We start from the raw sequence: 72,089 nt of genomic DNA on the forward strand, positions 1-72,089 counted from the left end.
TATACGAATAACTCTTAATGTCTGTCAGATCTCCGTCCGCTTTAAAGAGGTAATTAACTTTGACGGATGTCAAATGGTCAGCCATGTTTGTTTACAAACAACACAGAATTAGATTGTTTTTTTACTGTAAAATGAATACCATGTGTAATAAAAAAACAACAATGCTGTGAAATCATGTTGTTGATATGAAACTATGTTTCTTGTCTAAGAATCTCGAATCAGTGAGATATTAAGACGTAAAACATCTGAATGAATGGCAGGGTTATGTGAATGAATGGGTTCCGTTGTCCAATGAAAATTTATCTTTGTTCAACTGACCAATCAGCTTCGAGAATCACTAATTGCACAATGTGCAAATATCAAAAAGCTATAACACTGCATATTTGAGCCGATATGGGTTATGATATATCTTAGTATGATTAAATAATCTGATGGGATACATTGAATTGGGAAGCGAAAGTGAATAACCGGCGTACCAGTGACTTAATATAGTTTGAACGTTGTCTGGGGTGTACAACATATACGACAGTGCTGAGGACCCGTGAAGATCCGGGGTAGAAAAAGTCTTCAGCAACCCATGCTTGCCGTAAAAGGCGACTATGCTTGTCGTAAAAGGCGACTAACGGGATCGGGTGGTCAGACTCGCTGACTTGGTTGATGCATGTCATCGATCCCACTTGCGCGGATCGATGCTCAGGATATTAATCACTGGATTGTCTGGTCCAGACTCGATTATTTACAGACAGCCGTCATATAGCTGGAATTTTGCTAAGTGCGGCGTAAAACAACAAACCAACCAACCAACCAGCTGAACTGAGGATAATATCGATACGTTGGCAGAATAATTCCTGCCACCAAAGAGGAGAAAAGTGTATTACGCTCATGTTAATGTTATCTGTGAAAAACATGAGTTTCTGGTTAACACCCTGACATATGAGATACATGGGTTGCATTGATTAAACGGGGCGAATTCCTAACATTTTGAATTAGTTTTATAGATTCAACTGCAGGAATAATAAATAAATTAAATAATACCTATGCCCTAGAATCAAAAAGCAAGAAAACGTTATGCAAAACGTCAATTGCATTTCACACTACATCTATATACAATAATTGAAATGCCACGACTTGGCCAAAAATTAAAACACGCCACAAATGATACCATATGTTTTATTTTGTTTTCAAAGTTTTTTTACTCACTTCAAGGGTGGGTACACGGCCAGATAAACATCTTTGGTAGCCAGATCTTTGGTAGTTCATGATCATGAACATTATTTGTTCAGTACAATATCAGAACGTATATTATATACATGTTGGCACACAGTTGAATGTGAATTATTTATTTTATCATTACTGTGTTAAAGTTGTATGTTGTATTGTATTCCTATATCCCCACAGACCAATACAACCTGTTTGTAATTATAAATATGCCACAGTGGGAGTGAGTTAGTATTTACGCCGATTTTAGCAATATTCCAGCAATATCACGGTGGGGAACACAAGAAATGGTTTTCACACATTGTTACCATGTCAGGAATCGAACTCGGGTCTAGGTTACCAGACTGCAAGGCACACGATGGGTGCACTTTCAGCTGATATGCCTTTTCTTTTATTCGTTTTTACTCAACTGAGTATATAATATGAGAGGCCCAGTCGTCGAAAGCGCCGCAATTGGCTGTGAAGAATTGAGTCACTTGACACACCAGAAACCTATGATTGTGGGTTCTAATCCCATTTCGCCCGGGTTAGGTTTCTAGGCTTGCCAGCACCATACGCATGCTTGTGTTTAAAGTGGTAAACGTTTGAGACATGTATTACTACGTGCTTTCCTCCCACATTAAGGTGACACGCCGTGATATAACTGGAATACTGTCACATGTGTCGTTTCACCAAACCTCACTCTCCAACGCGCAGTACTATGGAACATTTTCCGATTTGGACATAAATGGAGCTCTATTTTCGTCACAGGATATCTGAAATGTGCAAAACATTTTATAACAGTACCAGCCAGCCGGACTAGCCAGTTAATCTTTACTAGCCGATTTTAGATTTGAGTAGACAGTTTTTTCACACTACCAAATACTAGGGGAAATATGTTTGCACAGAGAGATCGAGTTTGAACAAGTTTAGAAATTCAATCTGAGTCACCACAAAACAGGTGTCTGTCACATGCCGAACCAGTGACAAGGATCCATGACATGAACGACAAATGTTTCCGTACATCCTTGACATCATACGGACCGCCTCCGTGATCTAGTGGTAGAGCGTCCGCCCGGAGAGCGGAAGGCCCGGGGTTCGATCCCCGGCCGCGTCATACCAAAAGACGTTAAAAGATGGTACTTGTTATTACCCTGTCTGGCGCTCGGCATTAAGGGGCTAAAACAAGGACTGGTCGGCTCGGAGTCAGTATACTGTGTCTGAGTGGGGTATTCATGTTAAACTGCGGCATGGTATCTCAGTGAGCTAGCACTATAATTCGGCATCAGTCCGGACTAGTACAAGCAGCCACACACACACACGTGCATGCACGTCGCTATATAAGTGCAATAATATTGGACGCGACGTAAAACCCAATTTCACCTCACCACCTTGACATAATACGTAAGCCATTTCAAGTCTATCAACCATTTGGACAGGAAATCCCTTCCCCGTTTCGAACGTTCGCATTTGACAGTTGAATAACAATACTAATAATAGCTCACTAGAGGAAAAGAAATTAAGCTCGCCATTCGAGCTACCTTTTACGTTCACTAGTCAGAGAGAAAAGAACGTAGCCAAGGGCTACCTGTCAGGCTCTGATTTCGCACACTGCATAATATACACGATAGACACATTCACTATATATACACGTGTACCGGTTATTGTCCTGCACAATCTGAATAAACATAGAGAGGATAATCTTTGTAGCTTTGTCAACGGTTAAACGTGGTTAAAGTGGGACGTAAGGGATGGTCTTCCAGCCGCTCGGATTGTTCTTTCATCCATTAAACTCGTAAAAGCCCATACACTCCACTGACACATGTGTGATTTTCCCGTGGACATCCGGGTTCAGAGTGGAGGTGCCGTATGTCATGCTTGTCGCCAGACTGTGAAGGGAAACGTTATACTTAACGACTTGGCCGACGTGCATTGCTGGCCATGCTTTCAGTTATTCGATATTTTACAGGTTGGCGTTGTATGGCATGAATTAATGTACATGTAGATGATTTTAGAGTCAAACATCATTCACTCACTCACTCACTCGTTCATAGCAGACTCTTAGAATTATGCTTCAAATGAATTCTGTACTGAGCCCATTTCTGCGTCTGGTCTTCTCTGTTGGATGTAGGTTTAATTTCTATGTGACTATAAGATATTAAAATATTTTTGTATGGAGTAAATCAGCAAGACTCATTATGCATCTAGGACCCTGGAGTGAGTGAGTGAGTGAGTGAGTTGGGTTTAACGCCGCTTTTAACATTATTCCAGTTATATCGCGGCGTGTCAGCTTAATGTGGGAGGAAACCCCGAAGTGATGCACAGCGAATCGCGGCGCCTTAGAAGACTGGGCCACCCGTGCCCCTCTAGGACCCTTGAAGATCCGCCAAGGCTAGTTAAATACAATGTTTATTCCTAATACAGGATATTTACCATCCCCAAACACACTCGCATGATAACCTCTATGATCATGCCATGCCATAGGTACCCCATAATTTGTTATAATATGTTGTTTTCATTTGATAATGACGGAAGGAAACATGGGTCTGATTGGTCAGCAATATTTTGTTTGAACAAGAGTTTAGTTTCCTTTGGATCATCATGTTTAATTTCTTTTGCTCAACGATTGAAGGGTGTATCGCGTCAAAAAATGGCTTGTAATCTACATGGGAACGTAAAATGAAGATTTTAACAGTTTAAATTTGTGTCACAACCAGAACAGTAGCTAGTAAATATTGCGAGTCAGTTATTTTAATTTTTTTTAGCAGATTCCTTCGTTTAATTATAATTTACGTATTGGGTCAGGACGATAGGAAAGTATTTTGTACGAAGAAAGATTATGTTTATATTGTAAAAAAATGTTAAAAGAAAGTTATCGAAGATGAAGAACACTGTTGATATGTTCTGTTTATGACAGTTTGAGGAGTCAGTACTTTAGCGTTGTGAAAAGCCAATTAACGTTATCTGTAATAACCAACATGCATGGAAATTAGGTGATTACAATGTGAGAAAACAAAGGATTAAAAAAAAAACTATGATATATTTGAAAAATATTTGTTTGTAATTAATATATTGATAGTTATGCATTGCATGTACAAAGGCGGATATTTCATCAAAATATTAATGGCGAATTGTTTGTGACTTATGGGCGGGATGGCCTACATTTCCGAAATAAAATAATTCATACATTGTCAGAGGTGAGAATATAGGCTGTATGAAGAGGCGCTGTACATTTCGGGTCAGACTATATAATTTTAATTGTTGATTCAACAATTCAGAGAACAAGGGGAACATTTGTTACTGATCAAGCACATGAGGTAAGGACTGGGGGAGCTTTATTTATCAGTATGTTCGCACTATGCTTAACTATGGGTTTATATGTTGAACTGCATTGCATTTGTTTTACAATTAGATACATTTGTCACTATTTTCAAACAGGAGCCAGACCGAAACCGTGTTTACATGTTAATAGGTTTATGGGTGAGTGAGCTGAACAGCTTTGAACAGTATTTCAGTTATTTCACGCCGTGTTAGCTTAATGTTGGAGGATGCGGGTATCAGTCGTTTACCACTTTGGTGAAACCCACGAGCACGGCCTTGGTTCTGACAAACCTTGAAACATATTTAGGGAGAACCGGGATTCGAACCCACAATCTAACTTTTCTCGCTTACCCAAGGGACGCAAAGAGAATTGCGGCGCCTCAGACGACTGGGTCAATAACTGGGTTATATCAGTTCAGACACAAGAACGGGGCATGGGTTTAGATAGAAATCAAAATCACGTTTTATTATCCATATATGCAATATATGTATATATAAATTTGAAAATGGATCCTGATTATACATGTATAACGATATTGCGAATTTACCTATTTGGGGGATATTTTTAAGATCTAAATGTTGTCAAGCAACCTCACAAAGAATGGGAGCTTTCTGTATGTTCTATTTCCTTTGGCGCATTTATTAATCACCAAACCATTAGCATTGCCGCAGAGTATTGTTCTTAGACCACTGAATGAACGCCTTAAAGTTTATTTTTCAAATTGGCTTCACTAGATCGTAACGTTGATGTACTTCATGACATGATCATTGCTACATAGAAACATAGAAAGTATGATGTTTAAGAAAGATAAACCTTTTTACGTATGTGGTTAACTTAGATAAATGTTAACCGAATCATGTGTGTTTCAGTAAATTTTGTCAATTATTCATGGATCTTGTGTTGTTTGCTGATTTCACAATTTAGTTCTGTGCGAACCGATGTCTGGTTAATCTTCTCGTTTCAACTTGGGAATTATAGAAACTTAGGGCTCGTCCGAGATCTGTATAAGATTTGTTACCCGAGGCATGACGGCGCCGCTTGTATAGAGGCCAGTATAAAATATGTATCCATTCGTCAGCTGTGCCTAAACTGAAAACAAGACAATTGTAACTTGACACAACTAGTCTAACAATGAGCTTACATCAATTTTGAAGAGCTAAGTAAGCGACAAATCTATTTCCATAACCCTAAGTATTCTCTACATGTGTTTATGAATCACTATCACATGTTGGTGATTTTATTCAAATGACGACAATCAACATGCGATATTTTCATACATGCCTTGTCATTGTTTTTGTCGTAAGTACAGTTGAACGTATTATTTAAACATTAAACATAAAACAATACACACGAATCTGTTTTATTATTTATTTATCTTATTTAATTATTTATCAAAGAAGAAAGGTTGTGTGTATGTAACTGTTTTTCATTTTCCCAAAGACTTTGATTCAGTACAGCACTTTCTGTTGTATTATGTTTTATTACAAAATGGAATATCAGGTAAAGTATATTATAGTGTGAAAGCAATACAGGTTATGGTTAAAGGGATTTCTTTGACTGCAGTGTTGGAACAAGTGGTATGGTAGTTGAAATTATCAATGTGGCTGCAAAAGTGTAAATATTTGTAATCTTCTAAAACCATTGACCACCTTATAATTTGCTGATGACATGGTAAATGCTACATAGCGTGTATAGATTATAGCAACTAACTGATATTTTTAACTGATCACATATTGATGATTTTAGGTGTTCGTGAAAAGGTGAGCGTAGTCTGCCCTACAGGTAGCACCCGTCATAACGCGCGCGAGGGCAAGTCACGTGTTCACATGAACAAACTGCTAAGGTCAAAATAGGGAATGACAAAGTTAGACGTTCTATAACTCACTCAAATGCCTGTTATTGCCTCACCCCTTCAAACACTGACAAAATGTTGAAGTTTGGATCAATTAGTATATATTAATGCCAGAAGACTGTGAAAGATATACTAGTATTGAGTACTTTTGTATTTTCCAAAGTGGAAAAAAAGGAATTTCCGGGCATGGAATACGTTATGAAACCGGCATATAACGCACATAATGTTTGTCTCCTGACTGTATGTACTCTCATCAGTACAGCGTAAGATGATTTACTGCTGTCACGGATAAACCGTCATGTGTGTCTGTCAAAATGATTGACACAGTCATATAATCTTAGTGCGTTAGTGCATACACTCAGAGTGACAAGATGATGTCTCTTCACATATGTTGACCTCTTGAAACTGATTAGGACAAACCGAGATGGGTTTAAACAAAGAAGCAGTATTAGTTCTTCTTTCTGTTAATATCTGAGGCGGTCGGGTAGCCTTGTGGTTAAAGCGATCGCTCGTCACGCCGAAGACCCGGGTTCGATTCCCGACATGGGTACAATGTGTGAAGCCCATTTCTGGTGTCCCCCGCCGCGATATTGCTGGAATATTGCTAAAAGCGGCGTAAAACCATACTCACTCACTCACTCTCGTTTCAAAGAGTTCACGAGTGAGTGAGTATGGTTTTATGCCGATTTCGCAATATTCCATCAATATCACGACGGGAGACACCAGAAATGGGCTTCACACCCATGTGGGAATCGAACCCGGGCCTTCGGCGTGACGAGCGAACGCTTTAACCGCTTCGCCACCCCACGGAACCTGTAAGCTTCAGCTACAACATGGAATAATATTTATGGTAAAACGCAGGACAACTGCACCTACAACACATCTAATTCAGTGTTGGCATCGTGGGCATTGATCCAAGCTATCAGGCGGTATAATGAGGTTGCAAAAGATACGCTATCATACGCTATCATACAACACATCTAATTCCTAATTAACACATTCTAAGACCTTGGTGACAAAATGGCGTCATCAGAACAACGCCTCCGTGACGATATCGACAAGCTCCGAGAAAAGCTACTGATCTCAGAGATGTATTCCCGTAAATCCTTACTAAACTACGGAGTGCCTAATACAATCACAGATATTGACAAGACCTGTAGAAACATTTCCAAGGATAAATTACACCTGGATGCACAAGCGGTGGACAACATGTTATTTGTGAATATTCACAGACTCCCTCGACTCAAACCGACAGGGGGGCACGGATGGCCCAGTCGTCTAAGGCGCCGCGATTCGCTGTGCAGAGTTGCGTCCCTTGGGCACGCCAGAAACCTATGATTGCGGGTTCGAATCCCGGTTCGCCCCGCTTATTTTGCTAGGTTTGTCAGCACCATACCCGTGCTCGTGGCTTTCCACCGAAGTGGTAAACGTCTAAGATCTGCATAACTTTGGGCTTTCCTCCCACATTAAGCTGACACGCCGCGATATAACTGGAATATTGTTAAAAGCGGCGTTAAACCCAACTCACTCACTCACTCAAACCGACAGAAGATCTTATCATCATTAAATTCGTGCGCATGGAGGACAGAGATCAGATTTTGAAGACGACCTATTCCGTGGGGAGGGAATTGGCGAAACACCGGCTCAGTGTCCGTACAGACCTGCTTGTCGACTTGAAAAAACTTCGTGGCCGCCTGGTACGAAAAGCCGCTGAACTGCGTAAACAACAACTACATGCAAAGGTTCAAGAAAAGGGGATCGTTGTTACAGAAAGTATGCCAAGAGCGCATGGAAACTCAAAGAGGACGGGGAACCTAGAATTGAGCTGGAGCCTGGGTGTGTGATGATGAGTGACCCATTTTCTCGATCAATTTTTATTTGTTTGTTTTAAAATACAAATTTGGTGCTAACTTTATTTTAGTGCAAATCAACATATTCGGGTTGGTTGTGATATGGTTTTTTTAAATTTCGTTGGAGTGATAAACGAGACAAAGTAAACAGGATTAACGTTTGTCAACCTGTTAAGAAAGGGGGATTAGGTATGGTGAATAGTTTTTCATAACATCGTTGATGTAACATCTAATTACAGATGTATGTTTGCAGCAGCAGCGGCCATTGTGTCACCAATGATTCCAACATGGCTGGGTAACCAACAAAAGACGATGTCGTACTGGCCAGTCGGAAGATCGTTATGTAATTCTATAATTTCGCGTAACAGTGGATGTTCAGATAAAATATTCTTAATGGCCTGAAGAAAGGAAAGGGAATCAGAAAATATGATGAACTGCTTATGTTTTGACTGAGTATTAATATATTTGAGAACTGTTAATATTGCCTGCGATTCTGCTATAAAAACTGAACAGTCATTTGGTTCACTAGATGATATGGTTGTGGATTCAATGACAGTGGCGCTAGCAACAGCGTCACCGTCTTTGGATCCATCTGTAAATATAGACTTGGAAGTGTTGTAAATGTTTCTTATTTAATTATATTCTTGCTGATACATTAGTCGGTAAGTGTCTGATTTCTTTAGTTTAGTTAAGGAAAGCTCTGGGTCTCTATGAGGTGTGTATTTTCTACAAAAGTGGATACATTTCGTTTTAGATTTTGAAAATTGAAAACCATTTTCTAACGACCATTTATGGATTTTATTTAGACATAATTCCAGCTGCCTTCAACAGTATTCATATTCTTACCACGACATGAAATATTAAAATCATCTACGAATAATGATCCATCAATGGAATCATTTAAAACTTTTTTAAAATACCATGTTTCCATGTAGTGTCGTATGCTTTTTCTAAATCGAAAAAGACAGACACTGCATGATGGATGTTAATAAGAGCATTTTTTAACAAATGATTCCAACCGGACTAAATGGTCAACAGTACTTCGATTCTTCCATAATCCACACTGAATATGTATTATTGAATTGTTAGATTCCAGGTACCATACTTATTTATTGTTAACCATGCTTTCCATGGTTTTGCAAACGCAACTAGTCAATGAAATGGGTCTGTAATTAAAGGGATTAGTATGATCTCGTCCATGTTTTGGAATGGGAACAATTATAGCATCATGCCATGATGAAGGAAAGTTTCCAGATGTCCAGATTTCATCTAATATTGATAGAAGGATTTCCAAACATGTATCTGGTAAGTGTTTGAAGAGTTGATAGTGTATGTTATCAGCACCTGTAGCAGTATCATGAGCTTGCCCAAGGGCAGTATGAAGCTCATGAATTGAAAATACTTCATTATAATCTTCCCCATTATCTGATTTAAAATTAGGAGATTTCCTATCATGCTTCTTCTGGTATTTTTGGAATTTAGGGACATTAGTTAGCCGAGTAAGAATGTTGTGCCAAAGTTTCACCAAGTTTATTTGCAATGTCTGAAGTATCAGTCAATAATTCTTCTCTATTTTTAAGATGGCGGATTCTATATTTAGAACCCTTACCTTTTATCTGTTGGATCATGTTCCATACCTTAGACATAGGCGTACGTGAATTTATTTTTGAAACAGTTTTGCCACGATTGGCGTTTATTTTGTTTGTAAGTATGCTGTGCTTAAGCATTTAGAATCTTAAATTTATTTAAATTATGAACAAGAGGATGGCTACGGAAATATTGTTCAGCATTTTCCCTGCCTTTCTGGCGTTATCATTGAACCATGGTTTGGGAATGTGTGGATTTACCGAGGACTTTGGAATACATTCATCAGCTATGTTATTAAGTTCATCGGCGAAAAACTGTATAAGATCAGTAATGTCAATAAACAGATCACGTGTTAACTTATTTGAGGCAAGTATTTCAAATAAGGGCCTGTTGGCCTAAGTGAAGTTCCAAGTGAAGTTGTTGAAGGCGGAATTTCAGATGGGGAAACAGGTTTTAATATGGCGGGGAAATGGTCAGTTCCACAAAGGTCATCATGGACTGACCATTCGAATTCATTTAGTAGATCTGGGTCTGTTGATGACAAACCTAGAGAGGAGTTTGTTCCTGTACCAGGATGTAACTACGTGTTTGGGTCTTCATTGTATATTCACAAATAATTGTTTGAAATGAACTCTTCAATGATCTTACCCTTACTGCTTGTGTGAACACTACCCCAAAGTGGATTATATCCATTTAAATCCCCCATGATAATACATGGCTTTGGGAGTTGGTCATAAGAGTCCCTACAAATCACGTTGATGAAGAGTAGATGATGGAAGAAGGTACAAAGAGCACAAAGTGAAAACAATGTGCATGGTCACACGGACAACCACAGTTTGAAATTGAGTATTCAGAGAAACGGGGCTGTTGATAACACCCTGCCTCACCAAGATGGAAGAACCTCTAGTGGCTTTAGGACATGGAGGAGAAAAGTAATTGAATTATACGATTTATGTTATACGAAATCTTAGGTTGATTTGATCTGTTTGTTTCAAGTAAGTTTCTTGAATACAAAATGCTGATGATTTTAAAATCCCGATTAGTCATTGTAATTCATTAAAATTATTGCAAAGTCCTCTGCAGTTCCACTGAATGATTGAACTTGAGATGCTCACGGTTGTTCAACAGGAGATCTTGAGCGAGGGGAAGGTCTGTTCCCTCTGACTGGGAGTGATAGACTGACCTCCATCTCTCTGTGAACTTTTGGACTAACCCTAACACTATCTGGTTCAGATGACTGAGATTTCAGATTCTGAGTCCATAATACAAGCCTAGTTCGGCAAGGGTGGAAACTGGATTTTTGTTGTCATTTAACTCTCTTGTCTCGGGAAGATGATCTAAATCTACATAACCTTATTTGTGTAAACTTGGTGAGTTTCCTGTTAAGTTCCTTGAGAGAAAATTATCTTTGATAAGTTTTGGAAAAGTTGTTTACAGTGCTTGATGAGAAAGTCAAGCCAGAATCCTTCAGTAGTTTTTTTACTGAACCAATATTAATTTCTTTTTACCAACCCTTATATTAAAATTAATAGGAAATCATTTTTCTTGAAATACTGGTTGGAGAAGGGTGACTCCCAAATTATAGACTTGGTCAAGGCAAATAAGGAGTTGTTATTATATGAAGAATTTAATGAAATGCATGGTATTTGTTCATCCTATTTCGAGTTGTATGGTATTGTCAGCAGCATTAAACAATACCTTAAAGTTCCTACAGATTCTGTGGAGGACAAGCGCTGTGTGGTTGAAACTATTTGTAGTTCCAAGTCAGGTTCAAAGCATATTTATGTTTCCTTGGTTTCTACAGAAGTAAAAACTACAGGGCAGGATAAGTTGGAATTACAATTTGAAAGCTTAAATTAGAACAATATTTGTAATAAAATATTCAGTACAACACAGGCTGTCAAACTGCGATGGTTTCAATCCAAAATTAACCAAAGAATTCTCACCACTAATACGTTTCTGAATATACTTAATTATTTTCAAAAAGGATCTGTTCTCCTTCTGTCACAATGAAAAGGAAACAAACACTTGTTTGGGGAATTTGATGTAATAAAACGATTTGGGGATGAAGTGTCAGGTTCAGTGTCAGCGTTCAGGTTTATAATATGACATTTTGTGCAGAATTGATACTTTTTGGAGATACAGAAAACATTAAAAAAAACAGATAAAGTGTTTGATTTACTTTTACTTTTTTGCAAAATTCTATATTTATACATGCAAATTCCAAAATACAAAGTCTTATGTTCATGTTTATAAAAAAGAAGCTTTTTCATAATACAACATTGAAAAAGATATTGCTTTCAAGACAGGTAATCAGCCGAAATTCTATGGTGCTTGGATGCTGTATCATAAACTTATCGAAAATGAGGAGCAGCTTTTATTTTAATTTTAGTTTTGTACTTAAGACTTTAATGTTTGAGACCATGTACTTTCCTGCACTGCAATATGATGTATAAACTTTAATAGTTTCAGCATACTTGATATGTGCAATATGTTTGTATTACCAGAGTGAGAAGTATGTTATTTTCTGTAAAAAAAAACCTATTATGTACTGGTAAATTGTACTATATGTCATGGGCTCTCTGATACCCTGGGCGGAAGTGCATTTTATGTAACATGCACTTCTTTTAATAACAATAAAATAGAGTCGGCATCGTGGTCAACGATCCACGCTGTCAGGCTCTATATTCAGGGTACCAAGATACGCTATCATACATCATATCTAATTCAGAGTTGGCATCGTGAGCCACGATCCACGCTGTCAGGCCCTATAATCAGGGTACCAAAATACGCTATCATGCAAGATATCTAATTCAGAGTCGGCATCGTGGTCAACGATCCACGCTGTCAGGCCTTATAATCAGGGTACCAAATACGCTATCATACAACATATCTAAATAAGAGTTGGCATCGTGAGCAACGATCAACGCTGTCAGGCTCTATATTCAGGGTACCAAGATACGCTATCATACAACATATCTAATTCAGAGTTGGCATCGTGAGCCACGATCCACGCTGTCAGGGTACTGCGACACATTATCAGACAACACGTCTGCGTGCACAAAACCACGCACCCTTCCCCCTCGGGATGTGCATATGTACGATCCACGAGAACATGCAATCAGTCACAAATATCAATCCAATTATGTATTAGGTTTCTTTCTTGTGCCTGCCTCGGATTATTTACTGTTTTGTACGACCTCATGCTTCACGAGAGAGCATAACCACGGAATCAGTAACAGACATTTGAAACCTGAATATATTCTTGCTTTCTGTTTCAGTCATGTGCACCACGTTGTTGATCCTTATCGCATACGTGACTTGGAGTCAAGCCATTGAAAGACACTACTATATCGCCGCTGTTGAAGTCCTCTGGGACTTTGCCCCCAGCGGAAAGGATCTGGTCACCCCAAAGAGGTAGATTGATGGTTTGAAGAGTTGGTGGGCTGGTTTGTTGTTTTACGCCGCACTCAGCAATATTCCAGCTATATGACGGCGGTCTGTAAATAATCGAGTCTGGACCAGACAAACCCGTGATTGATATTATGAGCATCGATCAACGCAATTGGGATCGATGACATGCATCTACAAAGTCAGCGAACCTGACCACCCAATCCCGTTAGTCGCCTTTTACGACAAGCATTATCGCCTTTTACGGTAAGCATGGGTTGCTGAATACCTATTCTACCCCGGATCTTCACGGGTCAATGGTTTGAAGAGAGTAATATGTGCAGTCTAGGAAGAAGGATTTCATGATGAGCAAAACACTTTAACCTCATGAGCCCTCTTGGGTGATGGGTTAGAGTATGTCTCCAGTGTACTGTTCCAAAGCGACGACCCTAACTGCCACACCGTAACATCAACTTGCAACAGTCGAAGCACTTCGTGTTAGGGGTAATAAAACTGGATCGGTGGTTGATTGCAGGACATTTTGGTGATGGCACAATGAAATGGCTTGCACACGTTGATGTTTATGCTTTTGTAGGTTAGTACTTGAATGAGACATCATAAACCAATGGCATGTGATGTCGATTCAAGATTTGATTCAAGATTCCATCAAATACAGGCGAACGTGTGGGATGCATGCAATTGGTCGACCGAGTGCTAAATTAGCTTGAAATACATTCTTCACTATTGATTGATCGTAAATGACGTTATGAACAAACTGATGCTTTTGTAGATTCGGTTTTTTTTTATGAAATAAGGATGATTTATATACTGACAGCATAGGTTGCTTCACCCTTACAACCTCTGGTTTGTAGGTCTAAGACTCAATAAGATACTGTGTTCAGGTGTGGTATGGTTTTGATTGATTTTTAAAAAGATTTGAGAATGAAATCAGTTTGGAATTATGTATTGCATATTACCCTTTGTTTACAGCTACAACATATCAAGTGATGCAGATTTTTACCTGGAAAAGGGTCCGGATCGACTTGGACATGTGTATAAGAAAGCCATCTATAAAGAATTCACAGACGCCACTTACACTGTGGAGAAACCAAAGCCAATATGGCTGGGGTTTGTAGGGCCAATACTTAAGGGTGAAGAAGGAGATGTGCTTATTATTCATTTTAAAAACTTTGCCAAGAACTATACATATTCTATGCACGCCCACGGTGTGAAATACAACAAAACAAGTGAAGGTAGGTGGTTGGGTGTTTAAAGGGTATTATTTGTGATAAAATACGCAAACGTTCATCTCAAATCAATAATCACATGGAGAAAATAGCGATGTGAGTTCCTCTAAGCTATTGGGCAGGACAGTCAATGGTCGAAACTTGGAACAGAGTCTGTCTTCCTTCTGTCTTGCATCATTGTGTGCGTCCATGTTCATATTTTGGACATTCTGATGAAACCGCCTAATCAGTGAAGTTAACAATGTGTATGGATGATCCCATCAATATCGTACAAATTATCCAAATTTGTTTATCAATATGCAAGCTTCATCGATAATCCCTTTCTGAGCAACCTGGAAATGGCTGACGTGTGTTTGGCGTCTTAGCAATAAGATGTTTGATATAATCTAGTCCTGCTCATAATAATAATATCCAATGCGTGTGACAGAAACAGGTCAGATCCAGCTACAGTGTGTACAATGGTGCTTTGCAAATATAGAAATCAAATTAAACTATTATAGTGATAAATTCTTTGATAGGCATTTAGAATTTGGAGTACTAAGTGGGATAAAATTTATGAATGAACAACAGTTACTTCTTTATTACAATTAAGAGCGACGTTTCGGTGTAGGTTCTAACGCCGTTATCAAGCAAGTGATATACAGAGTATAGTTGACAAGTATATATACAGGTAGGAGGTAATGTTTATACAGTAGAGTAGATATCAGGTGTAGTTATACTGGATTGGAAAAAACCTATTATGTACACAAAAGGGTTAGTTGAGACATTACCGCCAAAGTCAGTGACATAAATAAAAGAGCGAAGACAGTAATATAAACAACAGGATTATGACTGATTGGGGTCTTTGATGAGTTGATTGTAATCCGGGGGTATGCAATAACCTTGGTCACGGTTGATCCACGGTTGGAGTCTTTTGAAGTTGATGTCTTCTTGTAGTTTTCTGATTTTGAAGTCTTTGAGGTTGGTGGTGAGGGCTTTGACTTTATCCCACTGAATGCTGTGGCTTGGGTTGTCACGGATATAGTCTGAAAGAGCTGATTTAGATTCATCTTTGGAGACTGAGCTTTAATGTTATTTAATTCGGGTTTTGAAGGCCTAGATGTTTCGCCGATGTAAACTTATCCACAATTGCAGGGAATGTGGTACACTGCTCCTGATGGTTCTAGTTTGTGGCTGGATGGTGGTTTCCCTGTGGATTTAATTGTGTTCTGAATGAAACTTCCTTTGAAAACTACATCAATGTTAGCTTGTTTCTTTAAGAGTCTCTGGATTTTGTGGGTAACTGTGCCAAAGTTGGGGAGGCTGATCACAAAGGGTACAGACTGTTGACAGGGATATTGTGGTGATGTTCTGTATGGTCTGCTGTCCTAGCTGCTCAGGGTAGTAGTTATACTGTGTAAATACTTGTTTGAGGTGACTTAGTTCAGTGATAAGATGCTGCTTGTTTGAACAGATGTTGTGAGCTTGTCTCGCTTGGGTTGAAATAGTTCCTTTCTTGACTTGAGGTGGATAGTTGGAGGCATAGTGAAGATATAGATCTGTGTGGGTTGGTTTCCGGTACACAGTGGTCTGGAGTTTGTCGTTACTATTTTTCGGTACAAGTACATCAAGGAAGGGGAGCTGACGATTAGTTTCTTCCTCCATGGTGAACTGCATTCGTGGGTTTGGGGAATTCAGGTTCTCCAGTAGGGTTCTGGGGTCATTGTTTGAATGTAGGATACTTTGCGGAATCAGGAGAGGGGGGTTAATGGGGATGTTTCAACGGCTTTTTCTTCAAGTTTGATCATAAATATCTCAGTGATCAAGGGTGATAGTTGGGATCCTATTGGGAGGCCGTGGGTTTGTTGATACTCTCCTGTATAAGCATTGTTGCTTGATAACGGTGTTAAAACCTACATCGAAATGTCACTCTTAATTGTAATAAAGAAGTTGTTCATCCATAAATCTTATTCTTACTTATTATACTGATGCTTTATATTTATGTCTAGTCGTTATTTCAAAACAGACTGTTCCTTAATTCAACCACACAGGTGCGCTCTATGCTGATGGCTACCACAACACAAATGCTGCTGAGGATTTGGTCAAACCTGGTCACAGCCATATCTACACATGGACAATCACCCCCGACGCTAGCCCCACCCAAGACAGCCCTGAATGTCTCTCATGGATCTACCACTCACATGTTCATCCCAATGAAGACACCAACGCAGGACTGGTGGGATTCATATTTGCTTGTAAACCTGGTAGGTTGCGCTAGCCTAGTTACCATCATTAGAACGGACATGAAGAATGTTACAGGTGACACTATGATGGAGTCGGCCATAGGACGTTTCTACTAACTCCCTTCTTGTCAATTTGACTTGTTTGATAGGCACTACTCAGCAGTTGACGGATGATAAGGTAGACACAATTTATCTATTAACAACTTCTTTAATTACTGTAAAGGCGACGTATCGGTACAGATCCATATACCGTTGTCAAGCAAGATATAGCATTATATATTACATGTCACTCGTGATATAAATATATATATATATATCCTATATATCCGTAATTCCTGTCACAGCGGTCACATGGTTGCTAACATGGCGACGAATGTAGAATCCAGAAGACTGATAAATCTTGCTGCTTCTCGATTCTTTGTGTCCTCCATATGAAAATTGAAATCCCCACAGATGAGAAGGGTTCCGCTAACTGTATTTAGTGTTTCCAGGAGGGAGCAGAATTCACTGAAGAAACCTCTGTTCCCTTAATGATCATGTGCATCCTCGGGGTCGGTACACACAAGCAACTACAAATGTTTGCTCTTTTGATTTCAGTGTCACAGCAAGTCATTATCTACTTTTACTTTAGTGCAGTGGAAGAGATCGGTATATACAACCCCAATGCCACCACCACGTTTATTTTACCCTGGGGCTTGTATTAATTTATACGGGAGGTGTAAGTTTGTTCGTAAACAAAGCTATCAACAATGCCGGTGTTTCCGTTGTTGTTGAGGGGCAGTCGGGTAGCCTAGTGGTTGAAGAATTCGCTCGTAAAGCCGAAGATCCTGGAACGAATACCGACACGGGTACTATGTGTGAAGCACATTTCTGGTGTCCCCCGCCGTGATATTGCTGGAATATTGCTAAAAGCAGCGAAATAAACATACTCATGTCACTCACTCACTTATTTGTTGTTGTAATTCTCTTATAGTTGACGACCACGGAAAATACCTTTATAATCAGATTTACATTATTGTCAGCGTATTCCTAATGATGTTACACTGCTGTTACAGGTACACTCAGCAGACCCGTTAAACAACGTCATTACGCCATTTACGTGTCCAAGGTCAGCGAATTTAGAAGCTGGTACATATACGAAAACATCGACATGTTTGCAGGAAATGTGTCTTCAATAGATCTGAACGATCTCATATTCCAGAAGTCCAACGCCATGAACTCATTTAACGGCTACATCTACGGGAACTTGCCTGGGATAAACGCGTGTAAAGGAGAGACAATCGTCCTTCACTTTGCTGGTCTTGGACACACTACCGACCTGCACACAATCGCTGTCAGCGGCCACACGTTTGATCAGTTTCAACATAGGTATGATATTTTTGCAAGTAATGCGTGACTGAGTAAATTAGTTGTGGTTAATGCAGCTTTGGACAGAATTCTAGTAATAGCATTGTGTGTCAACTGAATACAGCTGGAAATCCCGAACTGGTGCAGGTCTTAATCGTTTACCCCTACGTCTTAACTGAATAAGTACGTTTACAGGCAAAACTCTGTGCGTATCGAGGTGGCCCAGTTCGCCACAGTCACGATGAAAGCTCGATCTGTCGGAAGATGGCTCATGTATGATCAGGTTACATCGCATCTTTACGGTAAGTTTATGTACTTATACCCATATATTCATCCAGACATGACAAGACGAGGCTATTTTTTAAAATGTATAAGATGCTACTCATCCATTATATACTCAAAAGCAAATGGAACTTTTTACTGTCTTGCACAGTATGTCAGTTACATCACGGCGTGGAAATAATTCAATCATAGTTTCGGACTCACCTAAGGAATGCAACTCTGAATAGCGAATTGCCGCACCTCAAACGACTTTGTGACTGTGTGTGCTGATATTTAGTTCGGCTGAAAATGGACCCATACATACGTTTTTGAGATTTAAAATCTAAATAGAGATGTACATCAGTTCAAAGCAGAAGTAAAATTGGAATTTGAGCTTATTGTTGACTCGAATATTCCTTACAACAGCGGTGGTATTTTGTTGCGTAAACACGGTCCAAATTATCAACGTTCGGCACTCAGTTCCAATATATATATATATATATATATATATATATATATATATATATATATATATTATGAGATCAGGATCCTTTGCATTGGAGTTTGTTTGAAACATGCGAATACGTTATGGCGTTATTGTCATGGCCTGAGATAATTTGATATTGACAGTTTAAATCACCTTTGTTCACCTTGGACCATATTGGGCAATATTATATTACTTTGGCCATGACCGCTTACCACAAAGCAGTTAGATTTAGCCTCAGGGCTAAAGAGCAGTGGGGTTGCCGGTGGTTAAACCCATGTCTCGTCACGCCGTCCACCCGAGCTCGAAGTGTCACATGCGTACCATATCTCAGGCCACCTTTTGCAGTTCCAAGCAATGATATGACAGCAAAAGGCGTCGTTAAATTCAACTCACTCACTTCTTTAATTGCCATAGCACCTGACTTTGGTATACATTTCAATTTAATGCCCGCTGCATTTGCTGATTGTTTAGCTGTCGTTTTGTAGCTGGTACAAGTGCATATATCAACATTGGTACATGCAACAGACTGCACTTCAAACCCAAACCGAAGGCTCCGAGGAGGGTAAGGAAGTACTTCATCGCGGCAGAGGAAGTACTTTGGAATTATGGCCCCTCTGGACAAGACCTATACGACGGAGGGAGTCTTGTTGAAGGGTGCGTGGTACTTGCAATTTGTTGTGATGTACACATTTCTTCTGTCAATAATACCATTAAGACATAGGCGGACCCAGAGGTGCCCCATCTCTACGCGGATAAGTAAGAGTGTCATTACGCTGACTGTCCTTAGCAAGCATTCGAACTCATTATGTGCAGAATCTGGCATCTAAGGGGCGCTACCCGTCATAGAATTCTGGCTCAAATGTACAACCAGCGTCGTACAATTTCAAATGTTCGAGTGAATTAATATAATTAATTGATTAATACATCTGTCTTGTTTCTGGTGGCCAACCAAAACGCTGGTTTAACGTTTTCAGGTTTGCCAAAACATATTTTATGAGGAACAGGAAATTTATAGGAGGAACGTACAAGAAGGCAGTCTTTGTGGAGTACACTGACAAGTCGTTCAAGGTGCAAAAGCCGCGCAAGGAAGATGAAGAGCACCTTGCTCTCCTTGGTCCTCCCATCAGGGCGGAAGTGGGTGACGTCATACACGTGTACTTTCTGAATCGGGCTACACGTGGCTACTCCGTCCATCCACAGGGCGTTCATTTTGACAAGAACAACGAGGGCATGTTGTACAATGATAACAATCCAGGTAGATATTGCACTCTTTCTTAGTTCATTGAATGTTCGGGCTATTTAAAATTTAGCTGGCATACGTTTGTATCCATTTGAAAACAGCGATGTTTTTAGAATATATAATATGTATAAATATTTAAAGAAAAAGTTAAAATGCTCTAAATATCACACCAGTTGCCTCTCTTAAGCATGTTTATTAGTATATATCATATTACTTACTACTCGTGAAAAACCGGGATTAAGAGGTGACTAACGAGATCGGGCGGTCAGACTCGCTGACTTGGTTGATGCGTGTCATCGTATCCCAATTGTGTAGATCTATACTCATGATGTCAGTCACTGGAATGACTGGTTCAGACTCGAATAGTTACAGACAGGCGTCACACAGCTGGAATAGTGTGGCTTTAAACAACAAACAAACATATTATTGACTGTTAGACTGCTAGGCTTGATTTCTATTGTGGCCGTACACTATTGCCACCGTTTAACAGCTTAATCATGTTTTCCCCTAAATGACGAACGCCAGGCAGTGAGAATATTACGGCATAAGGTGCAGTTTACTCATTCGTTTCATTCAGATAAATCCAAGAGTTTTGTGAAACCGGGCAGTATGGTGAAATACCATTGGACTGTGCCAGATGACATGGGACCCAACCATCAAGACCCACCATGCATCAGCCGCTTCTACAGTTCCGGTGTTGACGTGATCACAGACGGCTTCAGTGGCCTGGTCGGGCCTCTGTTGGTGTGTCGCAAGGGGGCTATTGGGAAAAATGACAGGGAAGTGAGTGACAGACATGGGACAGGTGCAGGTCATAATATTTTAGTCTCAAACCAAAGAATGGAAGTTAGTTGAACGTTTGGGGCTTAAAACAGTTTTACTGTCCATTGAGATCGAGCTTTCAGCAACATGAAAAGCCTTACATGGTCACGTATCTACCCATTAACTATAAACAAACAACATCACATGAAAGTTATTTTCGTTGTCATAAAGTCATGTATATCTTGTTTGAGGTTATAATACCAAGCAGAACACATTTATTTTGATTTATTCAGAGAACTTTCACATCATGGGGAATGTTTATTTAAATTATTTTTTAAGTTTGACATATATGAAATGGTAACTACCACGCACCCTCAGCAACACTCCCGCCGTCGTATAGGTCTTGGCCAGAGGGGACACAATTCAGTTTAAGTTCGTAACCTCCTGGTGAGTATAATGAGCTGCTACGTCCCATGGTCGACATACTATTATAGTGCTCTTGTTTCAATGATGGCATCTGGTACTTTGTGCTTCTAGGTTGGGATCGACAAGGAATATTTTCTTTTCTATTCATTGATGGATGAAAACATTTCTTGGTATCTGGAAGAAAATATCAAAATGGCTGGAGTCGATCCAAAAAGGAACAAGTCTGATGATGACTTCATTGAATCCAACACCATGCGAAGTGAGTTTTGACATAATACGTGCAGGTAAGACATGTTACTTGCAGGTTTATAGATATATTATTCAATAGCAGCCTCGGGCTACATTCAATCAAATATCATTTACAAGCATCAATGGAATGCCATTGAAATGTCCTCATTGGGAATTTTGGGCAGAATAGGTTGGTTCATTGTTTAACGCCGCAATATTCCAGCTATATGACGGCGGTCTGTAAATAATCGAGTCTGGACCAGACAGTCCAGTGATTGATATCATGAGCATCGATCCACGCATTTTTGGATCGATGACATGCATCAACCAAGTCAGCGAGCCTGACCACCCGATCCCGTTAGTCGTCTTTTACGACAAGCATAGTCGCCTTTTAAGACGAGAATGGGTTGCTGAAGACCTATTCTACCCCGGGTCTTCACGGGTGGTAGAATAGGTCACAAACATACCGACTATTTGATGAGAATCAAATAGTTAAAACGTGTAGTCTGGCTGATTGTGTGACAATGTATGCCAGAAGGCAGGACTATGTCCTCTTGTTTGTGGCATTGCCAATATTTAATATACTTCAAAGCAATATTCATTTCTCGTTATTGCAAAAGCCACCTATATTTCATCATTTCTAGGCATCAATGGACTGATGTATGGTAATCTCCGTGGTCTCAACATGTGTAAGGGCGACCGTATCAAGTGGCACGTGTTTGCTTTGGGTGGATGGAATGACCTTCACACTCTCTATATCCATGGCAACGAGTATATCAATCATCATCAGCACAAGGTGTCCACAGGATTGGTGTCCGGAGCACTGAAGACTTTGACAATGGTTGCAAAGAATACTGGTAAAGCCAAAATATAATAAATGTTTCCGGTTTCCCGACAAACCCATATTTGGAGCCTTAGCGTTTATGCTCGCGTTTCTCGAGTTGTACCAGTTTTCCTCTGTCATTATTTATGCCAATTGGTTGCGCTAACCTCAGATGAAGCAACAATTGTCTTCATTTGAATGCAGGCTTTAATTTACAAATTGCAAATTAGCGTTATTCAATGAAGATGTACATTTTCTTAAATAAAAACCCGACCTACGTTATACCTAATTTAAGTTTGGATGAAATACACACGAAATGTGTGGCCTATTAATAGAGTAGACACACATATCATAGCAGCATCACGCCTTGGTACACCTAAATACATTCACTTGGTCTATTCAAATCCCCGGATTCATGCTGGGAGTATATATTGTATACAGTGAAACCCCTATAATACGAACTTCACGTCCCCGGAGATAGACTTTTGAACTAACGAGGTTTCTAACGCAGTTTTACAGTATTTAAATAATGTACATATTTCTAATTTCAATTTCAAATCCATACGCCAAAGCGTTACATTATTACCCCAGCAAATTGATCAGCATGCACTTCATTTTCTTCCTCAGCTCCCCGGGGAGTATAAAAACTAATCTGCCTGTGAGGAACAAGACGTTTAACAGTCAAATTACCATCTCATCCTAATGGGTACCCATATATTGTTGGATGAATAGAGGCATATTTCGAACAAAGTCACTTGCCTAATATACATATATGTTGATAGCGACATCCCGAAGAGATACAGGTCATCCGAACAGGCTCTGATTGTTTATGAACATATGAGAACTGAGTTTTAAAATTTACTGACTGTATCCACTCATAATCATATGATACCAAGACATTAAAAGTCTCATGTCATGTTATTACTTGCATCTAATATTGCAATTTATTTCACAATCAAGGAGTCTGGGGCATTGAATGTCATGCAAATCTTCACTTTCGTGGTGGGCTTAAGGCAATGTACAGCGTGAAGGAGAGTGCACCTACCCACTCCCCCACTCCTGCGCCACCTCGCGGCGTAGAGAGAGTATATTACATACAGGCAGAGGTGGTGGAATGGGAATATGCCCCGGATCACAAAGATAAAGTGAGCGGTGAACCGTTCCACACCAAAGGGAGGTAGGTTGAACTGCATTCAAGTATAACATTTATAGTGTTAGACCAGCATTTTATATTTGCTATGTTGACAACACACTTTGAAAGAATTGTCTACATATACGGGCGAGTATTCATTCAGAAACGAACGACGTCAGGGATTTATTACAACTTATTCATGACAAAATGAAAGGGAATCCAGTTCACACAAATTGTGACCTTGAAGATTGCGTCTCATCACACCCACGGCGTGGACCGTTCCCAGTAACATTTGTATCTCCACCACTGGGGTCTGGGATGTTGGAGGGACAGATGTAACGTAAATAGTAACTACTGTATAGTAAATATTGTATGGTTGATAAACTACTTATTACTATTGTGCGTGACGCTGTGGTAAAGATTCAAAGGTCACCATTAACAGTAACATTTGTATCTCCACCACTGGGGTCTGAGATGTTGGAGGGACAGATGTAACGTAAATAGTAACTACTGTATAGTAAATATTGTATGGTTGATAAATTACTTATTACTAAGGTAAGACGAGTTCTATGGATGAACAACTTCTTTATTACAATAATAAAGAAGTTGTTCATCCATAGAACTCGTCTTACTTCATCACTCCAACTTCTAAATGCCACTCCAAGAAGTTACTTATTACTATTGGGCGTAACGCTGTGGTAAAGATTCAAAGGTCACCATTAACAGTAAATTTGTATCTCAACCACTGGGGTCTGAGATGTTGGAGGGACAGATGTAACGTAAATAGTAACTACTGTTTAGTGAATATTGTATGTTTGATAAACTACTTAATACTATTGTGCGTAACGCTGTGGTAAAGATTCAAAGGTCACCATTTGCTTGATATAGAATCTACATCAAACTTTCGCTAAATCACTACTGCATTGAAGACGTTCATCATCCATTTGGTCTTGGCACATATGTTACCACTGTTGCTGCTTGATCACAACCCATTATTTACAGTCAAAATAATTTTTGCTGACAGTTGCGTGAAACAACAATCTTCAATTAATTGGGAAAATACTCGATTCTGGCACGGAGCAACCTGTGTACAGCTGAGTATCCTTTTACACATTCCTTTCCACTTGTTTACCCACCTGACCTAGAAAAAAAGGGACCAGTGAAGAAACAGCCTCAATTGTTTTTTACTCTATGCGCATGACTGTATGACAAGACGGATGACGTCAACTTTCCTTTTATCTCGAGCAAAAGCCTAGCAGTTTCAGTCTTTGATTATACAGTCGACCATGCTCTTTCTGTTTGTTTGTTTGTTTGTTTGTTTGTTGTTTAAAACCGCACTCAGCAATATTCCAGCTATATGACAGCGGTCTGTAAATAATCGAGTCTGGACCAGACAGTCCAGTGATTAACATCATGAGCATCGATCCACGCATTTGGGATACGATGACATGCATCAACCAATGTCAGCGAGGCTGACCAGCCGATCCCGTTGGTGGCTTCTTACGACAAGAATAGTCGCCTTCTACGAATACTAAAGAGTGCCATGTTTGGGCCTAAGCAAAGCATTGTAATGTCTTTTGAATAAAAGACGCATGGAAAACTTTTCAAAATTTGCTACATCAGTGACAACAACTATGTCCGATGCAATTCCCTACTTTGGCCTGGAACAAACGTTAACATACGTTCACCTGCTTCCTTAGGTGAACAATTGACTTGCCTTTGTATTGGTTTGTGACGGGTACCAGAATACGCTATCTTTTTCGGGAACACATGGTATCATCACTATTTTATGGTGATCCTTAAATACGCTATAGTCGGAATCGTATGATTATGGAAAGGGTTTCATGCGCCGCATTTGGAATATGACAAGGATACACACAAGCCTTGCATGAGTATATTTCAGAATATTATTTGAACATTTCACTTTTGTCTTTCAATTGGAAATATGAAATGGATAGACAATGGAATCAAAAGCTGGTCACGAGATTAAACAAAGTCACAAAAATACCTAAATAAATAAATTGAAAGTGATTGATCCGACTCATTTGATGACTGAAAAGGAAAATGCTACGAATAATGATTTCCTTTTCTTTTAGACCTGGTCAAAGGTATACAAACCATACCGACACTCTACTAGGAACAAGATACATCAAAGCAGTGTACAAGGAATATACTGATGCCAAATTCCGGAAACCAAAGACAAGAACACCAGACGAGGAATATTTGGGCATGTTAGGTCCACTTATCCGTATCCATGTCGGGGACACTTTGAAAATTGTATTCCGAAACAAAGCCATGAGACCATATTCAGTTCATGCAGAGGGACTTCCTTATAGCAAGGTTCGTTCTGCCGCTTGGGATCCACGCCAACGTGATCAACCAATTGCAGACCCTGGGAAAACAGTTAGTTACCAGTGGAAGGTGACCGCGGAGGTTGGACCGGGAAAGGGTGATGCGCCGTGTGTGACGCGGATGTATTACTCCGACGTTGACGTGGCTTCAGACACAAACTCGGGACTGGTGGGACCTCTGGTGATTTGCAGGCCTGGAGTGCTTGGAAAAGATGGAAAACGAAATGACGTTGACAAGGATTTTGCGGTGTATTTTGCAATGTTTGATGAAAATCTCAGCTGGTATATAGAGGAAAATATAAATACCTTTGCCGGGCGACCAGACTTGGTGGATCCGACGAACCAGGGGTTTGTGAACAGTAATCATATGCATGGTAGGTTGAACATGTTTTGTACAGTCGGTATCTTTATTGATGTTTGTGAACCTTTAAACAGTGTCAGTAATTTTGTTGGGTGTATATTTAGATCATAATATTTTCTGATCATGCATTTTGAAAACTGATACATGTCGACTGTCTTCTCATGTGAATCTGAACACTGATGGAATCTGCCACCGGATTATTATTGATTCACTGTCTAGATAAAATATTTAAGATTAAATCAAAAGATAACCCACGTGAAGGTAATGGAGGCTTTGGCACATAAACGGTGGTCTGAATCCTTTAGATTTTGAATGATAATAAATGTTTATCTTTTTTGAAATGCTATCCCAAGAACACATGTAAGTCAAGACCTTTTCGTGTCAATATCTGTGTTTTTTACCAACGGGGCTTTGTGTTGTTTTCGTTATTCTGCATATGTCCCCCAAAAACGTTGTTTGATGTAGGGTGTTTCTCAGCAACCTATGAAACAAAATGTAACCATGATATCCCACAATAATCATATAATCATAACACACGCAGGACACACACACACACACACACACACACACACACACACACACACACACACACACACACATATATATATATATATATATATATATATATGTGTGTGTGTGTGTGTATATAATATATAATATACAGAAATGTCCAGGATGACAAGGCCTATACAGTGGAACCAAATATATGTATGTTTAAGCTAATGTTCGTATTGTGTCCATTTAAAGACTATTTTTATTACTAATTACGTTTCTTCTATCTTTCAGTAATTAATGGGTATATATTTGGAAACGGCAAATGTCCAACGATGTACGAAGGCGAGAGAATCGACTGGTACATGATGGCTTTAGGTTCAGACTTTGACCTTCACTCCATTCATTTCCATGGCAACGTGATGATTGAATACAGCGACACAGCTCGAATAAATGACGTGAGTCAATTGTATCCGGGAATGTTTATCACAGTGAGGATGGCCGCCGACAATCCTGGGACATGGCTTTACCACTGCCATGTGAACAATCACATCCTCGCGGGTATGGAGGGCAAATACCGAGTCATCGCTAATACAACCAGACATGGGACGCATTTAGATGTCAAAGAACAGAAGACTTACAGAACACAATAGATTCAATTGGTTGCATGTTCACGCGCGCGTGCGTGCGTGCGTGCGTGTGTGCATGCGTGTGCGTGCATACGTGTACTCACACACACATACATACAACTTTCTAGAAGATCTGTTAGCCTTAGAGCCTCTTACATGAATGTCATCTGTACGGACTCCACAGTTTACTTCCGATATCCGCACAGCAAACTATCCATTGTTTTGCAATGCGATCACAAGCAGTCGTCATTATGATGTTTGTTTGTTTGTTAGCTCCGCACTCAGCAATATTCGAGCTATATGACGGCGGTCTGTAAATAATCGAGTCTCGTCCAGACAACCCAGTGATATCATGAGCCTCGATCCACGCAATGGGTGTACGATGACATGTGTTAACTAAGACAGCGAACCTGACCACCCGATCCCGTTAGTGGCACCTCACGACAAGCATTCGCCTTTTATGAACATTCTACGGATTTTTATGTGATATCAATATCTATAAGTACTAATGGGATGTTTTGTGTACGTTTACTATGGGCTAATTTAGTCATTTAGGGGAAATGTTGAAAACACTGATCATAATATGCCAGCGCAACCAGAAGCAGTATATAGATGTATCTTAAGGGTTGATTGTTAAGAGAGTGGTTTCAACATTGTTGTTACCTGTGTGGTCTCAACACTGAGTATGGTTCAGACACGTGTGGTGTCCAGATTGAATTGCTGAATGTGGGATTTCAACAAACGGTAAAAAAAAAGCTTACGGGACTTTCGGTTCAGATCATCCATTATGAGGTACGTAACATACGACACATGTATACATAATAAAAGATCACATACTTTATCTCCCACGTCACCGAAATAGGCGTTGTTACGTGTTGAATCTGAAATGGAAACGCGAAGGTTAACCCCACAAGATCAATGAACAATTAACAAATTACATTGAAACACACAGCATGTGGTTGACAATCGTAAGAGGCCATACAGTGGCAGCAGCAATAACAACAGGCCCTACTGCACAAGTCATTGCACTCACGCATGTCCAGAATTGATCAGAGTTGAATGTATTTTGTGAGGGGTTCTTGCATCCAGGAAACAGTGTTGAAAGCAGGTAGAAAAGTCGGTGTTTTTCAATAGGTATCACGTCCGCACTGGGCAAGAAGACAGGTCACAAATGTGGTCGAAGAAGGAAGACCTCGAATCGCCCTCGTTTTCCCACTTATATAGGAACAGCTAGCTTTCGAGAAACTGCTCGAATAAAGTAGTCAGTCCCGGAAGTAAATCGTCAAGATCCACACAGCGGAGTTCTCTATACAGTGAGGGTGACAAAGGTGTCAAGCGCTGGGACGGAGTCTGGACTATAAACAACCGCAGCTAAGGAAAGTAACTCTCAATTACAAGTCACTGCCAAACCTCGACAATCGTCGGAAACAAGGTACAATATCTACTGCCACATAACAGTGTCTACTGCTGGCCGTTTCAGATGTTGTGGACAGGTGTCGTGAGGAAATGAAACTTGTTCTTCAGCTGAAGAGACTATGCTTGAACTACCCCATAAGTCGGGAATGTTCTGATGATTTTACCTCTGGGGCATAGTCCACATGCTATGTATCATATTAGGTGTATACATGTTTGTTATCATACACATAATAACTACTCCCAAGAAGTTGAAGAATTCTCGATTGGCCTGCCAGATAGAATAACTATTCTTACACACCTATGGGTGAGAGACCCATTTGAGATAACTGGTATCAAACATATGTTTGAGATCGAATTCCAGGCCCGTGATTGGCCACTCCATGGTGATGACCTGAGGTCAGATGATGACGGATTACTTTTCTGATTGTAAGTCACTGATAAGTTGCTCGTGCTTCAGTCGAATGTTCACCTACGCCTTGTTGAACCACAGGACCGTGTAATAATTGATAATAATAATAATAATAATAATAAACAAACTCGTCCTCGTCTGCGAGTGTGTTTGTTATTATTATCAGTTCCATTATCTGCTGTTATGTCAACGTTATCATTTTTTAGAGTGCAATGCACCCCCTGGATGCCACAGCGACACATAGGTCCCTCCTCTTCAACCCTCACTTCGAAGTAGAATACAATTACTAATACACTTCGCAGTTTTGAATTCACTCTTCTGTTTATCATTTGCTGTCATTTTAGGCAAAGCAAAATTACTGAAAGTGACTTCTGAAAATTAGTTACATTCTAGCTAAATCACAATTCACGGCGTTTTTTACTGTGTGTTTAGAAATCTAAGTATTGGATATTTACTCGAATAACTAAAGTAGAAAATATAAGTGACCACGGGTATCAAATCACTAATGACAATTCTGAAACGTCGCTGATAAGCCTAGAATCGTTTAGAATGTTTTGGAACATACGCATTCACGAACGAAGTGTACGTTCCGCCTTACTGGATTGTGTTTACAAAATGCCGGTTATGAGACGCCTATTCGATCAGGTATATTTCAAACTCAGATGCTATACATGCATCCCTGAATTCCTCATATATTTTAGAAACAAATGACAACATTGTCACCAATGCAAATTATCTAGAGGAAATCATGCGAAATAAATTAGGTGTGGATACGAACACTGTGCTCGGAAAATTGTACTTGCTGAAATGTAAACAAAGCAAAATATTCATATTTTACACTGTGTTGCATGTTTAGAGGTACTTTCGTCTTATTGTTGCATGCATTGGCTCGATCACGCGTTTGAGAATATTCATGGGAAGAGTATCGTTGCACTGATGGTTGAATTCCAAATATAAACATTACAATGATGTGGTAAATTCAATAGAAACCGTACAAGTGTGACGCCACGACTGACGCTAAATCACGCACAACGACGACGGTAGTTATCTGCATTTCTGACTAATTCTCTTTGTTACATAGGACAAAATGGTAAACAAATAACAGTACGCAGATTGTCAGAATGTTTCTGGTTACTTACGTGACACATTTATGTATATACGATCCCTCAATCAACGAAAATCCTCCTCTGGAAATCCCGCGTACTGTTGTCAGTGTACACGCCATTTGCAAAGGTCGGTCACCGGTAGTGATGTCATACGGAAGTAGACCCGTGAAGATTCCGGGGTAGAATAGGTCTTCAGCAACCAATGCTTGCCGTAAAAGGTGACTATGCTTGTCGTAAAAGGCGACTAACGGGATCGGCTGGTTGATCGATGCTCATGATATCAATCACTGGATTGTCTGTTCCAGACTTGATTATTTACAGACCGCCGTCATATAGCTGGAATATTGCTGAGTGCGGCGTTAACAACAAACCAACCAACCAACCAAATCATACGGAAGTAAACATTGTTGTACACATTTGGTAATTTCTTTGAGGTGTAAACTTTTAACTCGGCATCAAGCGTGTTCTTTGTTTTTGTCTTGTTTGCATTATCATCATCGCCTTGATAATCCACAGACATGGCGGAAACCTTTTTTGTGTAGGGTCACATTATTTATGAGTAGTAAGCAGTACATTGAACGACGTCACTTAAGACAATGGTGTTATGTATTAATGCGCCACTGTGATCATGAGAATATACAAAATGCATCGATCCGATGCTACAAAGGTGCGATTTTAGGGTGTGTAAGAAACAGATTACTGTACCCGTGCCTGTCAGATACCATTAATCTTACAACGAGTTGTTTCAAAACGTATCTAACTCGCTTTCGCTCGTTTGTTCGAACAGTGTGTTACTTTGACGCCATATCGTGTCCACTGAGAGTATGTGTCTCGAACAATGTCCTTGGAGATGCGAGGCTTTCATCACCTCCAGCAAGTGACACTTGGCTGGAAATCTGTCTGTATGTTTGAGTTTCCCGTCAAAGACGTCGTAGTAACCATTAAACAATGAGGACAAATTTTCTTTAAAAATATTAAAGTTAAAGAAAAGAAATTTTACTGTTGCTGATCACGATCTGACATGAGTACGATAATTGGAGTCGTAATTGATTTTACATTGAGTTATTGAGTTATGGCCCTTCCTCCGTGCTTTTCAACTTAGTGCATGCTGTGTGAAATGGGGACAAGTTTACTCAGAAAATACTGAAGTTACATGACTGAAAGTTTGAAAGCTGATTTAAGAGATACATATCACAATTCTAATGAGCCCCATGGCACGTGACTAACTTTAAACTATACTCAAATTGGTTTTTGCGTGTGACAAACATTAAACTTATTTATTACATATATATATAACATTTATCTTGGAGAACTGCTGCCTATTGTCCAAGACGTTGCAATTCACTGATTAGTGTCAGGATCCGCTATTCTTAAGCTCGGATCAAATATTCGTCCCCGATTAAATCAACCAAAATCATTCCCATCCTAATTGGTGCCAGCAACTTCAGCTTCCTTTCTACACACTTTAATATACGTTTAATATGAGCTTTTGTCCAGTATTTTAAGTATTGGATCTTTTGGAAGCAAACAGGTAGGGTCGTTCATTTGATACGACACGCCAAAGTGCATGCACGTGTATGTGGCTGCTTGTACTGAACCGGACTGATGCCGATTTTATAGTGCTAGCTCGCTGAGATACCATGCCGCAGTTTAACATGAAGACGCCACTCAGACACAGTATACTGACTCCGAACCGACCAGTCCTTGTTTTAGCCCCTTAATGCCGAGCGCCAGACAGGGTAACAACAAGTACGATCTTTTAACGTATTTTGGTATGATGCGGCCGGGGATCGAACCCCGGACCTTCCGCTCTCCAGGCAGGCGGTCCAATCCCATAGGGTACTTACACCTTGATAAGCTTTCAATCCGGAAATTTGAAAGAGATATTGTCAGTCAGGAAATCTAGCAATGTGGGTATCTGAATATTTCTCAGTAGAGCTGCTTTCAGTTTTAATAAATTGACATGTCCATTAAAGATTGTGATTAAAATATATATACGAACTCCTTTTTTAAATGAATTTGAATCTATCATGATAGTCGTGTGATGGGTGGAATATCAAAAGGGTTTTTTTTAAATGTCAAAAGATTGTCCTTGTCTGAGATTCTGTAACATCGATTAAATCATTGTTTTCAAGATCCTAATGTGTTAGTGAGTTAATTTGTTGATATTTAAACAGATGACATGCATCAACCAAGTCAGCAAACCTGACCATCCGATCCTGTTAGTCGCCACTTACGGCAAGCAGAGTCGCCTTTTACTGCAAGAATGGGTTGCTGATGACCTATTCTAACCCTGATCCTTACGACTCCAGGCTTGCTTGTTGTGAGACATATTGTTAGTAAGTTTGACAGAGATTTGGTGGGTATATTTGCTGTACACTGCAAAATATATCTCTCTATATATGGATTCTTATGAAGCTTAGGAATCCCGTATAAAGCTGGTATGGATTTACTGTCCCATGTTTAAGAAATTCCACGAGTACGTAAACAAATTAATGATTGTCACCTATCTTCTATTCAGACTGAGGATTTGCTTTGTATGATGGCTCAGTAGGTATCCAACCAATACCACTTTCCTTGTACATATTCGTACAATGTTGTTGCAATTGATAGTGCAGCGTTGTCTGATGTTTTATCACTTCGACCAATAATAAGTTTCTCATGCAATTGCAAGAACCGAATTTCATAACAACAATGGTCTTTTGTACTCATAGGATTTCTTACGGAGTTTGTGAATCATTCCATTTACTGTGTTTATTTTCTCGTCTTGCCCACTGTTTGGCATACACTTGGGCATCATTGATTAATTTTATGTTGCACTTTCAATTCATTTTGCATTGTTCGTGGTATTTGGGTCCACTCTGAAATAACTGGCGAAGGTAAACATTGTCAGGTATCGATATATCACCAGTTATGTCCAGCAGCTGCAAGGCAAAAGCGGGAGATTTGGCAATCACACTTGCTGGATGTGCCATCAAATGCAATGTTATGTACACGTTTCAGGAAATCTTTGTAGTTAAATAATTTGGATGCAATGGTGTTTGTATAGGAGTGTGATAAAATTGGTCCATGATTTTGAACTCATGGAGGAATGGTACTGGAAATCGAAACAAATTGGTTTCTGGCCAAAACTAGTTATGTCCATGCCCTTGTTAGCAAATTTCAAGTGTTGGAACATAATAACCTCATCATCAGTTGAATCATTATCTTATTTGTTTAAGCGCCGTTGAGGCATATGCAGTATGAGAGCTTCATATTCTTTGATCCCAGGATTCCATCGTATTCTGTGTCCTATTTTGAGTCTCCATACTGGAAGTGGCTCAATTCCGCAGAATAAAAATAGTTATTCTAACCCGACTTTGATTGGGATCCTGTTGACTAACGTATATAAAGTTTATAGATAAGAATATTTCTGTAAAGTGGGACTATTATGACACTGGTGTCACTGAAACCGTGGCCCCTTATTTTATGGAATGTCCTGGCCATGGAAATGCAACGAAAACACATAAAGGTGCAGTGCAATTAGAAGCGATTACGTTTCTAAATACCCTCGGATGGATCAATCAAAATGGCTCTCTTGGAATTTGTTCTCAGAACAAACGGAAGATGAGAATGTCCAAATGATGATAAACATATACCTGTCACATGTGTCCCGTGGCTCTTTTTGACGTCATCAAATTAAATGTTGATTTTAATCAACTACATGTACTGTCTACTCATACATTGAGATCAACAAACCTACTCATGTCTTTGTTCAAATTAAGTACTGTCAGTGGTTTTATGCATGCATTGCACATAATGGTTATTACTTTGTATATTTGCACTCTTGAGTGGTTTCATTGTCCATTCCCTAGGACAATGCTTTATTTATCATGCAATCAAGGCATTCAGTTGAGGACAAGTGTCTCTGATGTAAGCTACAGAAGTTTGAGCACCTTGGGAATTTACTCAGTTGGCATATCTTCAGATGAAAAGTGATAGATGGTGGGTGTATGTAAACAATTGCTTCATATAGAATGTCCGGATGCAAGAGGTATACAAGAAGGGTGTATGTTATCTGCATCATAAATATTTGTTTGCTAATGATCTGGAGGATAAAATTAACATCAATAATAATGATTATGATGATTAGTTAATCAATATTGTTTGTCATAAGAGGCCACTAACGGGATCGGGTGGTCAAGCTGGCTGACTTGTTTGATGCACGTCATAAGATCCGGGTTCGATTCCCGACATAGGTAAGTGTGAAGCCAATTTCTGGTGTCCCCTGCCGTGATATTGCTGGAATATTGCTGAAAGCGGCGTGAAACCATACTCACTCACTCACTCACTCAGGTCCCAATTGTATGGATCGATGCGCATGATGTCAGTCACAAAATTGTCAGGTCCAGACTCGATTATATACAGACCGCTGTAAAATAGCTGGAACGTTGCTGACTGCAGCGTTAAACAACAAACAAACAAATATAATGTAGCTGAATGTATTGGCTTGAGATGGTATGACATACAGTATGACATTTATTGCCTTAATTGTTCATCCCCTGGGCTGTGTCGGTTCATCACCCTCATAAGTCCCTTGTCCAGAGCAACGTCATTGTTTCTTTGTCGGTTCATTGTTGTTCATTACTATATATGTGTTACAATAACACTGTTAGTCAGCTTGTATTCTATTGCTTTATTCTGCCAATTATATGATAAATATTTAATACCTGACACAAAACTGTCGGTCCATGACCCCTTGAAAACTTTTCAGTGCATATTGTGGAACTGTCTTATCATTCCAAACTGCTGTTCATCTCCAGTGTTGAATGTAAGACAAACCCATGTTACTTTTGTATGGATCTAAAACTGGAGGCAGAATTTGGATTTGACATTCTGTGATTCGGTCATATGAATTGGAAAAGTTCACGGCTGTTACCGTTACGTTTCTTACAGCGGCGGAACGCCAGAGCATAGTGAAAATCACATGGACGTATTGAAATTATATTTTGGATTATATCTTGGATTTCCTGAGAGATATATAGTAGGGGTTATTTAAATGTGATTGTATATTCACACATATATTATGGCTGGAGTGTTAAATATAGATAGTCTCTTTGTGTATATGAATCGATATTTCTCCTCGGATTGACAAAGTCATAACAAGGTTCTTTAGACAAGCAGTTTAACTTAAAACTTAAGTTTCAGATGATCTGATATCGTTCAATAATCAGGAAATAGCCAATTTCTTTCCTCTGGTTTACCCACCGGAACTAGAAATAAGGTAGACCAGTGAGATCGACTCATCTGTATAAAGAGTCACAAAACAAAACAGTCTCCACCAGTCTGTATGACAAGAGGGATGATTTCAACTTTCCAATTGTCAACTTTCCATCATGTCGAGCAATATTCCTGCAACTCCAGACTTCAGTGTCTCCATTCACAACATTGGAGATACAATCGAGCATGCTTGTTCTACCATGATTTCAAAGAGCGTCATACGACTCTTGCTCGAAAAAGACACAGAGAAAGATTTAGTATATTATATTCGTGTTTTGTCGTCAGAATAAATGCAAAAGACAGATTTCATTCGAAGATCATTGTAAAATGCTATCATTTTCTTTCTATATATTACATAATGGAAAATTCTTTTCGATTTTTTAAGGGTCAGTTTTCTTCCTTCATTTACGAATAGGTCCAGTAAACCAAGTAGATATTTAATTAAATGGGGTTTTTACAGTTTTACGTAGTGATAATTGATAAATACATTTCTATTGAAGTCAAGTCATGAGAGTTTTTATAATATTCATAACGTGAACTATCCTGTAAAGTGGAATGCCATTCTTGAGGGAACATATTTACAGAACTGTTTCGAAATTCTTCAAGAAACACACTTACATTTCCAACTGACTGACATATACCATGAGAATCTTTTATGCGATGTCCATGTACTCTTCTCTGTGTTTACTACATGTAAAGCAAGTTATAAGCTAATTTCGGCAGACATTGTTCATGCATATGAAGACATTTAAACATCTAATCTGAGAGTTAAAATATAATGGGTACCTACCACATTCACAATTTACCATACAATTTAATGTAGAAGATCCAACACATTTTACCTACTAAAATGTGAACCATCTCATAATAGTCATAACGTTGAAATCCGAAGTCTTCACAACCATCTAATTAAATTGATTGTATCTTGGTATCAAAGAGTTCAAACTTTATGAGCAACAGGCATTACATTTATTAAATCTTTCTTTGCACGCAAAGATATTTTAAGGGCACTGTTACGACGTAAATTGTAATAAAAAGGTAAATTGTAATACAATGTACTTGCAGCAAATTGTAATAATTTTGACGTAAATTGTAATAACAACGTAAATTGTAATAAAATTTGACGTAAATTGTAACACGCAAATTGTAATAAAAATTGACGTAAATTGTAATAATCTCAACTTGCGGTAAAATGTAATAACTTTTGACGTAAATTGTAATAACCTTACTACCGTATTCCTGGTAGCAAACCCGAGTACTCTCCTGATGTCAGTTACCAGATTGGGAGGTACTAAACTTAAGGCACCGTGAACAATTGGGAGTCGGACAACTTGGTACTTGGGATGCAAGCGTGACATTTTGAAAGCGAGGTCCGCATATTTGCCATGTTTTTCCTCAATCTTGTCAATCACATTGGCGTCAAAGGGACAGAAAATTCAATGATATAAATGATTGCATTGGATTATCAAAAAGGACAAGATCAGGTTTGTTGGCCTTGATATGTCGGAGGCTGTATACGGGCCTATTCCAAAGGGTTTTGTATTTATCATTTTCCATGACGCCCTCTACATATTCCAGGTCGTACCATGGATGGACCTCTGTGTGAGAACCACATGACGAAGACGGTGCCTTAGGTTTGGTAACTCCCGATCTGTTGACTGACATCGGGAGAGTACTCGGGTTTGCTACCAGGAATACAGCCCTCCTGACAATCTGGGTAATGCAGAAGGCTGCAGTGTTGGGGAGTCTTCACATTCTCCGAATTCTTCCGAAAAGTTCTGGGTAGATTTGACTAGGCAGCGCTTCCTGGGAGAAGTTCCATTCGCTGACTGGGCTGTGTGTGTAGGGGGCAAGGGCCCCGAGCTGATGATGAGCCTAACTAGCCTGACTGTGCCCGGATCACCCAAACCCTCTTTGCTGCATTTTTTTATTCTAATCAGTAATAATTATTATGATAATAATAATAAATGTTCATTTATATGGCCCCAAACTCAACATCGATAATATGTTCATGACGCACGCAGCGTTAATTAAAAGACGATTAAAAAAAAGTTACATGTGTGCTTTGAAAGCAGAATGTGGCTGAGCGAATCTGATAATTCGATGTCCAGGTACCTGATGTGGTTGAGTGAATCTGATAACTCGATATCCAGGTACCTGATGTGGTTGAGTGAATCTGATAATTCGATGTCCAGGTACCTGATGTGGAATTATGGCCCCTCTGGCCAAGACATATACGACGGCGGGAGTCTTGCTGAGGGTTGCGTGGTAGTTACAATTTCATACAAATGTGAACCTTAATTTGCTGTCAATAATACCATTAAGTAGTATATTTCGTATCTCTAAATACGACATGAAGCTATTTAATTCGCTGCGATTGTGATAGTTCATTTCGTTCGCTTCATTTATACACAACATAACTAATAAATATAGGCTTTATTAATAAAATATTCAAACAGAAACACGTGAATTTTTACACAATGAAACATTCCGTTGTTTTACCATATTCATATTCGTGATAGTCCTGTAAACTATCCTGTATCTGTCAGATCCGTGAAGATCCGGAGTAGAATAGTTTTTCAGCAACCCATTCTTGCCGTAAAAGGCGACTAACGGGATCGGGTGGTCAGGCTCGCTGACTTGGTTGAAGCATGTCATCGATCCCAATTGCCTGGATCGATGCTCATGATATCAATCACTGGATTGTCTGGTCCAGACTCGATTATTTATAGACCGCCGTCATATAGCTGGAATATTGCTGAGAGAGGCGTAAAACAACAAACAAACCAAATCAAGGTGATCTTGTCTGTTGAATGGTAAAGCTTCGAATTGTGATTTATTTTATGTTAAGACCTGGTCAAAGGTACACAAACCATACCGACACTCTACTGGGAATAAGATACATCAAAGCAGTGTACAAGGAATATACTGATGCCAAATTCCGGAAACCAAAGACAAGAACACCAGACGAGGAATACTTGGGCATTTTAGGTCCACTTATCCCTTATCTCCATGTCGGGGACACTTTGAAAATTGTATTCCGAAACAAGGCCATGGGAAAACAGTTAGTTACCAGTGGAAGGTGACCGCGGATGTTGGACCGGGAGAGGGTGATGCGCGGTGTGTGACGCGGATGTATTACTCCGAGAGAGAGTTTTTAAACGTACTTGTTAGTCAAACTCTATTTCTCAGACGCCTGTTCTGTTTGAGCTATAGTACCCTAAGCTTTTTCCCAAATAATCATCTTTGATCTACCGTGTTTTTTGCAATCTACGTGACAAAAGTAACTTCATAATTCCATTTCGCCAAATGTAAGTTCTCATAGTTTTCATATGCACACGATACACGCACATTTTGAAAATCATGTATGAAAATGTTGGAAGCTTCAACATGAAATATTGTGATATCAATTGGCTTAGGTATATACATATAGCTAGGATGACAAAACCTGCAAGGTTCCTTTAATATATTTGAAGGTTATAAGGAATTTCTCTGTAATTAATTTCATTTATTAAAAATCCCTCTTTCTTTCAGTATTTAATGGATATATATTTGGAAACGCCATATGTCCAACGATGTACGAAAGAGGGAGAATCGACTGGTACATCATGACCGAATATAGCGACACATCTCGAATAAATGACGTGAGTCAATTGTATCCGGGAATGTTTATCACAGTGAGGATGGCCTCCGACAATCCTGGGACATGGCTTTACCACTGCCATGTGAACAATCACATCCTCGCGGGTATGGAGGGCAAATACCGAGTCATCGCTAATACAACCAGACATGGGACACATTCCGTTGTCAAAGAACTGAAGACTTACAGAACATAATAGTTTTAATTGCTTGCATGTTCATGTGTAGATGTAAAAAGCCTTTCTAATCCATTTTGCTGCTTTACAATAACTTTGAGACATTAAGACATCACAAATTTTTTATAGGAACAATAAAATGGGATCTTTGTCTTTGTCACATTCCCACCATGATTTATTTATGTTACAACATATACTTATTCTCCACACAACGATAAATCGATTGAGTTGTACTGAAGGGAGGACAAAGTGAGAAAGTAGAACAATTAAAATTAGAATCCGCGCCCATTGCCATGGCTACCTATATTTTCCCCCAGGCATTCAGTATATTAACCAAACCGATTTGGAACCCTTAGCTTAGCGTAGAAAGAAACGTAAACTTTGTCTTGTCTTCACAATTAATTATTCTACCATGAATTTGGAAATTACTCAATTCTGATTGGTCAATTAGATGCCTTTGAATCACAATGAACCCCCTCTGATTGAAACAGCTGGTTTGACGTCCGCATCACCATGGAAGGTGCTATTCATAGTATTGTACTTTTTTTCAGTCATTGTCGGTAGGCATATTTTAATAATTATATCTACAATTACAGGTTACAAAATGAAAAGCCGCAGTTACTACAATATTCAAATGTTGTGTGGCAATATATTTCGTGCAGAAACCACGATAAAAACCTGCAAAGAGAATATATTTTCAGTGTTGGGGACAACAGAGAGCTTGGAATTTGGCGCTTTGCAATTAACGACTGATATTTGAACGTCATATTTTGTGTGTGTCACAATGAGCGATATGGCGTCATAATGGTGACGCGTTTTGCTTAGTTTTCTTTTAGGGTGCCAACGCCATGTTAGCTTACAAAGTTGCCGAGCTTATATGCTTTCCATGCCTGCCATAAGTTCGAGTGAAGTATCACGGTGAAAATAAACTGCTTGAGCATAAACAGCGCCGTATTTTGTATAAAGGCTGTTGTCATTCGTGATTTATTTTGCTATGGTAGAATGGAGATAAACATACTTTGTTTTGAAAGTGGAACTAGGTTGCGCGTTAGGTTCCAAATTACATCGAGCGCGGTTAAATCTACAGGTAACCTAGTTTATCTCCTTATTATATGTGGGGGCACGGGTGGCCCAGTCGTCTAAGACGCCACGATTCGCTGTGCAGAGTTGCGTCCCTTTGGCACGCCAGAAATCTATGATTGTGGGTTCGAATCTCAGTTCGCCCCGATTATGTTTCTAGGTTTGTCAGCACCATACCCGTGCTCGTGGGTTTCACCGAAGCGGTAAACGTCTGAGACCTGTATCACTTCGGGCTTTCCTCTCACTTTAAGCTGACATGTCGTGATATAACTGGAATACTGTTAAAATCGGCGTTAAACCCAACTCACTCACACTCGTTATTATATGGCTCCGTCCTCTGCGAAAAGCCAAAGCTGGAAACATCAGCGTTCTTTTCACAAGACTAAGACATTCTTGAGAATCGCTTTATCCATCGACTATCCGACTGTGGTACTCTGTTCTGTTATCAGGTCGAAATTCTACGATTTCTTGTTTCAGAAACATCTTTACAAAAGCACAACCCACGCCATCTTCATACTTCGCAAATGTTACATGTGTGGTGTCAACTATTGAATGTTGTTACCTGTGTGGTGTCAACACTGGATAGTTGTTACATGTGTGGTGTCAACACTGGAATGTTGTTACATGTGTGGTGACAACACTGGATTGTTGTTACATGTGTGGTGTCAACACTGGAATGTTGTTACATGTGTGGTGTCAACACTGGATTGTTGTTACATGCGTGGTGGCAACACCGAGATATAACATGTGTGGTGTCAACACTGGATTGTTGTTACACATGTGTGGTGTCAACACTGGATTGGTGTTACCTGTGTGGTGTCAACACTGGAATGGTGTCACCTGTGTGGTGTCAACACTGGAATGGTGTTTCCTGTGTGGTGTCAACACTGGATTGGTGTCACCTGTGTGGTGTCAACACTCGATTGGTGTCACCTGTGTGGTGTCAACACTGGAATGGTGTCACCTGTGTGGTGTCAACACTGGAATGTAGTTACCTGTGTGGTGTCAACACCGAGATGTTACATGTGTGGTGTCAACATTGGATTGTTGTTACATGTGCGGTGTCAACACTGGAATGGTGTTTCCTGTGTGGTGTCAACACTCCATTGGTGTCACCTGTGAGGTGTCAACACTGGAATGTTGTCATCTGTTTGGTGTCAACACTGGAATGTTGTTACCTGCGTGGTGTCAACACCGAGATGTTTCATATGTGGTGTCAACACCGAGATGTTACATGTGTGGTGTCAACATTGGATTGTTGTTACATGTGCGGTGTCAACACTGCAATGGTGTCACCTGTGTGGTGTCAACACCCGATTGGTGTCACCTGTGTGGTGTCAACACTGGAATAGTGTCACCTGTGTGGTGTCAACACTGGATTGTTGTTACCTGCGTGGTGTCAACACTGGAATGGTGTCACATGTGTGGTGTCAACACTGGAATAGTGTCACCTGTGTTGTGTCAACACTGGATTGTTGTTACATGTGTGGTGTCAACACTAGAATGGTGTCACCTGTTAGTTGTCAACACTGGAATAGTGTCACCTGTGTGGTGTCAACACTCGATTGGTGTCACATGTGTGGTGTCAACACTGGAATAGTGTCACCTGAGTGGTGTCAACACTGGAATGGTGTCACATGTGGGGTGTCAACACTGGAATAGTGTCACCTGTGTGGTGTCAACACTGGATTGTTGTTACCTGTGTGGTGTCAACACTGGAATGGTGTCACCTGTGTGGTGCCAACACCGATATGTTACATGTGTGGTGGCAACACCGAGATGTTACATGTGTGGTGTCAACATTGGATTGTTGTTACCTGCATGGTGTCAACACTGGAATGGTGTCACATGTGTGGTGTCAACACTGGAATGGTGTCACCTGTGTTGTGTCAACACTGGATTGTTGTTACCTGCGTGGTGTCAACACTGGAATGGTGTCACATGTGTGGTGTCAACACTGGAATAGTGTCACCTGTGTTGTGTCAACACTGGATTGTTGTTACATGTGTGGTGTCAACACTAGAATGGTGTCACCTGTTAGTTGTCAACACTGGAATAGTGTCACCTGTGTGGTGTCAACACTCGATTGGTGTCACATGTGTGGTGTCAACACTGGAATAGTGTCACCTGAGTGGTGTCAACACTGGAATGGTGTCACATGTGGGGTGTCAACACTGGAATAGTGTCACCTGTGTGGTGTCAACACTGGATTGTTGTTACCTGTGTGGTGTCAACACTGGAATGGTGTCACCTGTGAGGTGTCAACACTGGAATAGTGTCACCTGTGTGGTGTCAACACTGGAATGGTGTCACATGTGGGGTGTCAACACTGGAATGGTGTTTCCTGTGTGGTGTCAACACTCGATTGGTGTCACCTGTGTGGTGTCAACACTAGAATAGTGTCACCTGTGTGGTGTCAACACTGGACTAGTGTCACCTGTGTGGTGTCAACACTGGAGTGGTGTCACATGTGTGGTGTCAACACTGGAATAGTGTCACCTGTGTTGTGTCAACACTGGATTGTTGTTACATGTGTGGTGTCAACACTAGAATGGTGTCACCTGTGAGTTGTCAACACTGGAATAGTGTCACCTGTGTGGTGTCAACACTCGATTGGTGTCACATGTGTGGTGTCAACACTGGAATAGTGTCACCTGAGTGGTGTCAACACTGGAATGGTGTCACATGTGGGGTGTCAACACTGGAATAGTGTCACCTGTGTGGTGTCAACACTGGATTGTTGTTACCTGTGTGGTGTCAACACTGGAATGGTGTCACCTGTGAGGTGTCAACACTGGAATGGTGTCACATGTGGGGTGTCAACACTGGAATGGTGTTTCCTGTGTGGTGTCAACACTGGAATGGTGTTTCCTGTGTGGTGTCAACACTGGACTAGTGTCACCTGTGTGGTGTCAACACTGGATTGGTGTCACCTGTGTGGTGTCAACACTGGCATGGTGTCACCTGTGTGGTGTCAACACTGGAATAGTATTACCTGTGTGGTGTCAACACTCGATTGGTGTCACCTGTGTGGTGTCAACACTGGAATGGTGTCACCTGAGTGGTGTCAACACTGGAATGGTGTCACATGTGGGGTGTCAACACTGGAATAGTGTCACCTGTGTGGTGTCAACACTGGATTGTTGTTACCTGTGTGGTGTCAACACTGGAATGGTGTCACCTGTGAGGTGTCAACACTGGAATAGTGTCACCTGTGTGGTGTCAACACTGGAATGGTGTCACATGTGGGGTGTCAACACTGGAATGGTGTTTCCTGTGTGGTGTCAACACTCGATTGGTGTCACCTGTGTGGTGTCAACACTAGAATAGTGTCACCTGTGTGGTGTCAACACTGGACTAGTGTCACCTGTGTGGTGTCAACACTGGAATGGTGTCACATGTGTGGTGTCAACACTGGAATAGTGTCACCTGTGTTGTGTCAACACTGGATTGTTGTTACATGTGTGGTGTCAACACTAGAATGGTGTCACCTTTGAGTTGTCTACACTGGAATAGTGTCACCTGTGTGGTGTCCACACTAGATTGGTGTCACATGTGTGGTGTCAACACTGGAATAGTGTCACCTGAGTGGTGTCAACACTGGAATGGTGTCACATGTGGGGTGTCAACACTGGAATAGTGTCACCTGTGTGGTGTCAACACTGGATTGTTGTTACCTGTGTGGTGTCAACACTGGAATGGTGTCACATGTGGGGTGTCAACACTGGAATAGTGTTTCCTGTGTGGTGTCAACACTGGAATGGTGTTTCCTGTGTGGTGTCAACACTCGATTGGTGTCCCCTGTGTGGTGTCAACACTAGAATAGTGTCACCTGTGTGGTGTCAACACTGGACTAGTGTCACCTGTGTGGTGTCAACACTGGAATGGTGTCACCTGTGTGGTGTCAACACTGGCATGGTGTCACCTGTGTGGTGTCAACACTGGAATAGTATCACCTGTGTGGTGTCAACACTCGATTGGTGTCACCTGTGTGGTGTCAACACTGGAATGGTGTCACCTGTGTGGTGTCAACACTGAAATGGTGTCACCTGTGTGGTGCCAACACTAGAATGGTGTCACCTGTGTGGTGTCAACACTCGATTGGTGTCACCTGTGTGGTGTCAACACTGGAATGGTGTCACATGTGGGTGTCAACACTGTAATAGCATCACCTGTGTGGTGTCAACACTCGATAGGTGTCACCTGTGTGGTGTCAACAATGCAATGGTGTCACACGTGGGGTATCAACACTGGAATAGTATCACCTGTGTGGTTTCAACACCGGAATAGTGTCACCTGTGTGGTGTCAACACTCGATTGGTGTCACCTGTGTGGTGTCAACACTGGAATGTTGTTACCTGTGTGGTGTCAACACTGGAATAGTGTCACCTGTGTGGTGTCAACACTGGAATGGTGTCACCTGTGTTGTGTCAACACTGGAGTAGTGTCACCTGTGTGGTGTCAACACCGGAATGGTGTCACCTGTGTGGTGTCAACACTGGAATGGTGTCACCTGTGTGGTGTCAACACTGGAATAGTGTCACCTGTGTGGTGTCAACACTCGATTTGTGTCACCTGTGTGGTGTCAACACTGGAATGGTGTCACCTGTGTGGTGTCAACATCGATATTTTACCTGTGTGGTGTCAACACTGGAATAGTGTCACCTGTGTGGTGTCAACACTCGATTTGTGTCACCTGTGTGGTGTCAACACTGGAATGGTGTCACCTGTGTGGTGTCAACATCGAGATTTTAACTGTGTGGTGTCAACACTGGATTGGTGTCACCTGTGTGGTGTCAACACTGGATTGGTGTCACCTGTGTGGTGTCAACACTAGAATCTTGTTACCAGTGTGGTGTCAACATCGAGATGTTACATGTGTGGTGTCAACACCGAGATGTTACATGTATGGTGCCAACACTGGAATGGTTTCACCTGTGTGGTGTCAACATCGAGATGTTACATGTGTGGTGTCAACACTGGAATGGTTTCACCTGTGTGGTGTCAACATCGAGATGTTACATGTGTGGTGTCAACACCGAGATGTTACATGTATGGTGCCAACACCGAGATGTTACATGTGTGGTGTCAACACTGGAATGGTGTCACCTGTGTGGTGTCAACACTGGAATGGTGTCACCTGTGTGGTGCCAACACCGATATGTTACATGTGTGGTGGCAACACCGAGATGTTACATGTGTGGTGTCAACATTGGATTGTTGTTACATGTGTGGTGTCAACACTGGCTTGTTGTTACACATGTGTGGTGTCAACACTGGAATGGTATCACCTGTGTGGTGTCAACACTGGAATAGTGTCATCTGTGTGGTGTCAACACCGGAATGGTGCCACCTGTGTGGTGTTAACACTGGAATGGTATCACCTGTGTGGTGTCAACACCGATCTGTTACCTGTGTGGTGTCAACACTGGAATGGTGTCACCTGTGTGGTGTCAACACCGGAATAGTGTCACCTGTGTGGTGTCAACACCGGAATGGTGTCACCTGTGTGGTGTCAACACCGGAATAGTGTCACCTGTGTGGTGTCAACACTTGAATGGTGTCACCTGTGTGGTGTCAACACTTGAATGGTGTCACCTGTGTGGTGTCAACACTGGAATGGTGTTACCTGTGTGGTGTGAACACTGGAATAGTGTCACCTGTGTGGTGTCAACACTAGAATCTTGTTACCAGTGTAGTGTCAACATCGAGATGTTACATGTGTGGTGTCAAGACTGGAATAGTGTCACCTGTGTTGTGTCAACACTGGAATAGTGTCACCTGTGTGGTGTCAACACTCGATGTGTGTCACCTGTGTGGTGTCAACACTGGAATGGTGTCACCTGTGTGGTGTCAACATCGAGATTTTACCTGTGTGGTGTCAACACCGGAATGGTGTCACCTGTGTGGTGTCAACACTGGAATAGTGTCACCTGTGTTGTGTCAACACTGGAATAGTGTCACCTGTGTGGTGTCAACACTCGATTTGTGTCACCTGTGCGGTGTCCACACTGGAATGGTGTCACCTGTGTGGTGTCAACATCGAGATTTTATCTGTGTGGTGTCAACACTGGATTGGTGTCACCTGTGTGGTGTCAACACCGGAATGGTGTCACCTGTGTGGTGTCAACACTTGAATAATTTCACCTGTGTGGTGTCAACACCGGAATGGTGTCACCTGTGTGGTGTCAACACTGGAATGGCGTCACCTGTGTGGTGTCAACACCGGAATAGTGTCACCTGTGTGGTGTCAACACCGAGATGTTACATGTGTGGTGTCAACACTCGATTGGTGTCACCTGTGTGGTGTCAACACTGGAATGGTTTCACCTGTGTGGTGTCAACACCGAGATGTTACATGTGTGGTGTCAACACCGAGATGTTACATGTGTGGTGTCAACACCGAGATGTTACATGTGTTGTGTCAACACTGGAATGGTGTCACCTGTGTGGTGTCAACACTGGAATGGTGTCACCTGTGTGGTGTCAACACCGATATGTTACATGTGTGGTGGCAACACCGAGATGGTACATGTGTGGTGTCAACATTGGATTGTTGTTACATGTGTGGTGTCAACACTGGCTTGTTGTAACCTGTGTGGTGTCAACACTGGATTGTTGTTACAAATGTATGTGTCAACACTGGATTGTTGTTACCTGTTTGGTGTCAACACTGGAATGGTGTCACCTGTGTGGTGTCAACACTGGATTGGTGTCACCTGTGTGGTGTCAACACTGGAATGGTTTCACCTGTGTGGTGTCAACACCGATCTGTTACATGTGTGGTGTCAACACCGATCTGTTACCTGTGTGGTGTCAACACTCGAATGGTGTCACATGTGTGGTGTCAACACTGGAATGGTGTCACATGTGGGGTGTCAACACTGGAATGGTGTTACATGTGTGGTGTCAACTCTCGATTGGTGTCACCTGTGTGGTGTCAACACTGGAATGGTGTCACATGTGTGGTGTCAACACCGATATGTTACATGTGTGATGGCAACACCGAGATGGTACATGTGTGGTGTCAACACCGGAATGGTGTCACCTGTGTGGTGTCAACACCGGAATGGTGTCACCTGTGTGGTGTCAACACCGGAATAGTGTCACCTGTGTGGTGTCAACTCTTGAATGGTGCCGCTTGTGTGGTGTCAACACTGGAATGGTGCTACCTGTGTGGTGTCAACACTGGAATAGTGTCACCTGTGTGGTGTCAACACTAGAATCTTGTTACCCGTGTGGTGTCAACATCGAGATGTTACATGTGTGGTGTCAACACTGAAATAGTGTCACCTGTGTGGTGTCAACACTCGATTTGTGTCACCTGTGTGGTGTCAACACTGGAATGGTGTCACCTGTGTGGTGTCAACATCGAGATGTTACCTGTGTGGTGTCAACACTGGATTGGTGTCACCTGTGTGGTGTCAACACTAGAATCTTGTCACCTGTGTGGTGTCAACACCGAGATGTTACATGTGTGGTGTCAACACTGGAATGGTTTCACCTGTGTGGTGTCAACACCGATCTGTTACCTGTGTGGTGTCAACACCGAGATGTTACATGTGTGGTGCCAACACCGAGATGTTACATGTGTGGTGTCAACACTCGATTGGTGTCCCCTGTGTGGTGTCAACACTGGAATGGTGTCACCTGTGTGGTGTCAACATCGAGATGTTACCTGTGTGGTGTCAACACTGGATTGGTGTCACCTGTGTGGTGTCAACACTAGAATCTTGTCACCTGTGTGGTGTCAACACCGAGATGTTACATGTGTGGTGTCAACACTGGAATGGTTTCACCTGTGTGGTGTCAACACCGATCTGTTACCTGTGTGGTGTCAACACCGAGATGTTACATGTGTGGTGCCAACACCGAGATGTTACATGTGTGGTGTCAACACTCGATTGGTGTCCCCTGTGTGGTGTCAACACTGGAATGGTGTCACCTGTGTGGTGTCAACACCGATATGTTACATGTGTGGTGGCAACACCGAGATGGTACATGTGTGGTGTCAACATTGGATTGTTGTTACATGTGTGGTGTCAACACTGGCTTGTTGTTACACATGCGTGGTGTCAACACTGGATTGTTGTAACCTGTGTGGTGTCAACACTGGATTGTTGTTACACATGTATGTGTCAACACTGGATTGTTGTTACCTGTTTGGTGTCAACACTGGAATGGTGTCACCTGTGTGGTGTCAACACTGGATTGGTGTCACCTGTGTGGTGTCAACACTGGAATGGTTTCACCTGTGTGGTGTCAACACTGGATTGGTGTCACCTGTGTGGTGTCAACACTGGAATGGTTTCACCTGTGTGGTGTCAACACTGGATTGTTGTTACCTGTTTGGTGTCAACACTGGAATGGTGTCACCTGTGTGGTGTCAACACTGGATTGGTGTCACCTGTGTGGTGTCAACACTGGAATGGTTTCACCTGTGTGGTGTCAACACCGATCTGTTACATGTGTGGTGTCAACACCGAGATGTTACCTGTGTGGTGTCAACACTGAGATGTTACATGTGTGGTGTCAACGCCGAGATGTTACCTGTGTGGTGTCCACACTGGATTAGTGTCACCTGTGTGGTGTCAACACTGGAATGGTTTCACCTGTGTGGTGTCAACACCGATCTGTTACATGTGTGGTGTCAACACCGATCTGTTACCTGTGTGGTGTCAACACTGAGATGTTACATGTGTGGTATCAACACCGAGATGTTACATGTGTGGTGTCAACACCGAGATGTTACCTGTGTGGTGTCAACATTGGAATGTTGTTACATGTTGGTGTCAACACTGGAATGGTGTTTCCTGTATGGTGTCAACACTGGATTGTTGTTACCTGTGTGGTGTCAACACTGGATTGGTGTTACCTGTGGTGTCAACACTGGAATGTAACAACTACTGACATCAGACATGTATGTCCACACAACGCCTCAATAGATTAGCATAATGATTGCTGGCCATGGCGGATGGGTCTGGTAACGGATTACAAGCCTCGAACCCGCTTTACGGCGTGACGAGATACTGCCTGAACCACCTGACTACTTCACCTCCCCGAAAAGCAGTATGGAATTATATATTTCCTGATGATCATATGTCCTTTGATACATGGATACATATATACTCGAATACTAAACGAGCTCCCGTGTAATACCAATTTTATGAAACGAGTGAATAGTTCTGGTATTTGACGAGCGAAAGCGAGTCAGATACCAGAACTATTCACGAGTTTCATCAAATTGGTATTGCATGGGAGCAAATTTATTATTTTATTTATTACTTGCCATTTAAAACTGTTTTTTAGAACCTCACTGTCGAGTATGAATAGGCAGACACCTACACGATCCACAACGTAATCCAATTGCGTTTAACAGACTAATACCTCAAATACGTCAAACGTTGACACATATCAATTTAATAAACTACAATAACATTGGAATTCAGGCGTCCGTTCCACAAAGTTATCATAGTGGTAAGGTTATCGTAACTCACACACTTTAACGGAAACTAACGACTGTCGTTACGATACAATCCGATTGCCTTTGGGGAACGGGACAAACTTTACAATCATGTCACAATACTCTGTGACGTGATTTGTGGAATTCTGTTGCAACATCCATCGGCGAAACAATGTCATGTGACATCAGCCTAGCAACGGGGTTGCTGGTGTCATTGAGTGTACACAAGCTCCTCTCAGTGATATGTCATCTCCTCACGCAATGTCGCTGAATAAGCCAAAAGATGTTGAGAGCTTTCAATGTTTGTTGTTGGAACTTGTTCCCGCAGTACATAAGCACGCGCTTTGGTATTACACAGCTATATGTTTATTAAACAGGTGATCTCTTCACGGGCAAGTCATATTTATTATTATGAGTCATGTTCGCCTTTCGTTTAAATATTTCACGAACCATTCCAAACCATTCCTCTTTACAATCAACTGTAATTAATGTCTGAAATTGAGAACATTCGTGGTGGCTTTAAGAAAATGACATCTGTGGTATATTAAACACTGGCGTCATTCCTTGTGTCCAGGGAGCAGGCCAATCCGACAATTCCCGATGGAAAGTAACATCATTCAAGCGAGCTTCAGTGACAATTGTTAGCAAATCTTTTAGAAGTCTCTATGTTTGAATCACCCTTTGATAACTTCATGAAAGCCGTTCGACAATGTGATGAAAAATTAAAGTGTTTTGTCCCTGAAGATACTTGGACGATGCCAACTAAACTGCCAGTGTAAAGGTACCTTAGGCGTGTCTAATATATCAGTTTATTCATATATAACTGTAAGGCCACATTCCCATAGTACAGAATACATGACAATGTGGAAGCGGTTAGAAATGTTACAAGGATTCATTTCTTTATAACATGGCATGATATATAAAGAGAGAGATTTTGTATAGCCGTTATGCTCACATGTGATATTAAAGAGATAAACTTGTATTTATTTGGATGTACATAGTATTTCTGTTCAATATATTTTTTCTTTAAATTATCATATTTACAACATACAAGTAGAAAATGAAATTCATCTTCGACAACATTTAAAGAACACTGTTTACATAATCTTAAACATTTGGGTATTTTGTTGTGCCTGCCAACTTCAACCATTAACCTGTGTGAGCTGCATCTAAATTGTTTTAATGATATTCTGCATTTTCTTATATTTAAATCAGTTAAATATTTTTCTGCGCATATTTGCATTTTCAAATATCTATAATATTCGCATTTGCTAGAAACATCTACATTAGATCTCCATGTTTGAAAGTACATGTCAAAAAGCGTCTGCCTTATTTTCGATATGAACATGGCATGATTCTCTGAGAAACATTGGTTTTCCCAGATGTAACCATACCCACATTTATACAGTAGACATTTGACATTGTATGCCCTATTTTGATCTCCATTCTTTTCATACAATAGCATCATATTATGACATTTTTTGGGCAATCTACTTACTGGCATTTTTAGTAATTTTAACCAGTATCTTATGATTTTTAAGTAGTGATTTATATACAAGGGCATGCGACCACATTCACCATAAACCATTACGTTAGAAGTACTATGTTTAACACCAAGAAATCTTTTGCATGCGCATTAATGTACGGATTCAATTTCTTTAGCCTCTGCAAAACCCCATATTTGGATAGCTTGGATTGCTGCATTATATATATGTGAGGCGTGTCAGGAACCTATCATAGTGGGTTTGAATCTCAGGTTAAGGCTTATAATAGTTCCAGGCTTTCTTTCCAGAAGTGATACAGCAAAAATACCCGAGTTCGACACAATACTGCTTTGGTATTATGTTCGATACCAACTTCTGATGGCCAAGATATTGCTAAAGACCGCATACACCTATTACCATAACTGATATCTGAATTAGATTTATGGCAACAATAACTCCTGTATTATTCAGAATGAATGTGTTTTATGGAATCGGAGTCGGAGAGATATGTGAAATGCCTCTTTAAACATACCGATTTACCAATATGTTTGATTAAATGCTTTCAAGTTGGAAGAAGTGTTTTCTTCCAATTGAATCCTATCGTCCTAGTAAGTGCTAATGGATTATTTTGTTTGATTAATCATATGACGTGTTTGAAATAAATTAATATCAGTTTGCAGAAATGTAAAGGCACTTGATGCCTTGTTTGAAAACACCACGAAAACATGGTTCTGTTTTATTAGTGTAAATATTTTAACGATATTGAAATTGGGTAAGTCCCCTGGTAATGATGGACTTATATCTGAAATGTTTAAAGGCGCCCAATATTTATTTATACCATTTATGACTCTATTGTTCATTGTTATGTTTAACTCGGCATACCTCCATTCTGGCTCGTCTCAGGGCTCGCTTGTTTCTCTGCATGAGAAAGGTAACATGGACATGCCATCAAGCTATAGAGGCATAATAATAATGAGTATCTGTAGTAAAGTCTACATTGCCATTTTAAACACAAGACTTCGGCTTTGGAGCGAGGCGTATGATAAATTACTTGAATCGCAGGCAGGGTTTCGAGACGGATACTCGACAACAGATAATATTATATACTCCAGTCTATGGTTATATGGGTGGTTCTGAATTCACCTAAAATGTTGAATAATATTCGGTCTATTTATAAGTGTGTCTCTTCTTGTGTTAAACATGATAACTATATATCGGATAGCTTTGAGTGTAAACGTGGAGTCCGACAGGGATGCATTCTTAGTCCATTTTTATTTATTTTATTCATAAACGATTTAGCAAAAGAAATCGAGTCGGGATATTCACCGGGAGTTCAGTTCCATCCCGAGTTGCTACAGCTGTTTCTCTTGCTATTTGCTAATCACACCACTCTCATTGCTGACACTGTATATGGTCTACAGAAGCGTATTGATTTCCTCAAAGATTCGGCTGGTGTGACATGAATCCCGCATGGAGTGCAACTAGATTTAGCTTCAGCTGTCATTGTCGTCGATGTCTATAAGGCTTTCCTTATATATAAATACCTAACGCTAATGGAAGTTACGAAAGCAATACAATCTAGTACATTATTCCTTGTGGAGTGAATCGTCGTACCAGATATGTATAAACAATGAACGTCGCTCAACAATAAACACTTTCAAACATGTCAAAGCTTACGGAAAGAATTGCAATAGGGAAAGAATTCATGCAGCTTTGAAAACAACTCAAACTGTTTGCATTTTACATCACGTGAAGATTCCGGATCAGAATTGATCTTCAGCAAGCTTGGTGCGGCGTTAAACAACAAACAAACAACATCACATACGGTAGCGTGCTTCGAGACCGACACGAATAGTATTCACAAATGCAGGTGCAGCTTTAAAGTTTAAGCTGCTGTGGGGCGAAGACAGCAAACAAACACTTTCTGTTTGATGCAGATCGTGTGAGTGGTGGAATCGGATCAGAATCGGAAGAGCAGGACATGCTTCCCCCTTTCGTTAACACCTGGTGTCGTCACTGATGTGATTCATTCATATTATGTTCACCGCTATATGTAATTCACCAGTGAAGCAATTCCGCACAATGCTTAGACTTACGATCGCTTTGTTGTGCGAGGTCTGTTACCATTGATTATCCCGGACCCCGAGAATGATCGCTATGAACGTACTCTCTGACTAAACCAATGATTGTCTTGCAATATCCTTCATATGCAATGCGAATTCATTTTCTCCAATATTCATTGCCCACTAAACTGCTCACAGCGTCGTTTATGGTTGTGGGCGATGCCTGTATGATGCACGCGACAGATAAGTATGGATGTGCTATCAGTTTAGAGACTATTAAATACACCACATCATATTCTGTTAACCCTGTATTATTTGTCCAATCTGTAGCGTTAAATTCCCTGGCTGCGACCGTAAATAAAGCTTTGTTCCCCTGTCAATGATTTTCAGTAGGCTTTCTCTCGAAGATGAATATAAATTTGATGTAAATTGAAACTTAACGTCATTCAATTGATCAAAACGAAGCGAATTGGTCTTGGTTAGTAGTATAATAGCATGGAGAGATATAAGATGATGATATTTGGTTGAGCCATGATAAATACCATTTTGAAAAATAGTTTGTTTGTATCATTCCATTTTGTTGGCATTCCAACTTAATACGAGGGGGAGACGTAACTATGCGAGTACCAGTATGTTGATCACAGGGATCAACTTTAAGATCATTGGAACCCACTGCTGGCTAACGGCCCAAAGTGTACGCGTGCACAAGCACTTGTGGCATTTTAGACACTGGTCCTCACTTACAAGTTTGTTTAAATATGCTTATATGACCTGACTTTGATTCTCCTTTTAACACGTTTCAGAGCTTCTCCATGCTACTTCATTCACCTGATGAAGGAGCAAGAAGTGGCTCTGAAACGGTGACAAATAATAAAAGAAGTTGCTATCCATACTAAAAGGTCGTGTATTCATGTTCTCCCAACTTCTAAATGCATGCCATGACATTATAAGATCTGTTGGCGATGTTGCAATGTTGTGATCCTTGACGTTGCGATGAAATATGCGATTCACGATCTTACGATGTGATGTTGCGATGTGGTGATATTTCGCTGGAAGTATTGTGTTTGAACAGTTGGCAGTCGTCAGGAAGTTACTACATTTAGATGGTATCTAAACTTCCGGTTCGGTATACTGCGGTCGGTGATAGTATGGTACAGAAACATGTGGAAAGTTCTGCAATGTTCTGCTAGACTGGTGAGGGCACAAAATAGAACTTCCAGTAGCTTGTTAGGCTGTATATATAGTGGGACAAGGGCTAATTTACGTATCTCTCACGCATTCATTGCTATGGAATCAGCTTTCATGTGAGGATCTCTTATCATCCCTGATTCCCTGTCTAGCCCATCTCGGAAGCTTGACCACTGTCGCCGCTGGTTGAATATATATTATTATCACTGACTTTTATTATCACCACTATTTTTTTGTATTTGATACTGACTACTGCCTATTTATGACCATTGAATATTGTACAACTACTCTATTCTGTAATGCCATTGTAATTGCTGTGCACTAATTTGTGCTCATGTGTAATTTTTGTGATATATTTCTTATTGTATACCGCTTGTTAGTTGTTTGTTGGTTTCACACTAAGTTCTTTTACTTACTGATTTCTACGTCAACATACTGTTTCAATTTGGGATTCGACACAGTTCAAATCCCCGAAGCTTCCCGAGAGATTTAGTGATATATTTATCATAGACAACCATTCTTAACCTGTGCCTACATTGTCTAACCATTGTGGAGGCTAGTTTATGGATGTTAAGTGCTTGGGTTAATCACCATTTATAAATAATATTTATGGGGGGAAAGTATGGCATGATATGACATCAGTGTTATGATATCAAGGAAAACATCAAGGATGTGAAAATGTGCGTGAATTATAATAGTGAGTGAGTGAGTGAGTGAGTTGGGTTTAACGCCGCTTTTAACAGTATTCCAGTTATATCGCGGCGTGTCAGCTTAATGTGGGAGGAAAGCCCGAAGTGATGCAGGTCTCAGACGTTTACCACTTCGGTGAAACGCACGAGCACGGGTATGGTGCTAACAAACCTAGAAACATAATTGGGGCGAACCGGGATTCGAACCCACTATCATAGGTTTCTGGCGTGCCCAAGGGACGCAACTCTGCACAGCGAATCGCGTGGCCTTAGACGACTGGGCCACCCGTGCCCCCGCGTGAATTATAATAACCATTGTGGCCCTGAGGACCCGGAAAACTGCCTGAAATTAAGAGGATATGCTCTGTGTGAATGTGTGAAAGACAACTTATGGTACCTCGTGATATATTGCTAACAGTGGCGGAAAGCCATACTCACTCATTCACGTATTTGACAGGTCAACAGAGTACCACAATACATTGTTTGTACATTGTATTCTCTTGGTAATTGAACTTTCCACATAAAATTCAACACGACACAATGCAAACATTAATATCCCTCCTTAATGTTACCCATTTAATGTTTCGAATGGAATCTTTTCAAATGACACAAAACAAAATCAAATTTTTATTGGTGCAAAATTCACAAATGACATACACAATCATTGTTAACCTCCGTTGAGAAATAATGATTAATTGGCGATGTGCTGACACGTGTTTGTATTCTTGTTTCCATGTGACCACACGGTACTGACACCAAACACATTTCTCTCATATGCTCTGAGTTGGTTTTCCAAACTGGATGCGCTTGTGATGTCTCTTCGCCAACATCTACATTTAAAGTGGTGTACATATATGTGCATTGGTTATTGCTGCTCTTTGGGTAAATATGGTTTATATAATTAATTTTATTTGTGATATTATATAATTACTTCAAGATTAATGAATATGGCCCAGGTTTCCACTAAAATGTAAATTCTCACTTGTGGAAAATCACTAAGGATACCGTCTCTTCAGCAAAGATTTCTGTTCATAGCTTGTTTCTATGTCGACCGCCTCCGTGGTCTAGTGGTAGAGCGTCCGCCCGGAGAGCGGAAGTTCCGGGGTTCGATCCCCGGCCGCGTCATACCAAAAGACGTTAAAAGATGGTACTTGTTGTTACCCTGTCTGGCGCTCGGCATTTAGGGGCTAAAATGACTGGTCGGCTCGGATTCAGTATACTGTGAAAATGTGCGTGAATTATAATAGTGAGTGAGTGAGTGAGTGAGTTGGGTTTAACGCCGCTTTTAACAGTATTCCAGTTATATCGCGGCGTGTCAGCTTAATGTGGGAGGAAAGCCCGAAGTGATGCAGGTCTCAGACGTTTACCACTTCGGTGAAACGCACGAGCACGGGTATGGTGCTAACAAACCTAGAAACATAATTGGGGCGAACCGGGATTCGAACCCACTATCATAGGTTTCTGGCGTGCCCAAGGGACGCAACTCTGCACAGCGAATCGCGTGGCCTTAGACGACTGGGCCACCCGTGCCCCCGCGTGAATTATAATAACCATTGTGGCCCTGAGGACCCGGAAAACTGCCTGAAATTAAGAGGATATGCTCTGTGTGAATGTGTGAAAGACAACTTATGGTACCTCGTGATATATTGCTAACAGTGGCGGAAAGCCATACTCACTCATTCACGTATTTGACAGGTCAACAGAGTACCACAATACATTGTTTGTACATTGTATTCTCTTGGTAATTGAACTTTCCACATAAAATTCAACACGACACAATGCAAACATTAATATCCCTCCTTAATGTTACCCATTTAATGTTTCGAATGGAATCTTTTCAAATGACACAAAACAAAATCAAATTTTTATTGGTGCAAAATTCACAAATGACATACACAATCATTGTTAACCTCCGTTGAGAAATAATGATTAATTGGCGATGTGCTGACACGTGTTTGTATTCTTGTTTCCATGTGACCACACGGTACTGACACCAAACACATTTCTCTCATATGCTCTGAGTTGGTTTTCCAAACTGGATGCGCTTGTGATGTCTCTTCGCCAACATCTACATTTAAAGTGGTGTACATATATGTGCATTGGTTATTGCTGCTCTTTGGGTAAATATGGTTTATATAATTAATTTTATTTGTGATATTATATAATTACTTCAAGATTAATGAATATGGCCCAGGTTTCCACTAAAATGTAAATTCTCACTTGTGGAAAATCACTAAGGATACCGTCTCTTCAGCAAAGATTTCTGTTCATAGCTTGTTTCTATGTCGACCGCCTCCGTGGTCTAGTGGTAGAGCGTCCGCCCGGAGAGCGGAAGTTCCGGGGTTCGATCCCCGGCCGCGTCATACCAAAAGACGTTAAAAGATGGTACTTGTTGTTACCCTGTCTGGCGCTCGGCATTTAGGGGCTAAAATGACTGGTCGGCTCGGATTCAGTATACTGTGTCTGAGTGGGGTATTCATGTTAAACTGCGGCATGGTATCTCAGTGAGCTAGCACTATAAATCGGCATCAGTCCGGACTAGTACAAGCAGCCACACAAACACACACACGTCCCTGCACGTCGCTATATAAGTGCAATAATCTTGGACGCGACCTTAAACCCCATTTCACCTCACCTTGTTTCTATGTCAAAGTTAATGTCAAATGCACAATCGCCACTTTGGGTATGCTGTCAGGTGGTGCAAGGAGATGCAAGAATATCATATCAAGTATATCTCATTTCTGACACTGGGATCTGTTTGGGATCAGTCATGGAGGGTCGTCATTAGGAGCATAGTTTTTCTTCTTGTTTGTTTAAACATTAACGCGATAATACTTATTGTAGGTCAATGCAACTTGGCACGCGTCTTGGTTATGTGATATGAATATTTATGTACAAGTGATGACATTATATTATTGTTTCTTGTTTAACGCCGCAAATTCCAATGATATGACAGTGGCATGTAAATAGTCTTGTCTGGGCAGAAAATCCAGAGATTAATATTGTGAACAATGGTTTACACCGTCGTGACAAATATGAGACATTCGTGAAATGTGTGTATGTACTCGTGGAATTTTTTGAAGCATCTGAGATTGAATAAATCCATTCAAATTATATACTTTTTTCTAAGCTTCATGAGAATCCATATAAAGAGATCTAGATACATATTGTAGGGTTCAGCTTATGTATCACCATATCCTTGTAAAAAAATACAAACAATAATTCTGACAGGATTCAAGCAATGCCCGAAGGATTCAATATGTCGGAGTCTATAGGAGACAGGTGGAGTTAATTGCATGTAGATCTTGAAAGATTCAAAAGATTTACTTCATGTTATAGAATGTCAGAATAGGACATAGTTTTCAAGTTTAACGACGTCATTTGTTCACCCTTTACCTTTTCCCCTCTAGATAGATTCAAGGAATGACTTGCAGTATATTCGCAGAATGTATTTGAGACAAGTGGAATTAATACCATGTAGATTGTCAAAGGATTTCATTGATTTTTTTTTTAAATCTCAGAAAAGCGATTCCATTCTGTCAAAACAAATTTTTCACCTTTGTACACACTTCAAAGTTAAGGATAAACATTCCTTGACCCAAGGGTGTATTTGTTGCTAAACGTTTTGGCCATATATATAGTTCACTGATAAAACAATTAGTTAAAACATTTACGTGGAATTTGGGGATCAGACATTTAGGCAAGAAGGCATCCTCAATCCATTGTAGCCTCCATATTGCTGATCAATTTATTTATGCATATGAATCACTATTCCCGGACTAGTAAAATGTAAACTGAGAATAAGGCCAAGAAGTTTAACTGCATTATATATCAATGATCTGATGTCATTCAATAATTTTTCCGTTCAACGTCCAATTGCAAAAGTATGACCCATGGAATTACTTTCTTTGAGTTGTATCATATGTTGCCGTTGCTTTTTCCGTGTGACGTGTGCCAGAAGATACGCTCACAGATTCGCGAACACCTGGTAGCTATACTATTTGATGGTGTTTACATGACTGTGGTCTAGTAGGTGTCGTATAATGATGGATTCTGCTTAAAGGGGAACTTTCTTGAGAATATGGAAAGGGTTTTACAGCTAATATTTTAATGGTGTCGATGAAAGAAGTTCATCAACGAGTGTACCTTTTGTGGGTGTCGAAAGACATGAGAGTGAGATTATATTTATTATCCAATATCATTCAAAATCACCACTTCAAAAAATAGCAAGGTGCTATTTTTAAGACCACTTTTTCATTTTTAAGAAATTGTATCACCTTGCAAGAAAGCAAGCAACATATATCATGGGGATTCAGGATTCGAACCTGCGATCATAGAATTCATGTTTCCTGAATGCACACGAACTTTGCCCCAGCCCTGAGGAAAAACGGGTCAATTGAAAATAAATGTTGAGAAATAAGAGCGACAAAGGCACAATAATCAACAAAAACAAAATTTTGAAAACAGAGGTCATTTCATTATCAAATACACCAACACGACCCCCCATCCACTGATCGCCTGACAGTGCAAAGAACTAGATGTAAAATCTTTGGGTATTCTAAATCGCACATGAATTAAAACAAGATAATAATAGTCAATGTGAACTAGACAAGACAATTTATTTTCAGTTGTTGCCACCAACAATGTTGCTATTGGAAAGCCCACCTACTACAGCACTAATTACCCAGAGTATTCCCAACCGTCTTATGCTGTTGATGGAAACACTGACAACAATTGGATTGGAAGTTGTTTTGGGACAGCTCATGATGACTTGAACCCATGGTGGATAGTTGACCTACTCAGCACATACACCATCGGTATCATCACTATCTACAACAGAGGGGATGCCTTATGTAAGTAGCTTCGGATTCAGTTTGATACATTAAATGTCTACAACAGAGGGTATTCCTTATGTAAGTATGCCCCGACGTCTGTTCGATGCAGATAAAAGTACCATTGAAAGACAGCATACTTCTGAAAAACACCCGTAAATCATATTCAGTGGTTACGTTTGAATCCCATATTGACCCTGATTATGATTCTTTAATTTGTTGTCACACCTCTGTTCGTGGATTTCACAAAAGTGGTAAACGTATATAATCCGCATCAATTTCCTCACATAATATGTGATGTAATTGAAATATTGTTTAAAGCGGCATTGCACCCATCTTATCCTCTCATGAGGATCCAGGGTAAAATAGGTCGTTGATGTTGACTATGCTTGTCGTAAGAGGAGACTCGCTCGTTGACATGTGTTGATGCATGTCATCGTATCCTAATTGCGTGGATCGATGCTCATGACAACAAACAAACAATAAACCATCATTAAGAGGAAGACCTCTTCGTTGTATGTTACTGTTATATATGGAGCCGGGTCAGATTGATGAAACTGACTGAATACTAAGGTTATATTAGAATTATGTTGCTTTAGCGGAGCGCATCCATGACGTCACGGTGGAGGTGTTCTCTGCCAATCCGGCAAGATGTCCAACAGCTGCTGCAACTCAATGTAAACATCTCCCCGGGTAACTGGCTATGGTCTCCCATATAACCTGTGATGAGGAAGTTGTTGGCAGGTTTGTCAAAATCCGAAAGGAGACTGTGGATCAGTACGACACCATGATGTTTTGTGAAACTGAGATAACAGGGACTCTTCTTCATCCAGGTAGGCATGTGTTAATCCTCCGTATTAATTATTGCATGTCAACAATATTCAAGCGATTGACTTTTAACTGCTTCCTCAGTTTCAAAGTTCATTGCAAAAATTGAATATTGCTTCAGCAGCGGTATCTAAAGGCACACTAGGGCACGTTCAAATATAATTTGATGCGTTTGTCAGATTTTCTTACACAATCTTGCACAAAATGGGATTACTAATGATAATAATGATAATAATAAAAATAATAATAATAACAGCAATGATGATAATGGGTACAGGATTACAATAATGGTGTACTTGACAAAATAACGTCACCTTTGTTGTGTTTTATTACACCCAATGGCCTCAAAAAGGTATTTAAAAAGTCCAAATAAAATACGGTGCCAGAGCCCGATGGTATTCGAAACCGGTTTTTGAAACTGTTCCCATTGTGTAAAAATACCATAAATTCAGTGTTTAAATTCTCAGCGGAACGGTCTAACAATACTTCTCCCAACGAAAGGTGATTTGACTGACCCTAAAAACTTTCACCCTATTACTTGTCTGAATACACTGTACAAAATAATTACAGAGTGTCTTACTGATCTTATTCTGCGCTTCCAATGACATTATTTACATGGAGTAGAAAGGTACCAGAAAGGGATGTTGGGATTGTAAGGTTCGATTGTAAGAAAATTATCCTTGAAGAGGCTAAACTTTTCTTTTGAAACCTCTCAATGTAATGGATTGACAACAGAAAAGCTTATGATTCTGTACCTCACGAATGGATTTCGAGATCACTGAAATGTGTTGACCTCCCCAACCTACTACTTGTTTTACTCAAGTCTTTAATGAATTGCTGGTCAACTCAACTTGAAATGTATTCGCAGTGGCAGGTGGTGATTTCAGAACCCAATTCTATTTGACAAGGAATATTTAAGAGCGATTTTTTCAGTTCTTTGCTTTTCTGTTTGTCACTAAATCCTTTAAGCTTTTCACTTTGCAAAGAGGAAGATCCTGTACCTCATCAGCACCGATCCCAACCATCCCTTTCTCGCCTCCTTTACATGGATGACCTTGAACTTATTGCCAATGGAGGATCCACACTAAAAAGACAGATTCTAATTGTTGAGTCCTTTTCTGATAATATTGGCATGTCCTTTGGACTTGACAAATGCACCATTCTTCATCTGAAAAGTGGTGAAGATGAAGAGGGAGGATCCCTCAGTTTACTTGCTGAGGATTTATTGACCATCTTGTGAAAGGTCAGGGTTATACATACTCAGGGATGCAGGTTAGGGACAGACTCCAGAATGCCCATATCAAGGAAATACTTCGGGCAGAGTACAAATGTAGATTTAAGAAAATCTGGAGATAAGGCTGAACGCTCGAAATAAAGTTAGAGCCAAACATACATGTGTTGTACCCGTCCTTTCATATTAATTTGGTGTTGTGGATCGGACGAAACACGAAATTCAGGATATTGGCACCTTCACACGAAGAATCATGTCAATTAGACAACAGATCCCACCACCCTCGCTCTTCCCTCAATCGCTTATATTTACCAGTCATAATGGGAGGGTGTGGTTTGATTCAGGTTGAGGCACTTCAGGATATAACTGTATTGTGCACTTTGTACACATGTATTTAGCTGATGCTCCTCTTGCGAAGCATGTCAAGACTCACGATGAAGACAAGGCATTCCACAGTTTTCTTAATCTCAATGTCAATGTTAATTTTGTTCTGTACTGCTGGACGGTATATAAATGAGTGTCAACCAAGCGAAGTGTTATATCAAATCGGCACAGACTGAACGACCACTGTTTCGAGCTGTGCAGTGTGTTGAGAATATATGCAACCCTGCAGTGTCCTTCACTTGGATGAAGTCGTCTGGCCTGAAAAGTGAAACACAGGGCCTTCTGTTTACTGCTAAGGACCAGTCACTTCCCACTCGAAACCGTCAAAAAGTGTGATTTGGGATCAAAATGTAAACAAGAAATGTAGATTATGCAATGAATTTAATGAGACTGTCCAAGACATTGTCAGTGGATGCCCATCTTTGTCATAAACACAGTATCTAAAGTGACATGATGGAGTGTCTTAATCCTTTTATTACCGTCTTCGCCATGCTTGTGGTTTTGACACAGACGACCATCCATGGTACGACCCAGAATATTTAGAGTGCATCATGGAAAATGATATATACAAAATTCTTTTGAATAGGCCGGCATACAGCCTCAGACCTATCAAGGCCAACAAACCTGATTTTGTCCTTTTCATTTATGTCATTGAATTTTCGGTCCCTTTGACACTAGTGTGATTGACAAGATTCAGGAAAAACATGGCAAATATGAATCGAAATGTCACGCTTACATCCAAAGTATCAAGTTGTCCGACTCTCCATTGTTCTCGATGCCTTAAGGTTTGGTACTTCCCAATCTGTTGACTGACATTGGGAGAGTACCCGGGTTTTCTACCAGGAATACAGCCCTTCTGACAATCTGGGTCATTCAGAAGGCTCCACTGTTGGGGAAACCTCACATTCTCCGAAACGTTCTGGGTGGGTTTGACAAGGCAGCGCTTCCTGGGAGAAGTCCCATTCGCTGTCTGGGCTGTGTGAAGAGGGGGCAAGGGCCCTGAACCTAGCTAGCCTAACTGGCCTGACTGTACCAAGATCACCCAAACCCTCTTTGCTGCATTTTTCATTTTGTTCTGTAAATAATAATAATAAAGTTACAGAAAATTGAATGGTCGGTTCCTAGGCAAAAAAAACGAATCACTTTACATGCATGTTGCGATTTTTGATGATTGTGTATCTTTGGAAACACATGTCATATTCAGGATATCCTTCATGCTTTTATCCCTAGCACTGGTCATTATCAACTTTTACGTTCATTCCAGAGTGTCGACAGAAAATTGTTCCTGCTACAAGTGGACGCCGACTGCAACAAGCTACTGTTCTTGGAAATATGACTTCCCCAAAGTCCCGTTTAGAGTGCGCAATTTCCTGTCATCACTTTGAGGGGTGTGTTGGCTACAACTTCCGGACTGAAGACAACACCTGCGAGATGATTATCTCGCCTGACAGGAATGCAAGCGTAATGGCGGATGCTCAGTGGGACTATCTCGGACATGACCTTTGCGAATGATCAAGACATATTGTCGTTTTGTTGAATGTGGTGTAGTACCTATCGTGGAAATAAGCTGACTCTCCATTGAAGCCTATTTGTGTAATTTTATTTTTCAAGAGATGCCTTTTTAATGTAAACAATTAAGTTTATAAAATACTATACCTTTTTCGTGTAAAGCATATTATAATACCGATAAATAAAATCGGTGTTCTTCGATCTCATTTGTAAACATTATGATGAAGCTGGTATGTTCTTGTCCCATTGACTCTATTATTAGGACGACGTAAAAGATGACGTATATTGGATTTGAGTGAGTGAGTGAGTTGGGTTTAACGCTGCTTTTAACAGTATTCCAGTCATATCGCGGCGTGTCAGCTTAATGTGGGAGGAAAGCCCGAAGTGATGCAGGTTTTAGACGTTTACCACTTCGGTGAAACCCACGAGCACGGGTATGGTGCTGACAAACCTAGAAACATTAGGGCGAACCGGGATTCGAACCCACAATCATAGGTTTATGGCGTGCCCAAGGAACGCAACTCTGCACAGCGAATCGCGTGGCCATAGACGACTGGGCCACCCGTGCCCCTATATTGGATTTGAACGAACACCAGAATAGGTATAACAGAGGGTGTATAATTTGGTAATTCAAGTAGAAAGTGTTGGGTTCTTCTTCAGAGAGGAAGGACATAACACGGGAGAATGGTGGCGAGCATGCCACATGACCGTCCGTTTATTTGAGACTAACGCAGGTTACATAACAGCACGGGTTTCTGCTTACCTGCAACTCATCACAAACAACGGACATCTGTTGTCAAAATATTACATAACTCATATTTTTTTCAATTACAGCTATTCAGAGTTTTATTTATTAAGAAACATTTATTTTGTAAGAATTTCCACCAGGTTGTTTGTATTTTCATCATATGTATTACCCAAAGGATTTAAACATTGGTATTTTCTTCCTCGCTTAATTCGCTAAGGGAGGTGGTATCATTTATAAAAGTTCAGTTTACAGGTCCGGATGAGTCCGGCCCTATAAATCGGTTGGTCATGTCGAACCCTGTGTATTAATTGTATATGCAGTTTAAATTCAAATTTGACTTTTACTTTAGTTCTTGGTCCATATTTTTATGGAACAGATCTTGCCTTTTCATTGTTTAATCTTTCAGATGCCAAGAGTTGTATGTTCAGAATAATTCGTCTGCTTGAGTATACCATTCCAATAGCCTTGGTGCTGCCAGTTGGAGATCCACTGGCTTATAGCATTGCCCCTGTGATACTACGTGGTGGGTGAGGAACTGGGATGGTGAACCATTTACAACTTCAAAATAGTGCACCCCCACCCCAATAAAAAAAGAACGTGCTTTAGAGTATTCCTAAGATGTGGAGAATACCATCCTGAAGAATTCCTCTACTAGTTGTTCTAGATTTTCTGTTGTTTCCACCACTGATGGTACACCTTTGAAAGTGAACCCATTTGCCATATCTGAGGTTCTTTATGGCATTGCTGGAGAAAAACAAATTACGTCTGGATTGCTGCTGGTTCAGTGTAAAACTTCAAAACAATCAACAACCTGACTAGCTGCAAAACATTTAGTTTCTACTCCAGTTTTGATTTTAACGCACAAAACTAAAATACGTCAACGGGATTATCAGACATAGGCAACATTGTCTCACTGTTAGGACATGCGATCTTCAGCACAAATACTTTTCTCAATACATTGACAAAGCCAAATTGTCAATAAATAAATGAAAAGCAGGGTATTTTATGTGGATCAATACATTCCAAACCCACTTCGATTTTGCAAATGCCGGTAGTTTGGGCAGGGTCCACAATCATGCAACCATCAAAATATATGTCATCAATGTGGTGAGTGAGCCGGTTCATATTTATAGTCACATCGGCAATATTCAGCCACATTCAGCCATATCATGACTACAACAACTAATACATTAAGGAAACAGCAATTTAGACTATAAATCCTGTCAGCAAAGGACCGTAAAATAACTTGACTTATCACAGATATATTTAAAACGGCTATATTACCATAAAAAAAACTATTACGAAATAAACAATACATTATAACAATGGGCTATAAATAGCCAGCAATTGGAGGAAGATCGCCATACTGAGGACGGTGGGGACTTATAGTACCTTTGCTACCTGCATGGACCCCACCAGGATTTACACCATCCCTTCAGCCGCTGGAGATGGCATGCAAGTTCAGACATCAATTAAAACTAACACACATGCTATGATTAAAATCGTGATAGTCCTCAATGAATGATGTGGAATTTACATACCCTCTATGGGAGACAACAGCTTTAAAGAACTTTAACCTGCTTCGAAGATACAGCCACTGATAATCTCAGTTACTAATTTAATCTACCAAATTTAAAACAACATTTATTTATACCTTTGCTACCTGCATGGACCCCACCAGGATTTATACCATGAGTCCTCTGTACAGTTGGAGGAGGGTTTTCTGATTCCCTCCCCACTTTGAAATTGAAATGACTTTCAGTAAATCAAGTGCCTTCACACATTTATTTTTTAAGTGATTAATATGTGGTAGAAAGGTCAGGTGGTGGTCAAAATACAATTAAACACAATGTAACCAATCTTCATATTTATCTTCATTTAAAGTAACACAATATAATACTCAAAGGCCTTCGCCCCAGCTGGGTATGAAGATGAACTGTTTCTAAAATTCACCGTGTCATGGCCTTACATAATAGAATGAGAGGGGCGGTGGAGGTAGCCCAGTGGTTACAACGTTCGCTCGTCCTACCGAAAGCCCGGGTTCGATTCCCAACATCGATGTGTGAAGCCCATTTCTTGTGTCCCCCGCCGTGATATTGATAGAATATTGCTAAAAGCGGCGTAACACCCTACTCACGCTCTCACTTATAGAATGAGAAATAAAAGACATGGTTTACATATGTACAAATGGCGTCTGGGCGACCTCTTCCTGCATTAAGGAAAATACATCCCCAAAGTAAACACGATAAAAGAGCACTTAATTGCTCTTACATGTGTGGTGTCTACACTGGATTGTTGTTACATGTGTGGTGTCTACACGTACATGTTGTTACATGTGTGGTGTCAACACGTAATTGCTGTTACATGTATGGTGTCAACACGTAATGGCTGTTACATGTGTGGTGTCAACACGTATATGTTGTTACATGTGTGGATTCACACGTAATGGCTGTTACATGTCTGGTGTCAACACGTAATGGCTGTTACATGTATGGTGTCAACACGTAATGGCTGTTACATGTATGGTGTCAACACGTATATGTTGTTACATGTGTGGTGTCAACACGTAATGGCTGTTACATGCATTGTGTCAACACGTAATTGCTGTTCCATGTGTGGTGTCAACACGTAATGGCTGTTACATGTATGGTGTCAACACGTAATTGCTGTTACATGTGTGGATTCACACGTAATGGCTGTTACATGTATGGTGTCAACACGTAATGGCTGTTACATGTATGGTGTCAACACGTAATGGCTGTTACATGTATGGTGTCAACACGTATATGTTGTTACATGTGTGGTGTCAACACGTAATGGCTGTTACATGTATGGTGTCAACACGTAATTGCTGTTACATGTATGGTGTCAACACGTATATGTTGTTACATGTGTGGTGTCAACACGTAATGGCTGTTACATGCATTGTGTCAACACGTAATTGCTGTTACATGTGTGGTGTCAACACGTAATGGCTGTTACATGTATGGTGTCAACACGTAAATGTTGTTACATGTGTGGTGTCAACACGTAATGGCTGTTACATGCATTGTGTCAACACGTAATTGCTGTTACATGTGTGGTGTCAACACGTAATGGCTGTTACATGTATGGAGTCAACACGTAAATGTTGTTACATGTGTGGTGTCAACACGTAATGGCTGTTACATGCATTGTGTCAACACGTAATTGCTGTTACATGTGTGGTGTCAACACTGGATTGTTGTTACATGTAAGGTGTCAACACTGAGTTGTTGTCACATGTGTGGTGTCAACACTAGAGTGTTGTTACCTGTGTGGTGTCAACACTGGATTGTTGTTGCCTAGGTGGTGTCAACACTGACCTTTTGTTACCTGTGTGGCCTCAACACTGATTTGTTACCTGTGTCAACACAGGAATGTTGTTACATGTGTGTTCTGAACGATGTTAGGGTTTGAGGAAGATGTGTAGACTCTTATTGGCTAGTTTGAGGTAAGGAACACACGTAACAATACTTAATCATAACATTTCACTTTCCGCAACACTTCACATGGAACCTTTCATTGGAAAGCAAATAGTATTCCAGGTCGGTATACAGTAACAACTACTGACATCAGACACGTATGTCTACACAACACCGCAATAGATATATAAGCATAAAGATTGCTGGCCATGCTGGGTGGGTCTGGTGGTGGTACAAGCCCTTCACTCACTGCAGAATCGAACTCGGGATTCGGCGTGACTAGATACTGCCTTAACCACCTGACTACCTCACCGCCCCGATGAGCAGTAAAAAGTTATGTTTTACCTGTTGGTGACATGTCCTATATTTGGCTTAAATATTTCACAATTGAAATCATATTGAAATGGCCAACAGCCAAACCATTCCTCTTTACAATCGACTCTGTGATTAATGTTTGTAATAACGAACACTCGTGGAGGCTTTAACAAAATCACATATATGCCAATTTGAACACTGACGTCATACCTTGTTTAAAGAGGTAGGCAAATCCGACAATTCCGAAATCACACGAGACAGGGCCATGTGGCCTAAGACGATGCAATTCAATATGGCCAGTGTCAGACACCGCTATTCGTGGATTCGAGTTCAAGACTCGTCCTGGATTAGTTTTGTTCAACGGAACCATTCCCGTACTGATTGGTTTCACCGAGGAGGTAAAGGCCTGCTCCCCTACATAAAACTGACACAGATCTGAACTCTTGTCCATCATTGTAACTTCACAGAACACACGTGTTGCCAAGTCGTCTAATGAGCCGTGTAAGGTACCTTAGGCGTGTCAGAAACCCTTGATAGTGGGTTCGAATCTCCGGTTAACGCTGACAATACTTCCATGCTTTCTTCCCAGAAGTGATAAAGCAAAAATACCCAGGTTCGATAGACATCTGCTTGGTAGAATATTTGAAACTTCGGTGTTTCCGAAGGTGCTATGGCTAAGGTATTGCTAAAGACAGCATGCACCTATTTCCAAAACTGATATCTGAATTAGATGTGTGGCTACAGTAATTTCTGTATTAATCAGAATGAATGCGTTTTATTGGATCACCGCAACGCGCGGTGGGATTCAATATTAGTTTTGACGTATGCAGTCGGAGAAATATCTGAAATGCTTCCGTTCCTCGAGTCATATCGCTCTCATCCAATATGTTTAATTAAATGCGAGGGTTTTTTGTTCTTTTTCAATCTAAACATCCTTCTAAGTGCAAAAGGATGGAATTTTTTGGTTAAGCATATGATTTGTTTACAATAAATTGATGAAGTTGCAAGAAGTAGCTCTGAAACGTCGGGATAAAGAATATAAGAAGTTGCTATCCATAAATAGTGTCATGTATCCATGTTCTCCCAACTTCTAAATGCCAATGAAATACTTTAATAATGACATCGAGTCGCATTTGTATGGCGATAAAAGTTATATTGCACATTAATTGTTCAAAGGAGTTGGCAATAGACATACCATGACATTATAAGATGCGTGTCACAATCTTACAATGAGATGTTGCGATGTTGTCATACTTCTTAGGCAACATGAAATCAAAACTCCCGCCTGCTCAGGCAGTATAAAGAGAACATCACCAAAGTGTCTCTATATTTCAAATATATTAACACGAGTCGATAAAAGTTCAAAACCACGAAGAAATTCAATGATCAATTCATCATCCAAAATCATCCTTCCAATTTCTTAGTTTGTAAACAATGTTAACCAGTGGCTTCATTGTCATTACTTCATCTACCCAGCTTCAGCTGCAGGGATTAGTGATGTTATTTGATTGTGACATCATGGTACCCGATGACGTTACAATTGTCTGCAAAATGTCTCACCAAACTAGAACTCTTTTGAAGGCCAGTGTTGAATAATATTTAAGGGGGGAAAGTATGGCATGAATTGAATGCACCATCAACGTTATGACTTATGTGATTCATAGTTGCGACACATCATTGTGAAAATGTGTGTGAGTTATAGCAACGATTGTGGCCCCGCGGACCCGGAAAAGTGCCTGACGTTATTTGGATATGCTCTGAGTGAATGCGGTGACAATGTGTGAAGAGCACTTCTGATATCTCGTGATATATTGCTAACAGTGGCGGATAACCATATTCAATTATTCACGTATTTGACGATAGGTAAACGCAGTTCAACAATACATTGTTCGTACATTGTATTCTCTTGGTAATTGAACTTTCCAAATAGAATTCATTGAAGAAACAATGCAAACATTGACATTCCTCGCTTTTTTGTTTCAAGTGGTATCTTTTCAAAATCAATTTTGGAATTGGAGCAGAGCTGACAAATGACTGTTAACCTCCGGAGAGAAATAATCATTAATTGATCACATGCTGACATGAAGTGTTTGTATTCTTGTTTCCATGTGACCACACGGTACTGACACCAAACACATTTCTCTCATATGCTCTGAGTTGGTTTTCCATACTGGATGCGTTTGTGATGTCTCTTCACCAACATCTACATTTAAAGTGGTGTACATATATATGCATTGGTTATTGCTGCTCTTTGGGTAAATATGGTTTATATTATTACTTTATTTGTGTCATCACATAGTTACTTAAAGTTTCATGAATATGACCCGGATTTCCTCTAAAATGTAAATTCACATATGGAGATAATCACTAAGGATACCGTCTCTTCAGTAAAGATTTCAGTTCATAGCTTGTTTCTATGTCAAATTTAAAGTTCATGTCTAATGCACCATCGCCACTTTGGTTATGTTGCCAGGTGGTGCAAGGACATGCAAGAATATCATATCAAGTACATTTCATTTCTAAATTTGGGAGTGTTTGAGGAATTTATCAGTCTTGGTTAGATGATTTGAATATATATGTACCTTTTATTATTGTTTTTTTGTTGTCGAACGCCGCAATATTCCAATGATATGACGGCGGCATGTGAATAGTCGAGTCTGGGCAGAAAATCCAGAGATTGATATTGTGAACAACAATCCACACTGTCGGGGCAAATATGAGACAATCATGAAATGTTTTCGGGAAATTTCTGAAGCATCAGAGATTGAATAGATCAGTTTTATACTGAGTTTCATGAGAATCCGAATGTAGATTTTTCATGCACTGAAAGGCAAAAGAAACGTCACTTCTGGAAATACTGATAAAACTTAACTGACACTGCCAGTTACATGTTCTGTGGTCAAAAAACTCATTTATCGTTCTACTGCTTCTTTTTGTTGCCTTAAAGTCCATTTAACAATTGAGTTTAAAATGGGGTGCTTTGCCCAAACGCAGCCTACAAAAGTGCAATGAGACTCAGTTGCGGAAAAGTCTTGTTAAAAACACGATGCACGTGCATATCGTGGATGGTTTGGGTATAAAGACACTCAAAACTGTTAAGCTGGCTTTCGTTATTTTAATTCATCATCCATGCCAAGATTATCAGGAAATGAGGGACAACAAGCGATCGGAAGACTGCAAGCAGGCCAGAGTGCACAGGTCGTTGCAAATGCATTCAATGTCAACGTCAGAACGATATATCGTTTGCAACATCGCCACAACACCAGCGACGACCGACCGTGTAGTGGTCGTTCTAGAGTCACTACTCCCAGACAAGATCGGTTTATGATACGCCAACATCTGCAGAACCGATTCCGAATGGCCACTGAAACAGCTCGGCAAACCATTGGCAACCACCAGCGTGCCATCAGTGATCGTACAGTCCGACGTCGCCTAACTGCCAACAACATCTCGTGCCACCGTCCTGCTCGTGTACCCATACTGAGAGATCGTCACCGACAGGCCCGACTGCAATGGGCCAGACAGCATCAAAATTGCCGTCAACAGCAATGGAGAAGAATCATCTTCACTGATGAAAGTCGCTACTGTGTTTCAACGGTGGATGGCAGAGTCAGGGTCTGG

At 40.4% G+C, this 72,089-nt stretch overlaps 3 protein-coding genes across 3 annotated transcripts in view; all 3 read left to right on the forward strand.

Moving 5' to 3' along the window:
- The first annotated feature begins 7,391 nt into the window (after window positions 1–7,391).
- LOC124151683 (ferroxidase HEPHL1-like) lies at window positions 7,392–18,910 on the forward strand. The gene is made up of 9 exons (XM_048387067.1): window positions 7,392–7,462; window positions 8,461–8,516; window positions 10,937–10,957; window positions 13,090–13,225; window positions 14,189–14,451; window positions 16,476–16,688; window positions 17,723–18,035; window positions 18,210–18,316; window positions 18,906–18,910. The coding sequence occupies exons 1-9, from the start codon at window positions 7,392–7,394 to the stop codon at window positions 18,908–18,910; spliced, it is 1,185 nt and encodes a 394-aa protein (XP_048243024.1).
- A 1,677-nt stretch (window positions 18,911–20,587) lies between these two features.
- LOC125375971 (hephaestin-like protein) lies at window positions 20,588–29,086 on the forward strand. The gene is made up of 6 exons (XM_048387079.1): window positions 20,588–20,785; window positions 21,302–21,449; window positions 22,063–22,275; window positions 23,202–23,418; window positions 25,470–26,098; window positions 26,872–29,086. The coding sequence occupies exons 1-6, from the start codon at window positions 20,612–20,614 to the stop codon at window positions 27,228–27,230; spliced, it is 1,740 nt and encodes a 579-aa protein (XP_048243036.1). The 5' UTR covers window positions 20,588–20,611; the 3' UTR covers window positions 27,231–29,086.
- Window positions 29,087–70,634: 41,548 nt separating this feature from the next.
- Window positions 70,635–72,089, forward strand: part of LOC124151696 (fucolectin-1-like) — an 8,519-nt gene continuing 7,064 nt past the window's right edge. The window contains exon 1 of the mRNA XM_046524286.1: window positions 70,635–70,723. Within this exon, the coding sequence (XP_046380242.1) occupies window positions 70,654–70,723 (70 nt within the window). The 5' untranslated portion in view covers window positions 70,635–70,653. The remainder of the gene's footprint in view (window positions 70,724–72,089) is intronic.

The sequence above is a fragment of the Haliotis rufescens genome, unplaced genomic scaffold (genome assembly GCF_023055435.1).
Source record: "Haliotis rufescens isolate VD_foot unplaced genomic scaffold, xgHalRufe1.0.p SCAF_64, whole genome shotgun sequence".
Taxonomy (NCBI): Eukaryota; Metazoa; Mollusca; class Gastropoda; order Lepetellida; family Haliotidae; genus Haliotis; species Haliotis rufescens.

What these genes read in the sequence shown, in the direction of transcription:
- LOC124151683 (XM_048387067.1), top strand. Translation starts at nt 7,392, where the DNA reads ATGGCGTCATCAGAACAACGCCTCCGTGACGATATCGACAAGCTCCGA. An exon ending in AGATCTTGAGCGAGGGGAAG is followed by an intron (nt 10,958 to 13,089) that starts GTCTGTTCCCTC and finishes TTTCTGTTTCAG; the next exon opens with TCATGTGCACCACGTTGTTG. An exon ending in CATATTTGCTTGTAAACCTG is followed by an intron (nt 16,689 to 17,722) that starts GTAGGTTGCGCT and finishes CTGCTGTTACAG; the next exon opens with GTACACTCAGCAGACCCGTT.
- LOC125375971 (XM_048387079.1), top strand. Translation starts at nt 20,612, where the DNA reads ATGGTGAAATACCATTGGACTGTGCCAGATGACATGGGACCCAACCAT. An exon ending in TTGGGAAAAATGACAGGGAA is followed by an intron (nt 20,786 to 21,301) that starts GTGAGTGACAGA and finishes TTGTGCTTCTAG; the next exon opens with GTTGGGATCGACAAGGAATA. An exon ending in GAACAGTAATCATATGCATG is followed by an intron (nt 26,099 to 26,871) that starts GTAGGTTGAACA and finishes TCTATCTTTCAG; the next exon opens with TAATTAATGGGTATATATTT.